General features: G+C 44.4%; 1 protein-coding gene across 2 annotated transcripts; it reads right to left on the bottom strand.

Annotated features, from left to right (window-relative positions):
• Nucleotides 1-23,731: 23,731 nt before the first annotated feature.
• On the bottom strand, nt 23,732-64,281 carry LOC147450505 (BTB/POZ domain-containing protein At2g30600-like). 2 transcript variants are annotated; one of them, XM_086519723.1, is made up of 12 exons: nt 63,086-64,281; nt 62,679-63,005; nt 26,733-26,963; nt 25,859-26,020; nt 25,562-25,774; nt 25,443-25,490; nt 25,303-25,358; nt 24,947-25,142; nt 24,792-24,866; nt 24,638-24,718; nt 24,524-24,571; nt 23,732-24,415 (listed from the first exon to the last, which is right to left on the bottom strand). In XM_086519723.1, exons 1-12 carry the CDS (start codon nt 63,845-63,847, stop codon nt 24,191-24,193), a joined length of 2,424 nt encoding a protein of 807 aa, XP_086375849.1. In that variant the 5' UTR covers nt 63,848-64,281; the 3' UTR covers nt 23,732-24,190. The 2 variants fall into 2 exon arrangements, with proteins under 2 accessions (XP_086375849.1, XP_086375847.1); XM_086519721.1 differs by having other exon boundaries at nt 24,503-24,571; nt 63,086-64,279.
• Between the last annotated feature and the right edge of the window lie 7,808 nt (nt 64,282-72,089).

Genomic DNA, 72,089 nt, shown 5'->3' with positions numbered 1-72,089 from the left:
CCCATGGATAGACTTAGGCAATCCAAAGATAAAATCCATGGATATGCTCTCCCATGGTGAATCAGGGATTGGCAAAGGTTGAAGCAATCCACGTTGCTTCCCTCGATCAAACTTCGTCTTTTGGCATACCACACATTTAGAAACATACTCTTGTATGTTTGCTTTCATGGTAGACCAATAGAAATATGTTTCAATCCCCTTTAGGGTAGACTGAATCCCTCTATGCCCCGTATAAGGAGGAGCATGAGATTCATACATTACTTTCTCACGGAGTGAGTTAGTAACGCATAGTCTATTGCCATAGAGAATATAACCATCTTGTAAAGTAAATGGTTCCTCTTTCTTCCCTAGTGCAAGGGCTGAAATCACATCTCTAAAATCTGGATCAGTAGCATACTCATCTAACATAGAAGATAGATCATTTTGAGTTGCTATGGAAACCGCATTCACTCTCGGCCATCTTGAGAGTGCATCAGCTACTTGATTATGCTTGTCAACAATGTGAGCAATATAAAAATGAAATTGCAAAAGGAAATTTTCCCACCTCATTTGTTTGTCGAAGAGCTTGGTCTGCGTCATGAACTACTTAAGACTTTGGTGATCCATTCGCAGAATGAAAGGAGTCCCCAATAAATAGTGCTTCCATGAGTCTAAGACATGTAGAACTGCAAGGAGTTCCTTTTCATATATGCCTAGAGCTTGCTCAACAGGGTCGAGCCTTTGACTTTCATAGCCTATGGTGTGCCCTTCTTGGAGCACAACAGCTCCAAGACAATCACCACAAGCATCACATTGGACCTCAAATGACTTTGAGAGATCCGGTAGTGTAAGCACAAGTTGAGAGATAAGCTTTTATTTAAGCTTTCGAAAGCATTGTTCTCCTTGGCAGACCATGTATATCTAACATTTTTCTTCGTTAGGTCATGTAATGGTCCTGGTATTAGTGAGAAATTTTCTATGAAACATCTATAGTATGCACACATACCTATAAAGCTTCGTAGTTCATGAAGATTCCTTGGTTTACGCCATCCTTTTATTACCTCTTATTTTGATGGATCCATTTGGATGCCATCTTGAGAGATAATGTGACCTAAATACTGAATCTCTTGTAAGAAAGAATCACTTTTCTTTTTATTAACATAAAGTTTATTCTCTCTTAGAACTTGAAATATTACCTGGAGGTGCTTCTTGTGTTCGTCTAATGAATTAGAGTAGATGATGCTATCATCAAAGAATACTCCAGTAAAGGTTTGGTGAGGCCTGAATAGCTTCTCCATCAAGCGGTTGAATGTGGCTGGTGCATTGGTCAAGCCAAAATGCATGACAATGTATTCGTAAAGACCAAACGTAGTGTGAAATGCGGTCTTTACAATGTCTTGATCAACTATCCTTATTTGATGATAGCCACTTTTTAGGTCAATCCTACTGAAGTAAGTGGACCCTTGTAGCTTATCAAATAGGTCTTCTACCCTGGAATGGGGAACCTATTCTTGATAGTGATCCTATTTAGTGCTCTATAGTCAACACACATGTGATATGTGCCATATTTCTTTTGTACTAATAGCATAGGAGAACAAAATGGAGATGACTAGGCCTAACCATGCCCTTCTCAACTAACTCATGCACTTGCCGCATGATCTCCTCTTGTTGAGCTTGAGAAACTCTATAAGGAGGTTTGTTAGGCGGTGAACTTCCTGGAAGAAGTTCAATTACATGGTCATCATTACCTCGTTTAGGAGGTAGCTCACAAGGGATGTCATCAATAAAGACATCTTGAAACCCCTTGAGAAAATTGGATAACTCTAATTCCTTTTGATTGTGTATATTTTCTTTTGCTAAAACATTAGGGCATTTTGAGAATCTTTAACAAAAACCATGTACACAAAAATAGAGCTCTTTATTGACTTGTTGAAAGCTTGTTTATGTACAATGGGTATGGTGTTACCCATTTCCTTACATTCTATGTACATATCTTTTTTCCTGAACTTAAAGGAGATTCTCCTTTCAGGGAATTTAACATTGGCAACCATGCGATCAAACCATGGTGCCCCTAGCATTACATCCTCATGCTTGAGAGGAGAGATAAAGAAGTACTCTTTGTCCCCCATAGCTTTGGACATGGAGCCTCAATTTCCCGATTAAGGGAGTGACTGAAGCTTCTTGCCCCTTGCAAAAACCGTCTGCGGGTAGGACATCTCCCATCTCGTAGGCTTGTATACCTAGCTTGGTGGCCAACTCTATGGATATAAAATTGTGAGTAGAACCAGGGTCAAAGAGAATAAAAGCATCATGTTCTCTTACCTTTCCCCAAGCATGGCATAGAGGAGATTCTTTGTGGTGAATTTCTCCTCTTGGATTTTGACCAAGGTAGCTCTAGGAGGTTCATAGCGGGTGTTCTTTTGGGGACAAGCGTGGTACGCATGCCCTTGCTTGCCGCACTTGAAACAACGATAATTCTTGCGATAACGCTCAAGGTCTTCAAGAGAGAGTTTATTTTTGCCTTTGTAAACTCCCTTCTCTTTAGCTTTGTTGGAGTTTTCCTTAGGAGACTTTTGGACATTGTCCTTCCCTTTAGGCTCATTGGAATCCTTGTTTTTCGTGGGCTTAGAATTTCTTTTAGCCCCCATTTGGAAACTGATTTGAGAAGCCACCATAGTATGGTGATGCATGGTTTTTAGGATCCCTTCTGAAGATGCAATAAAGGCACAGTCAGTTGTTGGGGAGATGAGGATACTCTAGTCCAAGGGATCTCGAAAGAGAAGAAAAATCTACTTCACAAGCACCAAAGAGTAAAAAGTGCCATGGACAGAAGATACGTGGGAACGAGCTGTTATGCATGCCTACAACCTATATCTTACAGAATAGCCCATTCTAGGTGTGAATTTCTAGTGAAATTTACACGAGGATGTTCGTGTGGACTCAAAGCACAGCATACTCCGTTTTCACTTTTTTACCGACAGTAAATATTTTTTACCGCAGTAAATATTTTTTACCTACAGTAAATATTTTTCACCTACATGGTAAATACAAATCACTTTTTACCTACAGTAACTTTTTTTACCCATGGTAAATATTTTTTACTGCACCATAAGTATTTGGTAGGTAACAGTTCATTGTTACTAGAAGCAGTGATTGGGCATCAACAATGCAGTTACAGGAGGAGAAAAGGGGAAAATCTTATGGTAAAGGTGAGTCAACAGGGATAAAGACTTTTGAGTTGAAAAGAGACATGCTGATTTTTTCAAAGAACACATGTCAAAAGAAGCCATGGTTGAGGATTTTTTGAGAATTTGATATTCAGGAGGACCCAGCAGGTCCCCCCCTGACATGTGCAGAACCTCCAGTTTCAACAGCCACCTTACCTGCTCTTAAATGCTGGTCAAGGCCTTATCCCCATGTGTCACAATCAGAAAAATCAGCATTTACCCTCCCCTCTCACACCACTCTAGAGAATATCTTGATGGTGACATATGAGGTGACCTCAATCTGTTGACCACCCTAAGCAAAAAGTAACCCCAATCAGCGGATTTAAGCATGTTTATCCCTAATCCTAAACCCTCTCAGAAACCTATATAAGGAGGCCTTCTCTCACTCAAAACCAACACTTCACCCCCTTCACCAAGCAATGAAGCTATGACGACATTTTTCACAACGAGGAGCTATGGATGGAGCTCTACTCTCTCTCTCCCTCTCTCTCTCTCTCTCTCTCTCTCTCTCTCTCTCTAGTATGCTACATTACTAGCCCTAAAACCTAAATAAGGAGTCTTCTCTCATGCTCCATGGCCACCATCCTCGCCATCATTCTCTAAGGTATTGATGTGTTGCTAGTAGGATCATACCTACTTGCTGGGTTGATTGTTTTTTACAAGGGATTATGCCATCCTTGGCTTGCTTCTCTATATCCTTGTTATGTATGATTAGATGCCGTTGTATTGTTAAGCTGATGTCTTGTGTATATATATGCTACATAAGGTCCCTAAGCTTTGTTTCTATGTGTTTTGCCATATGTTTTGATGCCATCATAATGCCAGAAGTCTCACTTGCCTATGTGCACTATGTGTGAGGTCCCTAAACCTCTTAATTTAGGGTGGTGCCCCCTTTGTTTTGTTCTTTGCTTGTTTGCATGAGGCGTGGTTTGTGGAGTGTGCACGAGTACAGAAACATTCCATAGGAGAAAGAAATAGTTCCTCATTTATCATCACTCTTCTTGCTAGCATACATAATATCATAGTACTGCTCTTTTTCCCGCTATCATTTTGGTGCCCCCACGGAGGAGGGCTACACAGACCTTCAGTCCACAAGCAATGAAGATGTGCAATCTACAACATGGACGAATGACGTGAGAAGTTTGCAAATTGGAGAACAGAAGAGGAGGAGGCTTTAGAGGCCTTAAAAGCTTTCATCGAGGTCTTGTTACCAGGTTGCAGTGTCATTGAAATTCAAGAAGTAAGTTCTTCTACATGCCTTGTTCGTGATCGTCGCCAACGAAGGAGAGTGAGAAGAAGATCTTGATATACCTCTCCTCTCAACCTATGAGTGCTCCAGAAACCTCCAACGCACATGAGCTTGAAATATTCTACATCAACATACACGAAGGTACTGTGACACACATTAAGGGAAGAGAATGCATCACCGGACCTCTCTTTCCTGAGGAGCCGACTAAGAGGAGGAAGATCACCTCTACACCTAAGTGGGCCAAGGCCGCAGCGCGTGCTCAAGCGTAAGGTAACATTTGGCTTAATCTCATTAATAAGGGATTACATGACCACTACAGGCAAGAAAAAGGCTAGTGAGCAACCAACTTCAACCTCCAACTTGCAACCACGACTCTCACCGCTAAATCCTCCTGAAGCAAAGAGGCGAAGGCTTGCCTACAAGATTGCCGCCCGTCTGCGAGTGCTCCCAGTGCACTTTGTGAATCCAGACACCACCAATCCCAAGCCAACCTCCTGTCCGCGTGAAGATCACTTTGGATATTGTCCAAAGTGCTTTGGAGACCGGGTGAAAAGCCTCCCTGCCCTACCTTTGCTGTTAATTTTCAAGAAGTTATCTCAATCTAAGGAAACTATCTTAGTTGATGATGTGCTGCACATTAATGGTGTCACTTTCATTCGTCATGCTGATTATGGTAATAGCATCCAATTGTTGCTTGCTAAAAGGCTCAGCATTGTACAAAGTGTTGCCATCATGCCTTACGTCTTCACAGATGCATCAAGGAGAGTCGAAGTGATCCGAGGTGCTGACCTTCAATGGCTGATCAGGTTCATTGGTCCCAAGGTGGTGCAACTAAGCTAGGCTCTTGTGTGTAAGTATGGATGCCAATAATGAGAATGATGATCCCCGCATGTTTCCTTTCCATTTTGTGCGTCATATCCGTGTGAATATTTGTATTGATAGAAAAATCTTTTATCAGCAAAGAATAGCCCTGTTGTTTGGAGCCGAGAGACTTGGAGAAATCTTGCGCTCTCCTCATCCTGTCATTCTACCCTTACTAGACTATTACCATTCCTTTGATGTGTCGATCTTCATCCTATTTTGAGCTAAGTTGTGCTAAAGCTCCAAATTGTAATTACCATACTCTATTTTAAAATAAATTGGAGCTGTTTGTGTAATTGTTTACTCTCTCACTTATGGCCTTCCCTAATTTTTATGGTAAGCCTAGGGAGGTTGCTCCAGACTTTTTGGATAATTTGGAAATGGCCTTTCTGGTATCAGGAAGGGATGGCGAAGCTACTAAGTTAAGGGCCTTTCCTTTGGTCTTGAGGGAAGGTGCAAAATTATGGTATCAAACTTTGGCACCTGAAGAAAGAAGAGACTGGGAGTCCTTAAAGATGGCCTTTATCGAAGAATTTTGCCGCCATGAGCCTCCAGAGGAGATATGGAGACAGCTCTTAGAGCTACGCCAAACATCACCCAATGACTATAGAAGCTATGAAGGAAATTTTTCCAACCTGTGGGAGAAATGGTGTGCATCACTAGGTGAAGGAGAAAGGGCGCTAGAATGCCTAAAGAAGGACTGTTTCCTGGCAGGGCTTTACCCCATCCTTCGAGAAAAGGTAAAAGGTAAATTCCCAGATACCTTTGATAAAGCTATGACTTATGCAAGGGCGAAGGATAGGAAGTTAAAATTCCAAGCTCAACTACAAGGGGGAATGGAGCCTCCACCGCTAGCTCAACCTACGGCAAGGGTAGTAGCAGGGACAGGAGCAACAGACCAAGAGTCCTCTCAACAAGAATTACTTCAACAAATCACCAATCAACTAGAGAGCCTGTCCATCAATCTGGTTCAAGGTGTAAGGGCTCCCCAGCCAGGAAATGCACGAAATAGACAAGAAGGACAAAGGCAAGCACGTGAGTACATTTGCTACAACTGTGGAGAGGTAGGTCACGGCATGTATTATTGCCCCCATTCATGACGCTATCAAGGAAATGGTAATCAAAGACAGCCTCCTCGCCAGCAAGTCACTCCTCCTCGAGCTAGGCCACTAAATGGACAAAATGCACACGTGGCTCCACCAATCCAAATATTGAGACCCCCTCCTCCACCACCACAAGCACCAGCAGAGATCCCTCCACTACCATCGGGAGGGGAGGACAGGGCTGTCTCTGTCATAAGTCTTGACAATGGTAAGGATAAAGGGAAAGAAAAAATGGAGGAAGCTGTTGCCATGCCAATAAACAGAGTTAGGAGACAAAGAACTGATGAAATGGAAGCTTCAGAGCCAGATAAAGGGAATGAGGGTTCCTCCCAAGTGATAGGAGACAAGAAAAGGAAGAGTAGGTCAAGGAGGCACATAGGAGTAGAAGACTTTCCACTTGGGGTAGGATCCATACCTTACGACCTAGTAGCAGATGTGAGTAAGCAAGGACCAAAGATTTCATGGCAGCAACTCCTCCACCTTTCCCCAAAGATGCGTAGAACCTGTTCTAAGATGGTCAGCACCAGGAGGGCTAAGGCAAAGTCAGTTGGGTCTATTAGTGCAAGAGGCATGATATCGTGCCAGTCATTGATGCAGAGATTAAGAGTCAGCGAGTCTCCAATGTGTACGTAGATGGTGGAGCCGAGATTTGTGTTATGACAGAGAAATTAATGCACAGGTTGGGTTTGGAAGTAAATGAGCAAACTTCCTTACAAGCTAAGATGGCAAATAATGTAAGGGTGGCTTGTGTGGGAAAGGTTAATGGAGTGAAGGTTTCAGTTTTTGGTGTGGCAATCTCAATTGATGCTTATGTGATCCCAACTAAGGGGGAGGGCTATCCGCTAATCCTTGGAAGACCTTGGCTTATGGCTATGAAAGCTAGGCAAGATTGGGAGAATGGTTCCCTTGAGTTGCGACCAAATCATAAGGTAGGTGGCAAGCAACAAAAAATTGTGTATGACATGAAGCAGGGTAGACAACAAGACCTAGAGATGGAAACTTCTATGAATGAATGGAGCACAAGCAACTGCTCTTCATCTGAGGATGAGTCATCTGAGGAGGATGCTAGCTCTTTGGAAGTCATGGGTATAATACTGCGAAACCCAGAAGGAGAAGGTGGTCAAGACTCTCTAAACAAGGAAGAAGCCACAGGCTTAGAGGAGATGCTAGCTAAGGACCTACTAGAAGAAGAGAGAGAACCCTATTTGCAGGTACTAAAGAAGCATGCTGGCCTCTTTATAACTCATTACGAGCACATTAAAGGAGTGACGGTAACCCAAAACCATATCCAATTAAAGGAAGGTGCCGTCAACCTTGTTGGTGATGAGGTATTTGCACAGGTTGAAGCTCTAGTAGGTCATGTTTCTGAGTATAAAGAGATGGTTGTGGAGACGTTTACAGAGGGTTTGGATACAGGTTTGCTTGGCTATGCAGCAAGTGGAGGCAAATGGCAGGGTCTTGCTATGTTATGTGATGCTATGTATACATGTGTTATTGGAGGTTGCTTTACATATATTTTTGTGTCAATGGCGAGGTTTTTTTGAAGTGGACTATACCATGGAGGGTTCTGTAGCAGATGGTAGGATAGCTACTTATGATTCAGGTTTCTCAAGTGATGGCAAGTATGCTTATAGTGGACACGAAGGATTATGGATGCAGGGTGACGAAGCTCCGTGCTATAAAGAGCTGGAAGGGTGGCATGTCTATTGGCCTAGAAGTGCAAAGGAAGGCTTGGATATACATGTTTTACAGGTTGATGGAAATGAGCAATGCTTTACTTTTGATCCAGGTGGATTCTACACCATGCGTGGGGGAGCTTTGAGCTTTCCATTTGACCCTGGAGGGTGATGCAGTAGCAGATGCTTTTTTCTCTATCTCTATCCTATCTATATAGCCACTATACTATCATTTTTCTTATACAGTCTATAGCTCTATGTTATATAATTCTCTCTATACAGTCATCTTTTGCCTAAATAATACTATGGTTGAGCATGAATGCTCAACAAGGGGTTGGGCAAAAAAAAAGAGGAAAAAAAGAGAAGAAAAAAAGAAAAAAAGAGAATGCTACCAGTGAAAGCGGATATTGACAATGGATGGGGTATGGCTTTCAAGGGTCTAGGAGACCAATTGTTAGTCATGGATGGATACAATTATTCATCAGAAAGGACTAAACAGGGTGCATCAGCCAAGAAAGCAGTCACATGGAAAATTCAATTGGTACCAGGTAGGTAGGTATTCAAGAGAACCCTATTGTAGCACAACCTACAGCTAGAGGCATCAAATACCTCTAGCTTAAGGGGGAGGGCTATATGATGCATGGTTTTTAGGACCCCTTCTGAAGATGCAATAAAGGCACAGTCAATTGTTGGGGAGATGAGGATACTCTAGTCCAAGGGATCTCGAAAGAGAAGAAAAATCTACTTCACAAGCACCAAAGAGTAAAAAGTGCCATGGACAGAAGATACGTGGGAACGAGCTCTTATGCATGCCTACAACCTATATCTTACAGAATAGCCCATTCTAGGTGTGAATTTCTAGTGAAATTTACACGAGGATGTTCGTGTGGACTCACAGCACAGCATACTCCGTTTTCACTTTTTTACCGACAGTAAATATTTTTTACCACAGTAAATATTTTTACCTACAGTAAATAATTTTCACCTACATGGTAAATACAAATCACTTTTTACCTACAGTAACTTTTTTTACCCATGGTAAATATTTTTTACTGTACCATAAGTATTTGGTAGGTAACAGTTCATTGTTACTAGAAGCAGTGATTGGGCATCAACAATGCAGTTACAGGAGGAGAAAAGGGGAAAATCTTATGGTAAAGGTGAGTCAACAGGGATAAAGACTTTTGAGTTGAAAAGAGACATGCTGATTTTTTCAAAGAACACATGTCAAAAGAAGCCATGGTTGAGGATTTTTTGAGAATTTGATATTCAGGAGGACCCAGCAGGTCCCCCCCTGACATGTGCAGAACCTCCAGTTTCAACAGCCACCTTACCTGCTCTTAAATGCTGGTCAAGGCCTTATCCCCATGTGTCACAATCAAAAAAATCAGCATTTACCCTCCCCTCTCACATCACTCTAGAGAATATCTTGATGGTGACATATCAGGTGACCTCAATCTGTTGACCACCCTAAGCAAAAAGTAACCCCAATCAGCGGATTTAAGCATGTTTATCCCTAATCCTAAACCCTCTCAGAAACTTATATAAGGAGGCCTTCTCTCACTCAAAACCAACACTTCACCCCCTTCACCAAGCAATGAAGCTATGACGACATTGCTCACAACGAGGAGCTATGGATGGAGCTCTACTCTCTTTCTCCCTCTCTCTCTCTCTCTCTCTCTCTCTCTCTCTCTCTCTCTCTAGTATGCTACATTACTAGCCCTAAAACCTAAATAAGGAGTCTTCTCTCATGCTCCATGGCCACCATCCTCGCCATCATTCTCTAAGGTATTGATGTGTTGCTAGTAGGATCATACCTACTTGCTGGGTTGATTGTTTTTTACAAGGGATTATGCCATCCTTGGCTTGCTTCTCTATATCCTTGTTATGTATGATCAGATGCCGTTGTATTGTTAAGCTGATGTCTTGTGTATATATATGCTACATAAGGTCTCTAAGCTTCGTTTCTATGTGTTTTGCCATATGTTTTGATGCCATCATAATGCCAGAAGTCTCACTTGCCTATGTGCACTATGTGTGAGGTCCCTAAACCTCTTAATTTAGGGTGGTGCCCCCTTTGTTTTGTTCTTTGCTTGTTTGCATGAGGCGTGGTTTGTGGAGTGTGCACGAGTACAGAGGACACCTGATTGCACTGCTCTTTTTCCCGCTATCATATGGTGTATAACCGCCGATATGGTGCATGGCCTTTGGGAGTTGACATACTCCATTTCTTCAGTTAAGCCCGCACAAAATTGTTGCTTTTGCTCTTGTAAATCCAACATCTTGAAGACAGTGGCTTTGAGTTGTAAGTCCCAAAACTTGTCTACATATTTGTGAATGGATTCGTAGGGAGAGAGCTTCAAGCTTCGCCATTCGGGGAGTACTTTGTCTTTGGCATCAGTGGCCAAAAAGTACTTCATAATGGAAGCTCTTAAAGCTTTCCATGTTCATGGAGCTTCATCGTTGGCCCGTAGGCTAGACCACCAACTTCTAGCGGAATTTTGAAAGTGCATAGCTACATGGTGTAGCTTAGAGGACTCCATGAAACCCTCATCTCCAAACGCCGCATTGAACTATTGGATAAAGGCCAAAACTTTGTCCGTAGCACCAAAGGTGCCATCGTAGGTAAGGAAAGAGATGCTCTTCCCTCCCTCTTCCATGCGGCATAGAATTTCCTATGGCCTCTTCTTTTTGATGGTTCAAAGGTTGCACCATCACTTTCTTCAGAAGGTGAAGAATTTGAGGAAGATGGAGAAGAGGGTGACCTCTTTCTTGCCTTGTTCTTGCCTTGTTCTTGCCTTGATATTCTTTGTCTTCACCATCACTTTCATAAGAGGAAGAGGATGAAGAAGATGGAGAAGAGGGTGTCCTCTTTCTCGCCTTTTTCTTCTCTTGCTTTTTGTCATCCCTCTTTGAAGTAGGGTGTGGAGAAGTATGCAATGGTCTTCTCCATTTTGGAGGTGATGGAGAGCATTTAGCCCACCGTCTTCATGGAGCCATCTCCCCCGAGGTGGCAAGAGACTCACTTCTTCTTGTTCCTTCAGTGGGGGCTCTTGATTTCTCCTTTGAGAAGGAGATGCGTCATCAAGGAGTAAATTTTTGAGCCCTTCGTACGGATCCTCTTCTTCTTCCTGAATCGGAGAGAGGCCTCTTTTGGAAGTCTCACAAGGAGGCTTCCTAGGTGCTCTCTCGTCATGGTGGGGAGCTTGGAGAATCCCATGAGCATGAAGATGCCGTTGCACTTCACATTGGAGGGATGGATTATCCATAGCTTGTTGAATCCTAGAAACAAGGTAGTTAACAAGCATAGGGGCATCATTAGTAGCTTGCTCATTAGCAAAATCAAAGTTATCAACATTAATTTCACTCTCTTTACTATTGTCAGCCATTCTAACAACTTTTAGGTGTAAACCTTTTAGGTGTACTTTGGCAATTCTTTACCCCTTTAGAAAAAAACACTCAAGCTACTGTACCCGTGGCTTGAATACCATTAATTGCAAGGAATAGAAGAGAGGGTCTTTCAACACCAAAACAGCACCGGCTCCTGTCAAGCTTCTAATAGCTCAATAGTGGTTAAGTCGTAGGCAATCTCGGTAGGACTCCACTATTAAGACCGTAGCTCTCGACAGTGATGCCTCATTATCTGCACGAAGGCAGGCACACTGCAAGGCTGAAAAATCCCTATTCTACTTACTCACATGCAATTAATAATACCAACCATTTATAGCTATCTTGAGGACCTCCCTTCTTGAGCAAGAAAAGAGAAACCTTGCGCTCTGATACCAATGTAACATTTAATGACCTAGTAACTTATCTGTAGCGGAAAATAGCATGAACATAGTGAGCATTTCATTAGAATAGATTTCTAATGAGAATAACAAGAGTGCTTGGGTGGAGAGAGCAACAAAAAGTATAACACCTAGTTAGATAGCATGAACAATACTTCAAAAGAGAGAGAAATTACGCAATTGACAATAGTTGAGGACCGGATTTTCATGCGGTCCCCCCTCCAAAAGGCTTTGTATTATGGTTTCTCCCATCAAGAGAGACATTTTACAATACAATTCTTTGTGTTCCTTCAATACTAGCTAGTGCTATGAAGATAGAAACTTCAAGCACTAAGCACAACACTTAATAAACACAACATCAATTCCCTCACAGTCTCAGACCCAAGACCTCACACACCTTCGAAGATGGTGAGAGCTAGCGGGGTATGAGAGTAGATTGAGAGGAAGAAGGAGTATTCTTATGAGAAAGATATACATCCTCACATAATCACTCATATTAGCATAGCTTAGCTTAGTAATTAGCATGGTAGAGGAGATGAGCATGCATTGAAGCTTGGCTCTTGGTTGGATTTGCATCACAAAGCCAAGAGTTGTTGGTGTAGGCCTTCCTTCTCACAAGCTTGGAGTAGGTGGTAAGGTATTTACTGAAGCTTGAGAAGGAGAGAGAGAGAGAGAGTGTCTTCTTGCTTCAGACATAGGTTGTGTGAGTGTGTAAGTCAATAATCCTTTGAAAAATGAGCCCCCTCTCACTCTTGGTCGAACCCTCTTGCTAGTTGCTCATGCTCACATCCTATTGGACCTCCCCAACCTCAACCAATGGAAATTAAGCAGCATAAGTGATAGCCTTCTGACATGTATCCCCCTTTCCCCTTTTGTGAGAGCTTTAGGTAATTAATAAATGCAACTAAACTCTCATTGGACCCCTTTGCCTCTTGGCCAATAGGAATCAGGCAAGCCATTGGGTTGCTGAATGCTCATTGGACCCCTTGGGAGACTGTCCAATAGTCTTTTAGAGAGCTTAATTCTTATTGGTTCTTTTATTAAGTGTTTTTAAATTGATTAAACTAGATTTACTCTATCCTCATTCTCATTGGTCCACCTGCAAGGTCATCCAATACGATTTCAGTACACCTTGTGGGCATCTAGGCTAGGGAGCTGACATGTGTCCCTCATTCCCTTTGTGTAAAGGGAGCTTGTGTGTGTGTGTGTGTGTGTGTGTGTGTGTGTGTGTGTGTGTGTGTGTGTGTGTGTGTGTGTGTGTGTGTGTGTGTGTGTGTGTGTGTGCGTGTGTGCGTGTGTGTGTGTGTGAGAGAGAGAGAGAGGGAGAGAGAGTTTCTCTCTCATCTCTTACAACTAGGGCTCGCCCCCTCCTATGTAGGGATGCATGAAGACTTTTGGGACACACACAAAGCATCCAATTTTCCTAATGTTTGACCTTTGGACACAACCTTTGAATTTTGAACCTTAGCATTTTGGAAGTCTTAATGGGCTGAACCTTAGGGTCTTTCAAGCCCATTGTTGTACATTGCTCTTTTGCAAATGGCTCCCCCTTTGGATCCCTACTGTGGTCGGTCTGCCAGCTTAACCAATATTCTAGCTTTTTCTCCCCTGGCACTTCTCCATATTAAATGGTCAATTTAACATGAGAAAATCATTTAGGAGAATTAGATATTAGTTTTTATGACATTTTCAATGAGTGTCCACAGTGTACGTATTGCAAAGCGTATGTCATTTATGGAACAATTGTGGCATTTGCATTCACCACTTCAAGAAGGGACGGGATTTGTCAGTAGTAGCATTTACCAATGTTGAACCAGACAGAGTAGAAATAACCAGTGTACCCCAATAGGAGAAATCAGATACCATTGGTACTGGTACTGAGCGCGACAGATACCAGGGAGGTGATGGTCGAGGCCGGGGCCGGGGTCGTGGTAGTTTTCAAAACCAAAGCCTGAATTGTTATACTTGTGGCAAGTATGGGCACTTTGTGGCTCAATGTCCAGAGACGTCTACTACTGTGGCTACTGAGGCGAAAGTCCCAGCTAGTTCCAATGAGAGCAGTTACACGTAGTAAAGGTGTGGTCACTGAAGAAATCCTAGAAGAGCCGGCAAAACCAGTCAGTTGTGAAAGTAGCAAATGGGCTCAGCACAAAGAGGTATGGAAGGCAAATGGCAAAGAGAAGGTAGTCGATGAATGGCAGGAGCAGAGAGAACTGGTGGCTAAGATCACAGAGGATCTAGCAAAGAAGCTACCATAGTAGCTGGAAAGCTCTGATGATCGAGTCATTCAGAAGATACCAGCCCAGCCTTCTGAGAAAGGACAGTCAGATCAGTTAGGATCTGGACTTTCTGAGACCATGCTGGCTGCAGTCCAAGGACTGGTGGAGGATCTAGAAAATGCCAAATCGGATCTAACTAGAATAGGAAATAGTACAGAAGGGAAAGATGACATCCGAGCGGAGGATTGACACTATGCAGATGATTCAGTTACCTCAAGTTTTGAGGATAACACTGATCAAGAGAGAGAGGAAATACATGTAAAGATTTGTGAGAGAATTCAAAAACTGACAGTTGAGTTAGAAGACATTAGAAAGACTTTGCCTGAAGCAGTGAAGTTCATCAAACAGCGAAGGAAAGCTGAGGCTGATGCTAGAGCAGTTAACCTTGTAGCTGTTAGGGATGATGAAGTGTCGGTGATCCAGGTAGACTACAAAGTCAGAAAAAAATCTAGTGTTATACTGAATGGAAGGGCAGGTGTCAACATCCTGGGGGACACACCTTCAGCAAAGAATGGGAATCACAAACTTGAAATCAGCACCATTCAAGATTCGGATGACCGATCACAGAGTTGTGCAAGCAACTTGGATGATCGAGAATATGTAGATAACGGTAGGAAAAGAAAAGTTCAAAACCAGCTTCTTAGTTCTGGATGTGCAAGGCGCATACGGGATGTTATAGGGACGGCCATGGCTGTGAACGGCCCAGGCTATTCACGACTATGCCAATCAAACTTTGACAATCCAGGGTTCCAGTAGAAGAATTTAGGTCCAGACAAACAACACCAAAAATTGGAGGAAGGCATTGCGACCAGAGGAGCTTTGCCAGCAGTATGGGGTAAAGAAAATTGAGAGAATGCTGGCATCAATGAATATTTTTCCATTGGCTGAGATAGATCTAAATGCAGTATTATTTGACAAGGGCCAAGCTAAAAATCAAAGGAAGCAATTACCAGATCAGTTCACTGAACTAAATCTTGGAGAAAGGCCAATTCAGCTAACAGGACAACGAGAGAACCCAGTTGACTCCAAAGAAGAGTTTTTAGATTCCAATACACCAAGGACTACCAAAGAAATGCACTCTAAAAATGTTTCTGAAGTTCAAAATGACCGTTCAGAACTACAAGGACCGTCCTGGAATTATGTTGAGGAGTCAACCAAAAGGAAGAAAGGTGGACCTAACTGGTTGCTTCCAAATGACCAAGAAATCGAAGAGTGGAATCTGGGTTCTGAAGAAAATCCTCGGCTGATAAAGGTAAACAAGCATCTAAATCCAGAAATGAAAGAAAAAGCTCGATACATGTTCCAAAAGTACAAAGATGTATTCGCATGGGAATATACCGATCTAAAAGGAGTAGATCCAGAGGTATGTCAACATAGAATACCTTTGAAGCCAGATGCCAGACCAGTGCGTCTGCAACAATACAGAATGAATCCAAATTATGAGAAGAAGGTCAAAGAAGAAATCAACAACCTTCTGAAGGTTGGATTCATCACAGAGGTAGCCAGCAGTGATTGGTTGTTTCCAATTGTGGTTGTGCCCAAGAAGAATGGAAAGCTTAGGGTGTGTGTGGATTATCAAAAGCTGAATGCTCAAACAATCAAGGATCCTATTCCATTACCTTTTACAGACATGCTTCTTGATGAGATTGCAGGCCATGAGATGTATAGCTTCATGGATGGCTATAGTGGTTATAATAAGCTAAAGATTGCTCCTGAAGATCGGAGTAAAACCATTTTTATCAATGAATGGGGTGCATTCATGTATCTGGTGATGCCATTTGGTCTTTGCAATGCTCCAGCAACAACGGTGTATGATGGAAATATTCAGTGAATTCTTGCACCGATGTCTTGCCATATTTATGGATGATTTCACTGTGTTTTCAACAGTGGAGAAGCATTTATTACTTCTGGAAATGGTCTTTCAAAGATGTAAGGAAAAGAGGATCTGTTTGAACCCATATAAATCTGTTTTTTTGGTCTGGAAGGGACAACTACTGGGACATATAGTGTCCAAGAATGGCATTGAGATGGCCAATGATAAGATCCAGAGTGTCCAGCAGGCCAAGGCATCTCGCACAGCATCCGAGTTGAGTTCATTTCTAGGATATATTAATTTTATAAAAGATTTATTCATATTTTTCTTCCAAGGCTTTACCCTTGTATGAGCTCACAAAGAAAACCAACGAGTTCAATTGGACAGCTGAATGTGAGGAGAGTTTTCAAAAGTTGAAGAATGCCATCATCAGTAAGCACCGGATTGGGAAGTTATCTTCCATGTACATGTCGATGCATCAGTACTAGCAATGGGAGCAATCCTAGCTCAACCAGAAGGGAGGATTGACTAACCAGTATATTTTGCTAGTCAGAGATTTAGTCAGGCTGAACAAGGATACACTACTACGGAGAGAGAAGCTTTAGGGATGGTTTTTAGTGCCACTAAATTTCAACATTATTTGTTGGGCAAGTTGTTTCATTTTTATGTGAATCATCAGGCATCGTTTTTTTTATCAACAAAGTCATTATTCAAGGCCGATTGATTGATTAAATGGATGATGTTCCTCATGGAATTTGAATTTCTTATATTCCATAAGCCTAGTTAATCCCATTGTGGAGTTGATTTCCTATCTAGAAGCACCGATGGTTATTCAAAAGTATCCTTGAGAGATGAGCCAATGGACGCAAAATTGTTCCAAGTAACCACTGAGGAAAACACGGATCCAGAATGGTCGGATGTATCCTTTCCAAAGGAGGATTCCCAGACAACTGGACTCAAAATCAAAAGAAGGATCTGATTATTAAGAGTCTGAAGTTCACCATCATCGGAGGGTTGCTCTATAGACTGGGCGTAGATGGGGTTCTTCAAAGGTGTGTGCCGAGGGAAGGAAGGATGCAAGTTATTTCTGAAGCACACGAAGGGGATTCTGGAGGACATTTCTCCACTGATATTACTTACAAGAAGATTTTGCAGGCTGGATTGTGGTGGAAAACTCTGATATGTGATGTTCAAAGTTTTTGTAAAACTTGTGATATATGTAAGAGGATGGACAGACCAACAACAACAGATATGACTCCAGTTACTCCAGTTCAGCCACTGGGAGTGTTTATGAAGTGGGGTTTGGACTTCATGGGTCCATTCAAGAAGATTACGCCTAAGAAGAATTGGTATATATTGATGGCCACTTGTTATGTCACCAAATGGGTCGAGGCCAAGGCTCTTCCAGATAACACCGCGAAGTCCACTACTGTCTTCTTATTGGAAAATATTATCTGTCGTTATGGATGCCCTGTGGAAATTGTGTCTGATCAAGAAACACACTTTATTAATGATACTATGGAGATACTGATGGAGATGCTCTCAGTGAGGCACAGGAAATCAACTCCTTATTATCCACAGTGCAATGGTCAAGCAGAAAGTAGCAACAAAACCATCAAGAATATTCTTATTAAGACTGCACAGAAGGAACCACATCAGTGGGATTTGAAGCTCCAAACTTCTTTATGGGCCTATAGGACATCTTACAAAGTCACTACGGGAATGACACCTTTCAGAATGGTGTATGGGACTGAAGCTGTAGTGCCTATGGAATTTGTGATTCCCTGTCTCAGGATGGCAGTGGAATATGGATTGGATTTCAATCATAATCTTAAGCATAGACTGGAGGAGTTAACACAGTTGGATGAGCTAAGACAGAGGGCTATGTTGGAATAGGAAATTATTCACCAAAGAAGAAAGAACTGGCATGACAAAAGAATCAAAGTCAGGGAGTTCTAGACGGGAGATCTAGTGCTACTTTATCAATTCAAATTGGGTCCCAAAAAGCCGAACTTAAAGATAGCTTGGGCTGGTCCATATGAAGTTTACTTGGTTTTTTCTAATGGCACGGTAAGGTTGAAGGATTTATCTAGATTACTATTACCTGGTGTTTATAACGAGGCCAAAATCAAGCTATACTATTATAATGAAAAAGAGATTTCCAAAGAAAAGGATACTAGTCTTCAAGGTACTAAGGACTATGAATTTTCAGAGCCATGTATTATGAACCTCTTCCATGTACACCCAGTACCAAAACTAGTTCTTATGGGCACAAGGGCCAGTGGATATAAATCAGTGCCAGTAGCTGAATCAATAAAGTGTACAGGCCAATACCAGTTCTTATGGGCACAAGGGCCAGTGGATATGCAAGTGTTCATCATTAAACAAACTATGGGAAGACTTAGCCAATGCATGTTTGCCACGTTGCTGGCGATGCAGAGAACTCTAGGAACGATAAGTAGTGGAGCTTTTATGGCGCAGACGCGTATAATTGTAAGGCGGGTTGGCATTCTTTCTCATAAATCTCTTGCGCGACGTCTCCCTGTTGTTACACATTCGTCATCACCGAGCTCTAAGGAGTCTTCACTACAATCGCAAACTTCATTGTTAGCTAACTCTGTCGAATATTACTTATCTCTCCCTGACACACTTGGCTACGGCTTTGACTATCCAAGTCTTCTTCCTCTACAGACGCATCGTCCTCACAGTGTATGGGTAGGAAGAAAATGCAGGAGAAGATGCAGGATACCATAGAAATGAGACTTCGGCACTCATTACCTCTATTAAAGCCTCTCTTCCATTTATTCCTCACAGCAAGATACAAAGGTATGTGTTTATTGAACAGGCCGAAGCGTTACTACAACAATGGGACTTGCATGTGGTGGTGCAAGCCACCATAATAGATTTTGACACAGCTATAATTAAGTAGGTTCTTGATTCCTTCAATGCCGAAGATGGTAGTGCTGTTGTTAATGGTATAAGAGTGACAGCAACTCCTGACAGTATTGCGTATGCTTTCAAAATGCCTAATGAGCCTAAGCCAACCATACCAACTGCAGAACAGATAAGTTTTGATCTCAAAGAAGATGAAGCAGCTAAGAAAAAACGCAAGGCTAGTGCACAAGCGGTTCCAGTAGCAGGTCTGGACGTTCCTACAACTTATAGGTTTGTTGCTAAAGCGGTGAGTCTGAAAAACAACCCCACGTATGTGTTAGAAAAGTTGTTTGCCATGCTGCTTGCAAAGAAATTAGATGCTACAACCAAGATCAACTTATGTCAGATTTTACCTCATAACGTGCTCCAGCAGACTACTAAGTTGAAATCCCAAAATGTTTTCAAAGCTTGGTATGTCTGGCAATTTCTTTACTTGGCAACTTCTCCAGATGCTCATTATCAAGAACTGATGGCTTGGAGTCAGAAGCCCATTCCATAGACCAACAATGTTGAGCTTTCTTCAGATGAAGAAACTCCACGCAATCAGTTGGCTGTAACTGGACAAAAGAGGAAGGCTACACCAGGGAAAGCCAGTGGCTCAAAGAAACCAAGTCCTACATTGGTCAAAAGCACTGCTTTTATTAAGCAGCTAGAAAATCAGGCAAAGCCTTTGTCCACTGGGAAAGCTTCAGCAAGCCAAACTTCAGCCACAACTGAAGAACAAAGTTCAGCAAAGACCAATACTGCACAGGGCCAGCAGGAGGAATAGACCCCAGTAGAAAAGGCAAGCGCTGCATAGCCTGTAGTACAAGATAAGGGGAAGGGACCAGTACCTGGCAGTCCATCAAACAGAATTCCTTTTAGTGAATTAGCCTTGTCTATTTCCAAGAAAGATAAACTGCAGCAATTGCAGCATAATTCCCTTAAAGGCAAACTCACATTTCAGACCACTGATTTAGCACAATTACCATACATGGCTCCTGTAATGGTTTATGAGCCAGTTCAATCTGATCAGGCAAATGTGGCTGATGGTTGCTCAATGCTTATCCAATCATCATGGCATATCATTGGCAATGCTTTAGGACAGATGATGGATGCATAGGTGCCTAGTGAGCAAGTGGTTAAGCTCAAAGAAGACTTGGAGAGAAGCCACCAGGTTAAGAAACTTCAGCAGGATGTAGCTGCACAACGACTCGGGCATACTGTTGTCGAGAATCAGTTAGTAAGGACAATCAATGATCTGCAGACAAAGCTGCTAAAAATAGAAATAGAAAATCGGCAGTTAAAGGAAGACAAGCCAACAGCTTTGAGAGATGTTGATCGCTTTCAGACTCTACTCCGAATGAAGCAAGAACTGATGACAGCTCACACTACTGCGATCAAGGCTTCTTTGACAAAGAGATATGTCTACAATAATCTTGCTGATATTCTGAGTCCCGAGGGCAATGTATCCTTGAATATAGACAATATGAAAGCCCTGATGGAGACTATTCAGAGTGATCTACAAGATAACACTTTCTGAATATAATACAGCATTGGCAAATCAAGCCATCATGGATTACATTGAAAAACAGAATAATCCTAATGAGGATTCTGAGAGGGAAGAAGAGAAGGGTGAAGAAGGAGAGAACAACCAGGCAGACAAGCCAAACGGTGAAGATGATGATTTTCCTCCTTCTCCACCTTCGGGATTTGGAGCTGGTGGATCTGCTGCTACAGGGGACGGTCGACCCAACAGAGATCACTCAGACCAGTACAAAGACAAGTCAGACCAGTAGTCAGGCAATCAGCAGTCTGGGGATCAACAACCAGGCAGTGGAGAGAAGGACCAAATTGAAGATTGTACAGTACACCAGCCACAACACCTTGTTGACAGCAAAGGAAAAGCCAAAGTTGTGACTGAGTTTTCGAAGGGTGATGAGCAGTGTTTAGCTCATCACACTGAATAAGAGATTGAGACATCAACACGCTTTAATTACAAGGATCTGTTTGGAGGATGATACTCTGATCTCTGATCTGGCACGCTTTCAAATGCTATATGTTGGAGCTAGAGAAATGGTACAGCAATGGAAATTGACTGCCTTTCATGATCAAGAAGTGTGCCAATTTCCTGAGCATCCCAACAATATTCAGCTGCTAGAGAGGGTACATGAATGGGCTCTGACTTCTGATGATAAGCTGGTCAATCCACACTGGCAGCAGCGACAGTCTACTGTAGACTGTCATTCTCTAGCCATTGAATTAGAGCTACTGCTTGGGAATAGACCCACATATAAATGTATGAAGGAGGTCAGGAATCAACTGAAAGAAGTCCTACTTGAGTTGCAAATTGCTTGAGGAGTCTTCGACCAGAGAGTGCAGACTATCATTGGAGATCATGCTTCTAGCAGCAAAGGACCTCGGACTCAAATGACAGTAGGAGAACAAGCAACTGCTTTCCGAATACTTTTTTAGCTTGTCCGAGTCACTAGGAAGATGATGCAGCAGGAGAACCGGGCTGTTCTCAACTTTCGAGAGTTTGTACATGATTCCCCCGTCCGAAGGACAATGCTGGCATTGGGACTTCTGAGGCACCAACACCAAAGAAGGGCAAGAGGAAGCGGGTTCAGTGAAAGGATACTGGGTAGTTCCATCTCAGAATCAGACGGTGGATTTTCCTAGTTAAGCACTGGAAATTCCTTGGCTAGGCACCCTTGGAATTACAACTATATGGGTGTCAAGAACTCAACAAGCATGAAGTATGGTATAAAGCTAGCAATACCAGAAGAGCTAGCAATTTCAAAAGAGTACTATCATGAGGAACATCAGTCAACTCATGAGGAACATAAGCCAACTTAACCAACACACAGACAGGTTTAGGGTTTAGGGTTTGAGCCAAAACCAGAAACCCAGAGAGGTTCCTCAACACCAACTCAGAATCAAGCGGTGAATTTTTTTTCAGAAAAGTTGGGAATCATACCAAAATTCAAGAAAGAAGGAAGGATGTAGAAGGCGAAGATAGTCCTGGCAAGTGGGAACTGTTTCTTAGAAGTTGGACCAGCGGGAGGCAATCAGACTAGCGGTAATTACCATGGACAGTTACTGTCGGAACGCATGAGAGCTATAAATAGGGCTCACTACATTGTAATCGGGTCCCTGAACTATTTGTATTTGGCAATTCTGTAATCATGTAAGCATGAACCTTTACACACTGTACTGGTTGACATTGAGCTATTAGTCTGAAATGGCAAATACTCTCCTTAGTTTTCCAGTTATGTCTCTTGTTTTAGTATCATATTCCAATTCAGTTATCTATTTCAGTTCAATCAATGCTCTTTTCCAGTCTCACTATCTGAACTACCCTTGAAAACTGGGGTTGAAGGTCGTAACCACTTGAGCCCAAACATCTTGTTGTATCTAGCTACGGTTCGTAGAATATTAGAGAACAGAACTCCCTCAAACTTCCAATATGCACACTCCCTCTTCTATCTCTTGCTTGCTAGATCAACACATCACACATTGCCTACTCATGAAGAGAAGGGGTAATTGCGACCCTCGACCAGTTCAACACGACACACACTACTTACTTATGAAGGTTACACAATCTCTGCCCACCTCCAAAAATAGGAGAGAATATACTACAATAATGCTCAATTTTTGAAGTTTCCTTCAACCGGTATCTCCTACTTGATTACGATAGGAAAAACGAACAAGTGAGAGGTATGCCAAATTGGCTTGTGCAATCACCATTACAATAAATTGGATACACTGATGTTTAATCATATTTTTCATCATTTCTCATACACAACAAACTGTAGTGTTGTTATATTTTGGCTGTCTAAAATTTATTATAAAAAAGAACCTATTATTTGATGAAGCACAAAACTCCACATGGCCTTTAAGTGACTTGCCTCCAAGCAAGGGGGCCATTGGTATTAAGTGAATTTGCAAGCTAAAATGCAAGATCAACAGTAGTGTTGATCACGTGTGGCAAAAGGATATGCTCAAGACAATGACATTGATTTTGTTGAATTTTGCTCCCACTTCTCGTACGACCATCATTCATAGCATCTAACCATAGGCAAGTCGAAATGGTTAGAATGTTTATCAATTGGTTATAAAAGATAAGATTTTTTAATGGTTTTGTTGAAAAAGGGTAAGAAAACAAGGTTTGAGAATTCACTCACTTGGCTACACAAGATTTGCAAAATAGTCAAATTGAGGGCATTACATATATCAAGTATTTAGATGTATTCCTATTAATTATGCGGCTACACTGATGATACTTTGCTCATTGGACTAAAAGCCAATTTACTAGTTTAAAGGCTAATTCGAGTAATCATTTGAAATATTCAATTTGGGCTTTTGCATCATTATTTCAACATACTAATAGGCAATTTGGAGGTAATGCTTTATGTCAAACTAAGTACATTGAGACATTGTTGCATAGAATCAACCTTCGAAATGTTATGCCTATCATAGTGCTGGAGACTAGATGTCATGCACGCATTACAAGGCCAGATGTTCACTATGCAATCTCATAGATAAGTAAATTTACACCAAAGCAGCATGTGTGTGTGTGTGTGTGTGTGTGTGTGTGTGTGTGTGTGTGAGAGAGAGAGAGAGAGAGAGAGAGAGAGAGAGAGAGAGAGAACCCTTAGCCTATGTAGTGCTACACCCTACTGAGAGAGGGGGCGGGCGGGGGGGGGGGGGGGGGGGGGGGGGGGGGGGGGGGGGGGGGGGGTTTACTAACATGTTTTAAAAGGCCAAAGTGGCCGATGATACCAATCAAGGGGAGGGTTTTGAGAGAGAGAGAGAGAGAGAGAGAGAGAGAGAGAGAGGAGAATACAAGCCTACCCCTATCAGAAAAACAGGGGACTTCTTGGTCTATTAACCAAATCTCATAAACTCAACATATAACTGCTACATATGAATGGCAGGTGGAGTCGACTGATCTGTTAGACACAAATTTCTTCAGAGGTTTATTATAAAACAGCTAATGTGCCGGCTCTTTAGTCAGGTCACATGGCACAGAATGGACTTGGAACAGCAACCACACATGAAGGATTGTGATCAATCCAAGTAACGCACCATCCCCTCCATATTTTCCTCGGCTCTCATGGCCTCCACTACTTTCTGACTGGGAAGCTGTTCCAGCCAGTCATTTTTCATATCTAATATGATTCAGCTTTATTCAGTTCAATACATATATCTTCAACCAACACATACATGCCTTCTGCAGATCAAACATCAGATTCGAAAGCCACAATCCGTAAATCTTCATGAATCAAATGGCTCACTGCTACTCACTTTTCAAGTAGCCATACAGCTCTGTATAGCATATACATAGATTCCATGGACGTGAGCTGCTAGACGTTGGACCTGTTAGAATGATCCGAAAATATCTAAATGGTAAATGCGCATTTGCACTGTGGATAGGCCACGATGCAAACTGTCCAGCCCTCGATAAAGTTTTTTCATTCTGATGAATTCTCAAATCCAGCCAATTTCGATCATCACTTGAACCCTGGAAGCCAACCATCACTTATTGTAGCTACATAGCGCCATCTCCACCAGGAGAGGCCTTTCTCAAGTAATCAAAAGCTTCATATACCTGTAGAGACCAGGATCTTACGTAGTTTACGGAACCATCTTGCCGGAGAGTGTAGTGATTGCACATGAGCTGCCACAAAACAGAAAACTTAAATTGCCAATCCCGAGTAAGGACCCGAACACTAAATTCTACTACCTGATGGCTTTCTCCAAGATCAATTTTCCACCAGGAACAAGGGTGGCCACCTTCAAAACTTGGACCCGCAAAAGAAGTCCCCTAAAGCAAAAAAAGTTACTACATATAAACTACTGCCAGTTGCCACATAAAATCTCCAGCAGAAACCACTAACCTGGTATTGTCGTGATACTAATGCCTTTGCATCTGTAAATCTAGAGAGAGGGCTACTGGCAGTGACAGATACTTTCTGCAAAGTGACAAAGACAGGATCCGGAGGCTGCTTTCAAAGATCACACGTCAAAAATGCAGAGGTTGCAGGAACAAAACCTTTGTCAAAGCAGGGTTCATCCATGCATGAGCACCATGTGAGGTTCCTGCATAATACAGTACACCATTGCTATCCCCATCACAGATGAAAAAGAGCTCTTTCAGTTTCGACGAACGTTGACTGAATTGAATGCTATTCTCTGCCAGCTGTACAAGCCTGTCTTGATTGCAAATGTTGTTGGACAAAAAGAGTCTCCTGCAAAGTTCTACAATGTTGAAGATATCCTTTGCACCAGTCATGTGACGACCTCTCATACTTAAATGTAAACAACTTCTATGCTGTGATCCGAACCACAGAAAAGTGTGCTTAGTATTAATTTATGTCACCTAGGCAATCACAAATGCAAAACACCTACCTTTCACAGCAAGGAAACTCTTTATCCGGTGCCAGATACTCCAAAGCTTCATAGACCTGTAGCAAAAAAGAAAAAAAAGAAACCCAGGAGTCAACTTCAGACATAGACATGCTCTTCGTGAGAACCCAACAATCACTTACCATGCTCCTCAATCTTGGAACACTTTCACTGAGCCTGCTTGCTTTCAACTGCAGACCAAGGACTCATTATGAAGAAGCCCTAACAGACTCAACATGCAATAAAGAGGCATTTGCATCACCTCTTGTAGTAACGTAGGGGGCATCAAGGCAAATCGAACATATTGGAGCATTTCATCAAAGGAAATAAGCCTTTCTCCAAACAATTCAACGACACTGTGCTCAGAAAGATAGTCCTCGGCCCCTCTCCAGTCATGTAAATGTTGATCAGCAGAGGCCCACAAAATCATTGTGTTCAACACACTTTCTTCGGTTGCTACGGATAGATCTGAACTCTGAAGAGCATAAATACAGTTTCTTTGTAACTTGCAAATTTAACAGCTTGCCTTCTAAACAGTTTCTGCTCCATGCATGCACACCTCTATAATTTTCCTTAGAAAAGAAAGGTCCAGTTCCTGCACGTCTGAGGAGTGCTGTATACAATCCTCAAAATGCTTGGCAAAAAACTCCACGCATGCATCTTGAAGTAGCTCACAGCAAGGCAATGATGCAGCAACACGCAGAATTGAGGAAACTGATTCCTGCAAACAGACACTTAGACTATAAGCATCCCTCCCTGTTTATATCACAGGGCAGAACAGATCGCCAATTTGCATAGCTCCAAGTTTGCACGTAAAACAACGTGGCTGCGGGCACTGATTCCAGATGTTCACAAACAGCAAAATCCTGCAGGTTATATAAAATTCATTATGTTAAAACATCATCCAACCTGAAGATGTACCCTTCTGCTTCTTGAGGAGTCAGCTTTGACAAACCCCACTTTTCTTACGCCACCATGGCTAGCAAGTAACTAATGTATTTAGATACTTTATAAAATAAGAAAGAATGAAGCAGAGATCCAGACTGTGTCACCTCCTTTACAGAGCTCTTACATAAACCCCTGCGTCTAAAATATTTCGGAGGGAGCAGCTACAATATGAAGTAAAGCTGAGTGACTTGCACTTAGCCTAGCCCAAATCTCTACCCTATTACAACTATTCTGTCATATGCAAGAACATCACAAATGCACACCCCCCCCCCCAAGGAAACAATAAAAAACCAAAACCCCACACACAGGCACACGCATACAATGCACATCCATGACAAAACTGTTATGTACAAAATACAAGATTAGACCCAGGGTAATACGGATTATAACGAGCTTCACTTGTCTGCCTACATTGAAGATAATCCCAATTGTCAGAACGCAAATATCATTTACTGTAGAACGAACTAAGCATCTTGGCAGCCCACCTTCGACAACAACTCAATGAGCTTCAGACTGCAAGCATGCTGAAGTAGCGGAATTCCAAATTGATCGGCCAATACCAAGAGCGAAAGGAGAAGAGAGTCCAATTTATCATTAGGACCCAGGTTCAGGTGACCGCTGTACATGAACTCAAGCATGGCTGTGAACACATCAAGTTGAACATCTCTTATACAAATTTTGGCCATGCTACTCTCCCACATCCCATTAGTGAACATCTGTGTTACAGAACAATATCAAAGAAACAAAATGTCAGGCTCACAGGAAAATCGTTAAAACTAACACATTTTCTTGCTCAAAATACTCACCAAAACTGAACACAATTAAAAGATGTAAACATGCATAGTTTCTGGTATTAAGGCAAGGCCTCAAGGCATGGGCTGGCATGATTGGCAAATGATGAAAGGGGTGGATCTGGGGCTGACTTGCACTACCCATTTGAGAAGAATTAAGGGCTGAAACCTGGCTGCAAAAACGTGGATCTGGCACGGAAAATGCAGCACATGGTGCATCGATTAGGTGGCCATGGTGATGCCTACGCGTGGCTCTTGCCCGATGGTATGCGGCCCTTGCCGGACCATGTAACATGGCTAATATTTGGAAGGGATAGGCACCTCCCCCGTAGGCCCTCTGGTATGTCGGGAAAAAAAAATTGCAACAAATCTATCGTGTAAAACAAGGCTGAAAACGCAGATCTCGATGATGCCAATGATGGACAGCAATGGGAGCACTCAATGCCCGCGAGGGAAAGGCCAGGAGACGCTCGATGGGCTGCCAAAGTACCGGAAGGGCTGAAATCTGAAAACGCTAGCTCATCTGCAACTCTAGGAGGGTAGCGCTAGGCTGAATCTGCAAGACGCTTGGCTGATTTGCTGAAAAACGCTAGAGCTGATTTAAAGCTGAAAAAATGCCAAGGATGGCTCTGCAAAACGCTGGAACTGCTGTCGCTATTTGCAACTTGTCCAAATCGATGAAGTGGCTGCTCTCTTTATAGGCCAAATTTGGGTTCAAGAACTTCTGAAGGCTTAAGTAGGGAAAAATATTTAAAAATAAATCATAAAATGATTTATTAATAAACTTGACTTCAGCTTGGTTTTTGGGTGAAACTATCGCGCCTCTACTGATCCAAGAATCCGATTGACATGGGGAATGGCTCATTGGATTCCTCAAACAAAAAACTATATGCACGTCATGCCAAATGCTCACCATAGAGTATAACATCTATCAAAACTCGTATACAAACCATTTATGCAAGAGGGTTCCAAAACTGAAAAATTGGCTCTAAAAGTCGATGAAGCATGTCTACATGGCACATAGAGCCATGTGCACGTGGTATCCCCTCTTGCTTAAGGTGAGGTAGTGGTAACAAAGTCCGTGCACACCATAAGATTGGTATGTGTCGTGCATCTTTTTCAGTTGTTATTTGAAGTGCTTAAAGTTGTTCAATCTGTTCTTTACTGTTGGCACGTGGTGCCCGTCCTGAGACAATGGTATCAAAGCTTCAGGCGTGTGCTTTTCTGAAAGTATACCGGTCCTAGCAAAGAGCAAACGGAGCAAAACGCGGCGCTTCCAAATTTTGCCCGTCTTGTGACAATGGTATCAGAGCTTCAGGCGTGTGCTTTTCTGAAAGTATACTGGTCCTAGCAAAGAGCAAACAAAGCAAAACGCGGTGCTTCCAAATTTTACGGAAATTTTATATAGAGAATCTTCGTGTCCCGACCCCGGACTTATTAGCGACTCCCACCCTTACTTCATTGCGCATCGGGCGCGCTCCTGTCTTCATCCCTCTGTCTTACAAGGCATAAATAAGCCATAAGGATCACTTGCAGAGACGGATCAAGAAAAAAATTCTTGAGCTGCAGTTTTTTCTCAGAGGCAGTGACATGCAATGGTACCAAGCCGCACACTCCCAAGGACTTGGGAAGCTTTCAAAAAAAAATTTACCCAAAGTTATATGCCTTCAGGCATCTTCCTTCAGATTGCAACTTTTGGCAAAGTGGGGTATCTTGGGATGCTTGCCATGGAAACCCTAGCAGATTATAACTTGACAATTCTCGACATCTCTCAGTAGGTGTCTCTTCTTGAGTTGATAACCTTTGAGGTTCAGTGTGATTGCTATGTATTGGGACCACTGTAACAGACTCGGACACTCCAAGTCAAGAATCAACCGCGACAGCACCAAATAACCACTTCAAAACAAGTCACAGATCACAATAGATGTACACTGGCCCGGCGGAGTTCCGTGCCTAGAGATATTGGCCCCAAAGACTGGCGCCCCTTTCGTTATTTCTTTTTATATTAATCAAATCAAAGTACAAGAGAGTGGATAGGGTTTCACTCTCAGACTCTGCGTCCAGATGCTCTCAGAAGTGAAGCCCTCACCACTTATTTAAAGGTTACAAGGGATGCCCAAAAGCAGAGCCCCAAAAGCTTGAAAGCAAAAGCAGATTCTCTCTCTCTCTCAATGAGAGTCAGTAAAAAACAAGTTCTCTTTTTCTCTTTCTTTCTCCCAAATCAAAGCGAAAAGCTGAGATTTGCGTCGCTCAAAATTTCCCACAAAAAAAATAATAATAATAATATTCCGCCTCCGTGATTTCCAGAAATTAGGGTTTTTGGCAGAAATTAGGGTTTGCAGAATTTTAGGGTTTTTGGCAAAAATTAGGGTTCTGTTGTCCGCCACGTCATCACTTTGTGACATACCCCCCTCTTGAAAGCATTGTAATCGACCGCGATTACGCCTGCAAAACCGACAAAAGCCATAAACCGTCTTAGCAGACACTGACTGTTAGTACCTACGTACTAGGAACACACATCTAGCACATGTACAAAATCGACAGTCACATCACACGACATCATAGGACATCACTAGACATCAGAGGACATCACATGACATTCAACATTCATTCGGATCTTAGACCATGATTTATCGACAATGTAGCTAGCAATCACATCTAGGTCCAATCGGGACCTCATCGATGTCGGATTGACTAACCCCTATTGCAACCATGTCTATTCGAGATCAAGTAGACCAAAATGCTGCAGTCATTTCGTCTATCACTTCCTGCACTCACAAGAAGTCAAGAACAAATCAGTATCATAATCAGGAATTCCATTTCATAAAGTCATCCAGCAGAATACTGTCAGCTCTCAATATCCCTGAAGCTCAAAGAGACAACAGTGACTTTAGTATCAAAATCGAGGCATCTGTTGACAAAGGAGCGGAGTAACTCTCCTCTTGTGCATCCCACTGCACCAGATCTTCGGCCAAGCTGAGTTTCCGGGTTCCGTTTGGAGTAGACTATGCTAAACCAAAACATCGAGGTAAAGTTTCACAATCCGAGGAGTATCTGCTAGGTCCTCCTCCTCCATCCGCTTCGCATCAAATGCAGGAAGTTGGCCTTGGCTCCTTCAAAAGAGCTTCCTGATCCTTCACTTTGCCCCAAAAGCGGCAAAGTTTGTACTTTCATTCATTAGATTCGATGCAGGTCCCACGCCATGTGGTACCAGTTCTGCTTTTCTATCTGCCTTTTCTGCCACATTCCTCAGTTGCTCTCGAACTCTCAGACCTATCGTCATCTTTATCATTCTGTTCTTTCTGTGCCTTTTTAGGACACTTCGCGGAGATATGTCCATGTTCCCCGCATCCAAAGCACTTCCCCTCTCTGATGAAGCAAGCTCTCTCCTCAGGAGTAAGCTTGGGTCATGCATCCTTTTTCTCTGGGTTGCTCTTTTTCTTTCTACTTTCATTCCCAGAAGTCTGTTCGACTCGTTGTGTCATGGCCTCATCTGTGGGGTAGGTCAGACTGCCAGAGTGAATGACAAAGCCCCGCTTCGCATGACTCATCAACTCCTGAATAGAAGCTGACTTCTGTTCCAAGCAGTGATCTCGGATCTCTATAGGTAGACCCAAGGTAAACCGCTCAATATGTTCTCTGAACGAGATCTTCTTGAATGAAGAGGCAGGTAGAAAAGAGCTCCAGAATCTTTCACAATAAGCATTGATTGTATCTTTCTTGGTCATCCGAAGATGGTTCCAAGCAACTCGTACATCTCGTTCATATTCTTGCGTCAACCAAGAAGAAATAAAAAGCTTCTTAAATTTCAGTCATTTAGCACTCTTGTTAAAAGAAGCGTGGACCACCAAGTACGAGCATGCCCCTTAAGGTAAGAGGTAGCTCTCCGAATCTTGGAGTGCTCTGAATAGCGTCCTCTCGCGAAAGCGATGTCAAACTGTTGTATAAAAGACAAAGCCTTCGAAGCATCTGAGTATCTTGAAAAGTATCAAACTTGATCGAGTGGCCACCTTCCTTAAACTCTCGGATTTTCTTGCTTTTATCTTCGAGAAAGTCATACTGGTTGGCTTTGTAAAAATTCTTCGTGTTCGCATAAAACTTTCCGTCATCGGAATCTGAGCTGTCTGTAGACTAGTCCTCAGTAGAACTGTCAGTCTCTGGGCAAGATGTAGCCTTCTTTGCCTATTTCTTGCCCTTTTCGAAGCTTTGTTTCTTGCTTCGCTTTTTACCTTTTCTGTCTTCTTCGCTCGAATTCGAGGAGCTAGAAGAACTATCAGAAGAAGAAGAAGAAGAACTGGGTACTCCTTCAAATCGAACACGCTTCTTCTGTTTCTTTGCCTTGTCAGAAGTCGACTGACAACCAAAATAACCTGGAAAGTCAGTGCTTTTCTTCTGCTTTTTGCCGTGCTTTTTGGCTTTCTTTCGCGCATCAAAAAGCTGAGCAATCCGTGCATCAACCACATTCTCTAGTTCCTTCTCCGTATATTTCTTGGAGACAGAAGGTTTCTTGAGAGCGGGTTTCGGGAGTGGTGTTATGGTTCTCTGCCACTCTATCTGTACCTCTTCCAAAGAGGTCTGGTTCATATATTTTGCCATCTTCGGGTCCTTGGCAAAATTGAGCATCATCTTTGTTGCATCGCCAATCAATTGATGACGCTCCATCTCTCTTTGCTCTGCCTGAGTAGGCCGAGGCGGGCCATACTCTTTGTCTGAATCTTCGTTGTGATCCCAGCCCACATCTCCAGATGCAGAGGGAGTCGACTGATCATTGCCTGAAGCCATAGGTACCGCGGAAAAAAAAAATTGGGGATCGAATTTCCCGTAGAAGAGAAATCGGCCGTGCTCTGATACCACTGTAACAGACTTGGACACTCCAAGTCAAGAATCAACCACGACAGCACCAAATAACCACTTCAAAACAAGTCACAGATCACAATAGATGTACATTGGCCCGACGGAGTTCCGTGCCTAGAGATATTGGCCCCAAAGACTAGCGCCCCTTTCGGTATTTCTTTTTATATTAATCAAATCAAAGTACAAGAGAGTATCTAGGGTTTCACTCTCAGACTCTGCGTCCAGATGCTCTCAGAAGTGAAGCCCTCACCACTTATTTAAAGGTTACAAGGGATATACCTTCATAAGTTCAGAATAGTCTGAACTCACCAATTATAAGAGGGAATAAAGCACTCATAAAACTATAAAAGCAAGGGACACACGAAAAGAAAAGAAAAACAAAAACAAACAAACTAACTAACTAAATCACTTTGATTGCTTCGAAACAAAACTAGATAAAACAAAACATTATTAACTTAAAAATGTTTTCAAAAAAGGTATGTGTAAAATAAGTTGACGCAACTTACTTGGCTTAAAACAAGTACTCAACTTTGAGCAAAAAAAAAAAAAAGGATAAGACATCTTAAAAACTTAATCCTCGAAATCAAACTTCACACAACAACCTATAACGGAACACATTCTTAAGTCCTCAGGTAAGCTAAATATGAAATCGAAAAATGAATACTACTACAAACCTACGAAGAGCAAAGAACCAAACTTGACAATATGTGATCTCAACTTCACTGCTTGTCCAAACAGGAAGAATAAGATTATCACCTTTATCATGCATAGCTTGGACAACAGCTATGACATCCCTACTCACGTCGTCAGTGCCCAAGAGTAGGTGCAGGTTTATATAGAGGTCATTCATGCTTTGAACGTACTCTACAAAACCAACGAGCTGAGTTTCTATCACCCTCCGGAGGTGATGGGCATACTCAGCCATGATAAAGACTAGCAATTGTCAAGCTATAGTGAAAATACTAGAAACGCTAAAGATCAAAACAACAACATAAGGTGTTATTAAGTCAAACAATAAGGTTACAAGGGATGCCCAAAAGCAGAGCCCCAAAAGCTTGAAAGCAAAAGCAGATTCTCTCTCTCTCTCAATGAGATTCAGTAAAAAGCACATTCTCTTTTTTTCTCTTTCTTTCTCCCAAATCAAAGCGAAAAGCTGAGATTTGCGTTGCTCAAAATTTCCCCAAAAAAAAAAAAAATCATAATAATAATAATAATATTCCACCTCCGCGATTTTCGGAAATTAGGGTTTCTGGCAGAAATTAGGGTTTGCAGAAATTTTAGGGTTTTTGGCAGAAATTAGGGTTTCTGTTGTCCGCCACGTCATCACTTTGTGACAACCACCATCGCCGGTAGAGAAACACGGTCTATCCAAGAGCTGATCCACCGTGTTGTGGTCAACTACGACCTTATGGAAGGAACCTAACCCTAATTTTTGGTGCAAGTTTCAAGATGGAAAGTCAGTCGACTTTTCAAGCTCAACTGATGTTGAGATTGCTTTTTACGTTTGAGTTAACTTGTTTGGTGATCTTGTTTGGAATCTGTTTGAAATGGATGGTATCTATTTTGAACCTGTCTTGGTGCCGATTTGAATTGTTTGACTCTGGTTTAATACTAGTTTCAATGATTGGTGATTTTTTACTCCTGGATGGAGTAGTGAGAAATGATGTTTGAAAATGCTTTTTCATACTCATGGCCCAGACCCTTGTGGTTGTTTGGGGGGGGGGGGGGGGGGGGGGGGGGGGGGGGGAGAGTAAAAAATGCTTAAGGAGTGCTGTTTTTTACAAATGGCCCGGACCTGGATGGTTATTATCGGCCGAGGAGGGGAGGGATTATGAGCAGTGGTTACTCTCAGCACCTCCAAATGATGTAGGCTGCCAGCTGGGGTCATTTGGTTGTAAAAGGCCTCTATATCTCATGGCCCGAACCTTTTTAGGCTATTTGTGGGAGGAGTGATGAGGGAGTCATCGTACAGCTCATGTCCCGGCTCAAGATGGTTATTTATGGGGGGAGTGTTGATTGTTCATCGGTGGCATTATGTTTCTATGCCTTGTAACATGCATGCATATGTGAGCATTTGTGTTGCATTGTGATGTGCCAACAACTAAATATTCCTTATTGGATGAGATACTTATGGGAAATCAACAACCTAAGATATCAAGAGCTCTGATCTGGAATGAGACTCCTTATTGGATGAGATTCTTCTGGAAGCCAACGACCCAAGCAGTCAAGAGCTCCGATTTGGAATGATAAAATTGAATGTCCCTCGGATTGTCCCTTGAACTGTCCCTCACAGTGACCCTCGGAACTTTTTGAGCTAACTTGAGTTGTTTTGTAGATATGTTGTAATCGTGGACGATTACGACGATTACTTTCTTTCAAGAAGGGGGGATGTCACAAATTGCTGACGTATCAAGCCACTGAAGAACGGAGCCAACCTGCAGATCCCGGCCGAGGAGCCTAAACCCTAAGAAGCAAAAGCAGCATAAGAAGTTTTACCAACTTACAAAGTCTTGCCGAGTGGCCTATTTTTAAAGAAGAGTTCCCACCAACTTATGCGACCCCCACAGATGGGACCCAAGTGACAAAGGCATTACAATAAAGCAAGACCACTCACACTCAATTTCTTGCGAATTTGTTGATGACGTGGCAGTTGTACGGACGGACGCGTTTGGCGTTGATGATGTGGCAGGCTGTATAGATATTCGCAAAACACGCTAGCAGCTTTTTGGGCTCACGCTTTTTGGACTATATGAATTTCAGTTTGACTGCTTTTCATGTAACTGCTTTTCAAGGCCAAGGGCCTTTAAATATGTGCAAAGGGCTCATTCTCTGACAGACTTCTGGGTGAAGGTGCAAAGCGTGAGTATCGGCATTGTACCGAGTTCAAGTAATATAAAGAAATACCGAAATGGGCGCCAAGGTTTGAGGCCAATACTCTCTGGGGTGGAATTTTGCCACTTCGCGTCTCATGTGTCGTGCATCTCTTTCAGTTGTTATTTGAAGTGCTTAAAATTGTTTAGTCTATTCTTTTCTATTGGCACGTGGAGCCCGTCATGTGACACACGTTCGCAGGGAACTGATGATGTGGCAGCTGTACGGATTCCCAAAATTTGCGCTGACATGATAATGTGGCAAATGTACGGATTTCCACAATTCGCGTTGCCATGATGACGTGACACGTATACAGATTTCCGTGATTTATGTTGGGCAGCTTTGGGTGGCAGCTTTTGAGGCCAAATGCTTTTGAGTTTGATGCTTTTCATGTGACTGTTTTTCATGGCCAGGGGCTTTTAAATATAACCCATAGGCTCTCACTCTGGCTGTCAGGTGCAACGGAGGAGAATAAGGATTTGCTCAGATTTAGTACTCCGCACACAAACACAAGGGATACTTTACTTCAAATGAAAGAACTGAATTGAACTGAAAGAAAGAGAGAGAGGAGAGAGAGAAAAGAGACGACACAGGGATGTCAGGTCCCAACCCTCAAGGTCCCCCTTGCTCTGGCAACAGAGCAAGTACTTTCTTTATTCTTGCACAATGCTGATACAATCACTAAATGTTGAGATGATGATGCTAATGGGTACTCTTGCTACTAATGTTGGGTACTGGTACTGACATCCTGAAGGGTACTGAGGTACTGAAGGGGACTATGTCGAAGACGATGATGTCGACAACGGGTATTGTGGGTTCTATGTCGAAGACGGGGAGGTCGACGACGAAGTCTATATCAAAGACAATGAAGTCGACGACGAGGTGCTAAGGGTCTTTGTCGACGACGATATTGTGTAGAAGACGGTGAAGTCGACGACGGTTCTGTGTCGAAGACGGTGAAGCGGACGACGAGGTCTATGTCGAAGATGATGAAGTCGACGACCGTTTTGTCGTCGAAGACCGAGAGGTCGACGACGGTCCTGTTGCCGAAGACCGGGAGGTCGACGATGGTTCTGTGTCAAAGACCGGGAGGTCGACGACGGTTCGAATGCCGAAGACCGGGAGGTCAACGAAGGTTCTGATGATGACGACGTTGACGATGGCATCGATGATGACGGCGTCAAGACTGAAACTGAAAACGCTAGGGATTCTGCTACTGTCGCGGTGCGACGGGCTGATTTGCAACTATTGATGAGGGTGCGGTTCTGCAATGCAAAAATGCCAGGCTGATCTGGCTCAAAACTGCAAAACGTTGGCTGATCTGCTGAAAATGCTAACTGGTCTTATCTAAAAACGCTGACTCGTCTAATCTGAAAACGCAGGCTGGTCCAATCTGAAAGCGTTGGCTTTGATGGATTGGTTCCTATGAGAAAACGCTGGGCTGAAGCTGGTATGTCGTGCTCCTACTGGCTCCCAGGTGATCTGCCTTCTATTGGTACCCAAGGGGCTTCATTTATAGGTCCTTAGTAATTTGCCCTACCTACTTTTCCAACAAAAGTCACTTATTAATAAATACGTGGAATTACCATAGCTGAGACATAACTCCTTGCGTAAAGCCCCGCTCGCTGCTGCTGTCCCCCCTCGCTGCTCGCTGCCCCCCCCCCCCCCCCCCCCCCCCCCCCCCCCCCCCCCCCCCCCCCCCCCCCCCCCCTGTTGCAACCGTTCCCGCCATTTCCATCCCCGCCCGCTGCTGCCAGCGCTCCCGCCATAGCCGCCGCCCCCTCCCCCCCCCCCCCCGTCCGCCTGCTTTCTCTCCTCCCGATAGCCTCTTGCAAGTCGGCTCCTTCAGCACTCGTCTATTTGGGGCAGTGCTCTGCGCGCCAAATTGCAGAATCCACCCGCCGCCCTCTTCTTACGCCACAACAGTAGACACTGATGGAGGCTCCAGTTTCGCCACAGAGGGACTCACCCGAAGCCCCCTCGCTCAACCCCGCTGAGCCCACCATCCAACTTACTCTTTCGCCGACAGAGCAAGCGAGCCTTGCCGCAGAGGTAGAGTGATTGCAGGCGACTTCGGTCATCTGCAAGATTCTCAGTACCCGACCTAGCAGAGGAGAGCTGCGTGACCTTCTCCAGGCCCGCCTTCTCACAGAGGTGGGCAAGATCTTGGATATACAGATTCTCGGACGGGGTTACTATCAGATCGAGTTTGAGACCTCCGAGATGGCGTCCAAGGTCATCGCCATGAGTCCACTGACCATCCGAGCAGCACGTGCCCACTTGCGACAGTGGAGACATGGTTTTGACCCGGCTTCGGATGTTCTAGTAGAGGAGGCAGACATCCCCATCTCGGTCTGCTTTCCGGGTTTACAGAGGGAGTACCTACCACTTCTATCCAGGATCGGCTCAGCCATTGGGACTGTCCTAGAGACACCTCGTACGGTAGCATTAGTAGCTGCCAAGGCGGCTGGCATTCCCTCAATTCGAGTTTTGGTCAAAGACACCCACACGCTCCCGAAGGTTATTCTTTTGCCTCGGGTGAGTGGGGGTTGGTTTAGACAGAGTGTGGAGTATTCGGGCCTCCCAAACCAGTGCTTCATTTGTCGACAGATGGGCCATCTAGCGAAGGCCTGTCCACGAAGGAGGCCTTGACTTGCACCACAGCCTCAGTCCCAGCCTGCCAGGGCTGGCCCGCAGCCACAGACAGAGACACAGCGCACACATGCAGAGCCACCCTCCGAGCCTGGGCTCCAGCGGAGGAGGGATGGCAACAGGCCCGTGGTAGACGCCGACAACGGCCACAGTGTCACCCTGGCACTCAGAGTGGCCCTCAGGCGCCTCCTCAGCAGCAGTGGGTTCCCACGGGGAACCGCTTTGGTCCTCTTGAGCAGGAGGAGGTCCCTGCCCCTGCCCCAGTTTCACCCTCGACAGCCTCTCCCCCCCCCCCCCCCCCCCAGAGTTCCCTCCCTCTTCCTCATCCTCCCCCCCGCCTTCTGCTCCCGTCGCCTCTTCACCTCGCCCCTCTACCTCTGTTGCCCCCTCCCGCCCCTCTTCTCCTCCGCCCCCCCCCCCCCCCCCCCCCCCCCCAGCTCCTTCTCCCCTCTCCTACTCCAGTTCCACAGTCGACCCAGGGGGCAGGGCCTTCTCCGGCGGCTAGGAGATCTCTTGGCAGCACCTTTGCCACCAGTCGCCTAGCGAGAGAGGGTCAGCCTTTCTTACGGCCCCCTCTGCAGGTACAGACATCCTCCCTTGCAGCTATCCCTCGTGGTCTGACGAGCATTGACATCCGGCGCCGCTGGGACTTCTTCGACTATGGCTTCACTCGTTTTCTCGACGATCCCTCAGCAGACCATGAGGCAGCCTGCTTCAGGGTCCATGCTTTGTTCCTTGCCGCTAGGGGGACAGAGGCCTTGGACTCGGCAGTTGGTTTCTCCTTCCCCCTTTGCGGCAGGGCCGAGACAGAGTGGACTCTCCACTCAGTGTTGGGATGGTTGCATACCCAGGTCCTAGAGTTCTCTCACCACATGGGAGAACTAGGAGTTACAGACATGCTGCAGACTTTGTGGCCATTGGCCAAGTTTGCGGTGACACCCCAGACTCAACAGGATGTAGGCACATTGTGGTTTACTTCTTTGATGATACGCAGTGTTGCCATGCTATGTATACATTCATGAGGACTCCTGGACAGAGGAGGTTGCTTTACGCACGGCTCGCTCTGCTTGGGCTTGGGCTAGGCACTCACTGCAATCACGCCTATCTAGAGGACGCTCGAATGCGGATTACTCCCCATCCAAGCCAGCATCGAAGATAGCCCGTCTAGCTACTGTGGCAGCATCTGTCCTCTCTCGCTCCCCATGAGGATCGTCTCATGGAACGTGCAGGGACTAGGTGGGCCCCAGTTTCAGCGTCAGCGGGGCCGATTGCGTCAGGAGCTTCAGCGTTGCCTTGTGGGAGGAGAGATTGATCTCCTTATGCTTCAGGAGCACCATCTGTGTGAGAGCCGCATTCGGCGATGTGGTCAGCTTTTGCGTGGACGATATGATACTTTTTGGTCAGTTGCTTTTGGACCTGAAGGCATCCAAGGTGGGGTATGTATGACTATTGCGGACTCATTGCAGCAGGCCATTGTGGGCAGAGGGATTATTGTGTCAAGCAGGGCTCAGTGGATTACTATGCAGGTTCAGGGTGGCCTTGTGGGTTTCCTGAACATCTATGCGCCCAATGTGCCGAGTGCTCGTGCAGAGTTTTGGTCACAGATTGTTGAGTCTTTGCCGCAGGCAGATCATTGGTGCATAGGAGGGGACTTCAACGTGTTGGAGGACCCTTCTGACAGGTTGGTGGCAGCCATACTACTGTGCATGGAGTCGAGTTGGTAGCTTGGGAGAGGTTTTCCATGACTCTTGAGGGTCTCGGATACATGGCAGCACTCTGGTTTTGTGAGGCCCCCAGAAAGTCTTGCCTTCTCTCGGTCGGACCGCAGAGTGGGAGGAGTGAATCTATCACGGATAGATCGCTTCTACACTAGTGACCACTTCAGTGACTTGGGAGGATCAGTGGGCATCCTGGCAGGGACCTCCTTCTAGGACCATGCACCAGTGATCCTCACAGTGGCAGACAGGCAGAGGAGTGGGAGCACGATGCTTCGCATCCCAGAGAGGGTCTTGTTGGACTCAGCACTCAGAGAGAGGGTAGAGGCTCTCTGGACGGAGGGCACGGACAGTCAGGATTCTCCTGCTGATAGAGTGGCCACAGGCCTAGCTCAGATTAGCCTATTTTTTCTTCAGGAGTCTCTAGCTCGTCGGGCTGCAGCGAGAGAGGCAGAGCAATGTCTCAGACGGGGCATTGCTTCACTACAGAGGATGCAAGAGCAACATCCAGACAGTCCTTGGTTGGAGGAGCAGTTACAGCAGACTCGACAGGAGCTTGCTAGCACAGAGGAGAGGCGACATGAGTTTGCTTTCCACCGACAGGCATCTCAGTGGACTCAGGTGGGTGACAGAGTGACAGGTGCTTTCTTTGAGACAGAGGGACCTCGGCACTCGCATGCCAAGGTCAAGTCAGTTGAGGAGGCCCGACGGGTCAGTTGCCTGTGAGCCCGAGGATATGCGTGCAGCTGCTACTGACTTCTACCGTGAGTTGCTGTCTGAGAGCCCCAGTCAGAGCAGCAGGATGCATGCAGGGAGCAGGTTTGGGCACAAATGCCTTGTCTTGTGACTGAGGAGATGCGTCAGAGGCTAGAGATGCCACTTCAGCTTGAGGAGCTGCACACGGCTCTTAGGGCCCTCCCCCGTGGTAGCTGTCCAGGAGAGGATGAGTTGACTCCCAGCTTTTTCTTGGAGTACTTGGAGCTGCTTGGCCCATATCTCTGTAGTGCTTTTCAGTACATTTTGCACACAGGAGTGATGCCTGACAGCATGAGTGAGGGCCTGATCTACCTCATTCCCAAGGAGGGTGGCTCCTTGGATGAGATTCGTCAGTGGCGCCCCATCACCATCCTCAACTCAGCCTACAAAATTCTTGCCAAGGCTCTGAATTTGAGGATTCGGCCACTTTTAGAAAGCCTTATACATGGGACTCAGACAAGTTTTGTCAAGGATCGCAATATCCTTGTCAACATCTTTACTTTTTGGGAGGCTTCTGCCCTGGCCCGGCTCCGTGGTGAGGACCTTGTGATTCTTCTTCTCGATTTTGAGAAGGCATACGACAGAGTTGACTGGGACTTTCTAGAGGGCACTCTACGCAGGATGGGCTTCTCAGATGCTTGGATCAGAGGGGTGTCAGCCTTGTACAGACAGGCTCACAGTCAGGTACTTTTGGCAAGACGTAGGGGTGATCGCTTCATGCTTACACGCTCGGTTAGACAGGGCTGTCCCCTTGCCCCCTTTCTCTTTCTGTTCTATGCGGAGGCGATGAGCAAATTTTTGGTGTCACAGCAGGTTGGTCTACGGGGCTTAGCACTCCCTATTCGGGGAGATGAGCTACTGGACGCTGAGTTTCCTGATGACTCAGCCTTGTACTTAGATGGCCAGGCGGCCAATCTTCACAGATGTGAGCACGCTTTGGAGACCTTTTGTTGTGCATCGGGCGCATTGATCAACTGGAGAAAGACAGTGGCTTTCTCGGTTGGTAGTGCTCCTGTGCCAGATTGGATGCCGGAGAGGGTTTCAGGTGGATTCCCTCAAGGACTGCAGTTCGGTACTTGGGTTGTCAGGTTGGTTTGGACTTGTCTCCCGAGCAGCAGATTGCTCCCCTTCTCCTGTCTATCAGGAGAAAGTTGTTACATTGGAGCTCAGCACGACTTTCTCTGGCTGGCAAAGTAGTAGTTGCCAACCAGGTGTTGTTGGCAACTATGTGGTACATCACTTCTTGCTGGATCTTCTAGAGTTCTTGTATCAGCCAGGTAGAGAGGCTGATCAGGAACTTCCTTTGGTCAGGACGTGACACTCAGATAGCCCGAGCCAAGGTGGAACTTTCTTTGGTCAGGACGTGACACTCAGATAGCCCGAGCCAAGGTGGCTTGGCAGGTCATCACGCTTCCTTGTTCTCAGGGAGGGCTTGGGATCATTGATCCAACACAGTAGAGTAGAGCCCTTCTTGGGAAGTTCATCGTCAGAGGCCTTCTTCCAAGTGAGGAGCCCTAGAAGGAGTTCTTGCTACAGCAGCTTCGTGCCAGGGTGCCTCAGTCAGGAGGCCCTTGGCAACCTTCGACCAGATAGATCTTTACAGAGATGCGCAGAATTGGTTTGAGCAGGAGACTGGAGGACCGCTTTGTTGTGAGTTTGCTTCGATCTTGGGAGCTTTTACGGCGTGGCTTGCAGCAGAGACGGCCGACGTGCATGGAGGAGCGCCTACGGCAACCCCTCGTTTGGAACCCCATGTTTAGCACTCAGAGAGGCCACTTGGTTGGTAGTCGGCCTCATGTTTCCTGGGGTCCCATGACAGTAGGTCCAGCGCGCTCTCTAGGTGACTGGCTAGAGTTCACAAGTTTGTCAGAGGAGGTGCACGGGTTTCAGCTACAGGGCATGAGAGGGGTGCAGAGCATGTGTCAGGACATCTCAGAGTCAGTTCCAGCTGAGTGGCTCACGCCTCTCGAGCCAGTAGCACCCCGGTGGATGGGAGCCTTCACACGACTGGAGGTTCTCATCTCAGTCAGGGCCTGCTCAGAGACTGTCCCAGCCCTGTTCTTTGAGCTTCAGGGTGGGGGACGACTACAGCGTGTTGTAGTAGAGGCCCCGCAGGTAGTAGAGTGTTGTTTTCAGAGGATCCGAGTAGTGGGCATCTGTGGGAGGACTTGCGTCATAGACCCTGACCCAGCAGCTCTTGAGACTGGACACTGGAGGTTGTGGGCTTGGGAGTGTTGTCCACTGACACGAGTACAGTGGGATCCTGGTGAGTACCCCTTCTCTTCTGCAGACCACCCAGGAGTCCCGTTCTTTCAGTACACTGTTCGACTGGGACATCATATACTAGCAGCACAGAGAGAGGCCCGCCCCACTGCAGCACGTCATAGGCAGGAGGAGGGTCTCACAGTCGAGTTCTTGGCAGCCTTTTGGGAGAGGTTGTGGGATTCCAAACAACCGAGGCGAGTCACCTTGTTTCAGTGGCTGATCGCACACAGAGCTACAGCAATAGGGAGCTGGCTAGTGCATAGTGGTCTCTCGGCCGCATGTGCAGCTTGTGACCATTTGGTGGAGAGTCAGCGTCACTGTCTTTGGGACTATCCCTCGGCCCAGCAGGTGTGGCTATGAGTTCTTCGGCTGATGCCTGCTCTCTCCACGGCTCGACAGTACACTTGGGGGACAGCGGCTTGGTCCACCCTCACGGGCCCGGCACTTCAGTTTGAGCTATCTTCCACCAGTAGGATGATAGTGATGCAGGGGGGGCGACCTACACTCCAGCCTGCTGCAGAGCTTACTCCACAGGAGTGGTGCAGTGAGAGAGAGGAGTGTTGGGAGCTCATCAGTGGCCTGACACTTTGGTTCATCTGGCGGGCCCGCTGTTTCCGCATCTTTGAGGCTCGCCTCGTGCCACCAGCAGAGACTGTTCGTGACTTTTGGCTAGAGCTGATCCATACTCTCAGAGGACAGCTTGAGGGACTACAGGGCAGCTCCGACCGCATGCGGGAGCGCTGCGAGGCTTTCCTTCGACTCTGGCGCCCTGGACCTTTCTACACCATTGTCCAGGGTGTGCTCAGATGGCATTACCGTCCACCTGTGTGGCTCTTCCCTCCTTCCATCTCTTGATGTAGCCTCATTGTATATATGTTGTTTTTTCATTGGGAGAGTCTCCCCACCATGTTTGTTGTAGCCCTCTCTTGCAGAGGTGGTTGTAGCCCCTTGGGCAGTTTTCATTAACTAATAGAAGAATCTTTTTCTCGAAAAAAAAAAAAGTGAAAAATGTGTACTTTGGAAAAAAGGATTCTATGCTCTGGAAAATGCTCATGTTGAAATGACTGTACTATGCAAGAGAGGGTACGCAAGTGCGACTAGCCTGGACATGCACATCCTGCCAAAGGCTCACAAAGTGCCAGGCTCAGTCCTAAGCTAGGCTATGACTAATGCTAGACTGTGGCAGAAGCGTGTCCACGTAGCGCAAGTGAAGTGCGCACGTGGCACTGGCAGTCTACCCTCGGAAGATGCAGAGCAAAGCCATGGGAGTTGTACTAAGTTCAAGCAATATAAAGAAATACCGAAAGGAGCGCTAAGGTTTGGGGCCAGTGCTCTCTCAGGGTGAAACTCTGCCACTACCCCCCCTCTCTCTCTCTCTCTCTCTCTCTCTCTCTCTCTCTCTCTCTCTCTCTCTCTCTCTCTCTCTCTCTCTCTCTCTCTCTCTCTCTCTCTCTCTCTCTCTCTCTCTCTCTCTCTCTCTCTCTCTCTCTCTCTCTCTCTCTCTCTCTCTCTCTCTCTCTCAGTTCAGTGTTATTTGAAGTGCTAAAAGTGTTCAGTCTGTTCTTTTCCGTTGGCACGTGGTGTCTGTCTCTCGTGACATAATAACACCTGTCAAAACGCGTATACAAATCATTTATGCAAGAGGGTTCCAAAACTGGAAAATCTAATTTAATAGACTTGTCCGGACATGCAATTCCTGCGAACAGGCTCACAAAATTTTCGGTACTAATCCTCCTAGGATTCTAGACACTCCTATTTAGAAAGAAGGGGAAAACTGGCTCTAGAAGTCGATGAAGCATGTCCACGTGGCACACAGAGCCATGTGCACGTGACACTTGTGCTCTGACACGGCAGAATCTCCTCCTTCCAACGTTGGCATAAGTGGGGCGCTAGGGTGCTTTTATGCGCTCCCGAATGAGGCAAGAATAGCCGGTGAAACTTCCCCCGTAATAGCATCTATAGGTGGCGTTGGAACAGTTGGAGGCGAGAAATATAGATGACGGCGATTCTAGAGAGAGGAGAGAGTGATTGCTGCCCTTGAGCTGTTTTTAGCCAGTTTGGGGGCGCCTTCATTAAGATCTACTTTTTTTTTAATAAGTGGCTGCCCACTTAATAAGTGGCTGCCCACTTAATAAGTGGGCAGCTGGCCACTTATTACAACGGTCACAAAATGATGACGTGGCAGCGGGCTATACGCACAGATGATGATGTGGCAGTATGTTGTACGGACAGAGGATGATCTGGCAACAGATTGTACAACAGAACCCGGAAATCACGCTAACAAGTGCCAAGTGGCAACAGTACGAATTTTCGCATAATGCGTTGACAAGTGCCACATGGCTGCTGTACAGAATTCCGTGGTTTGCGTTGACTGCTTTTTATGATAGATTTTAGGACCAGATGCTTTTGGGCCATTTTGCTTTTGAGTTTACTGCTTTTGGGGCTCTGCTTTTGGGGTATCCCTTGTAAGAATCAATAGACCCAAGGGGCCTCACTCTTCAGGCATCTGAACGTAGAGTCTGAGAGCAGAGGACCCTCAGGTGTTGTACTTTGCTCAAGCATTAATATAAAAATAAATATCGAAAGGGGCACCAGCTTTTGGGGCCAATACCTCTGGGCACGGAACTACATCGGGCCGTGTCGAGTAAAATTTAACTGTGTTTTAAAGTTGTGTTCTCTCGTGTGTCGTATCAGATTTCCAACTTGGGGTGCCCAAGTTTGTTACAGTGGTATCAAAGCACGGCCGATTTCTCTTCTACCAAAAAATCCGATCCTCTTATCGTGACACACATGGATTCAAACGACGAATCCTGCAAGAATCAAACGAACCCTCCTGATACTGATACTTCTGAAACGGAAGGGAGCACGGGAAATTTAAATGAGTCAGCAGATCCAGAGTATGGGCCATCTCGGCCTACGGGATATCAATTGATGGAGATGCAGCGTCAACAACAGGTTGACGATTGTGCAAAGCAAATGCTTCAGTTTGCAAAGGATCCCCAATATGCTAAAGTTTTTACCTGGCACCCGATCGATGAGATGCATTCCCATTGGCAGAAAGCCATCGATTCCCCGATAAAGTCAGCCCTCAAGCAACCTCCTGTCCCATGGATGTTTACTAAAGATGAACTTGAGGATGTGGTCGAAAGACGAGTCAACCAACTATTGGGGACAAAGAAGAAGCAACTCAAGAAAGCGTGTGCGCTTCGAAGGATTGTCCAGTTCATCCTCATCTTCTTCTGACAACTCAAACAGCTCATCCTCTTTTGTGTCACGATTGTGACTATGTTGCAGTATTACATACACTCCTAGTTGCAGATACGCGAAGTGCCATGCCAAGGAGGACCCCTACCCTTGGATGGTCACCCCCCTTCGCCCAAAAGACGTCTCTTCGCCAAAAGCCACACTCCTTCGACGACTGGTCACACCCTTTCGCTCTACGGGTGTCACTCTTTGCCCAATGGTTGCAGCTCTTCGCTGAAAGGATGTGTCTTTACGTCTAAAGTCGCACCTCTTCACCATGAGACGTGTCTTTTCATGATTTGTGTCTCTTCCTCTCCTTTATAAGGAGCCTATTGTACTCAGTTTTCAGGCATTCAATCAATCAATCTACACAAAGCCTTCTGAGTCTTGTTTATGAGTACAGTTCAAGTTTCTTAAGTCTTAATCATGAGTTTAAGTAATTAATGAAGGATTAGCAACTAGAATCCTTACAATGGTATCAGAGCAAAATTTTTGTCGGGACCCGAAGGTTGTGAGCCTCTCACCCTTGCCGCTACACCTCTCCCGCAGTTGCATGGAAGCAGCAGAAAGATGGAATACACACAGACAAGTATGAGGTAATCCGAAACCCTCTTTTCTAAAAACATAAATAGCTAAAGAGAAAGAGATGTGTGTATGCGGCATACCTGCTGAAATTCTCGACATATGCCTCTTCATCGAGTGGTGTCTCTTCGCGTACAAGAGTAGCACCTCTTCATCGGTTGGCACCTTTTCGAATCTTTGGACACTTCACAGGAGAACAACACCTCTTCATGAATAGGTGCCAATCCTCGCATGCACCTCTCAGAAGAGTTGAACCTCTTGCAGATGAAGGGTCGCACCCCCTTGAGATTTCCGGCCCTGGCGTATGCCCCTTCCCTAGTGTGCCCTTCAGCCTTGCGCCTCTTCATCAATCGATGCAGCCCAATGCTGGGAGCTCTTCGTAAAAGTCTACGCAAGCCACTTATACAGCAGTGCATGGAGTTTTATTAAACCAGCTAATAGGCCAACGCAAGTTATTTATTAAACTCATTAAGGGTGCCCAACCTGGCCGGCCACTCCCATTACTAAAAGGGCCAGCGATATTAAGAAAACAAAAACAGCAGCAGCGTAAGAATTACAGCTAGTGTGGATGCTCCATCTAGTCAGCGTGACTTGCCTCAAGTAGCGCAAAATTCAGCCCGCATGAGCATGGGCAGCTTACCTGCATTCGCTTGCTGATCGCTAGCCACCCTTCCTGGGTTTTCTCTAAACGTAAACAACACAAGCAGCCCAGCAGCGCAATGTATTTTAAAAAACAACAAGCACCAGCAGCGCATAAATTTTGCCTTTAATTTAATGGTTATATTGGCCAGCCTGTAATAGACTTGGACACTCCAAGTCAAGAATCAACCGCGACAGCACCAAATAACCACTTCAAAACAATTCACAGATCACAATAGATTTGCACTGGCCCGACGGAGTTCCGTGCCTAGAGATATTGGCCCCAAAGACTGGCGTCCCTTTTGGTATTTCTTTTTATATTAATCAATCATCAAAGTACAAAAGAGAGCGGTTAGGGTTTCACTCTCAGACTCTGCGTCCAGATGCCTTGAGAAGTGAGGCCCTCACCACTAATTTAAAGGTTACAAGGGATGCCCAAAAGCAGAGCCTCAAAAGCTTCAAATCAAAAGCAATTGCTCTCTCTCTCACATAGAGTCAAAACATGAAAGCAAAAGCATTCTCTCTCTCTTTCTCATTTAAGTAGAGAAAAAGCGAAATTTGCGTCGCTCATCATTTTCCAAATTTATTTTTTTTTTAATAATAATCCGCCTCCACGATTTTCGGAAATTAGGTTTCTGGTAAAAATTAGGGTTTGCAGGAATTTTGGGGTTTCTGCTGTCCGCCACGTCATCACTTTGTGACATACCCCCCTCTTGAAAGCATTGTAATCGACCGCGATTACGCCTGCAAAACCGACAAAAGCCATAAACCGTCTTAGCAAACACTGACTGTTAGTACCTACGTACTAGGAACACACATTTAGCACATGTACAAAATCGACAGTCACATCACACGACATCACAAGACATCACAGGACATCACATGACATTCAACATTCATTCGGATCTTAGACTATGATTTATCGGCAATGTAGCTAGCAATCACATCTAGGTCCAATCGGGACCTCAATGATGTCCGATTGACTAACCCCTATTGCAACATGTCTATTCGAGATCAATCGGACCAAAGTGCTGCAGTCATTTCGGCTATCAGTTCCTCCACTCACAAGAAGTCGAGAACAAATCAGTATCATAATCAGGAATTCCATTTCATAAAGTCATCCAACAGATACTGTCAGCTCTCAGTATCCCTGAAGCTCAAAGAGACATCAGTGACTATAGTATCAAAATCGAGGCATCTGTTGACAAGGGAGCGGAGTGACTCCTCTCTTGTGCATCCCATTGCACCAGATCTCCGGCCAAGCTGAATTCTGGGTTCCGTTTGGAGTAGACTATGCTAAACCAAAACATCGAGGTAAAGTTTCACAATCCGAGGAGTATCTGCTAGGTCCTCCTCCTCCATCCACTTCGCATCAAATGCAGGAAAGTTCTTGAACTTAACCAAGAACCGCCTTCGGACTTTACCTTTCTTCGTATCATTATGTGCCAAAATCTGTTCAGGAACAAGGATCTCCTCGTTTTCTTCCACTTTGGGTTGCTCATCAGGCTCCCCACCATCAGGCATATCACCCTTAACAGGTTTCAAGAGACTCACATGCAATGCATTGTGAATCCTCCAAGTATCTGGCAGTTTCAATCGGAAGGAGACATCATTTATCTTGTCAGTAAGCTGGAAAGGTCCGTAGTATAACATACTAAGCTTTGGAAAAAGCCTCTCCTTTCCCTTTTTCTTTCTTAGGCGTGCCTTCTCAAAAGTAAGAGCACCCAATCATCCTCCGTCAGTTTCCAGTCGCGACGATGGCGATCCGCTGCCTTTTTCTGTCGTTCTTGAGACTCCTGCAAAGTCTCGCCAACCTTGGCAAAAGCCGTATCCAAGTCTCGCGAATATTCATCCGCTTCAAATATCTAATCTTTCGCGCTCAGGAAGGATGGAACCTTCGCAGCACTTTCAACAATCTCACATGGCGTCTTCCCCGTCGAAGAGTGTATCGTGTGACTATAGGCAAATTCCACCAAAGGTAAGTTCTTTTCCCATTGAGTCTTCTGATCCGAGATACAAGACTTCAATAAATCTAAAATCACTGAATTGGCAATCTCAAATTGCCCGTCAGTCTGCAAGTGGAACGATGACGAGAACTGCAACTGCATGCCAATGTTCTCCCAAATTGCCTTCCAAAACCAACTCATAAATCTCGGGTCTCTGTCGGAGAGAATCGTCTCAGACGTGCCATGTAATCGGAAAATCATCGTGATCATTCTGTATTCTCGGGAGATCAAAAAAATGAAATCCATTTCAATATTTTCCCAGGGGCGGGTTGGGTATGGGTAAAGGCTGTAACAATCCCTGTGCTATATGCCTGTCAAACATGACCTTCTGGCATACCAAGCAACTGCGCACAAACTCTTCCACATCCTTCTTGAGTCACGGCCAAAAGAAGTATCTCTCTACCCCTTTCATGGTGGTAGCAATGCCGCGGTGACCCGTAAAAGGTGGACAGTGGCAATCAGTCATAACCTTTTCCCTCAACGGCTGTGTAACGCACAACATAGTCTTTTTCATCAAGTAGCCTTCCCGAAGGGAGTATCCAGCTACTGTCTCCCCATCCCGTGTCCGTGTGAAAATATCTGCAAAATTTGTATCTGTGGCACACTGATCGACCATATCCTCAAAGCTCCTATGATGTATCGCGGAAATAGCCAGAACCAACGGTTTCCGAGACAAAGCATCTGCCACCACATTCTTCTGTCCCTGCACATGGACAATCTCGAAGTGGAACTGTGACAAGATGTTCACCCACCGCATCTGCTTTTCCGAAAGCTGCTTCTGTGACAAGAAGTAGCGCAAACTCTGATGGTCCGTAAAGACAGTAAAATCCGCTCCGAGTAGGTAATGCCGCCACTGAGTAAGAGCATGGATAACCGCCAAAAGCTCTTTCTCATAGATCTGTGTTGTCATCTCCGGCCTAGAGAACAAACGGCTCTCGTAAGCTATGACATGGCCTTCTTGCATCAAGACCGTACCCAGACTACGACCACAAGCATCACAAAATACTTCAAATGACTTCTGCAAGTCCGGCAAAGTCAAATCTGGTCCTGTAGTGAATTTCTCTTTCAATGTCTGAAAGGCAGTCACCTCTGTGGGTCCCCACGAAAAAGGTACTCCTTTCTGTGTCAAGGTATGCAAAGGGGAAGCAACCTCTGCAAACTTTCGTATGAACCGCCTATAGTACGAACACAGTCCCAAGAAGCTTCTAACTTCATGGACATTCCTCAAATCGGGCCAATCACGGATAGTCTCTATCTTGACCGAGTCCATTTGCACTCCTGCTGCTTACACAATGTGTCCCAAAAAGTGTATCTCTGGTAGGAAAAATTCACTTTTCTTTGCATTAATCACTAGCGTGTGATCTCGTAATGCCTAAAAGACTTGAAGCAAATGATCTCTGTGTTCTGCCTCATTCTTCGAGAAAACAAAGATGTCGTCAAAGAAAGTGCCAACAAATAGCCTCTACTCTCGAAAAATCCTGTCCATCATCCGGTTAAATGTCGCATGAGCATTGGTTAAGCCAAAAGGCATCACCAAAAACTCAAATAACCCAAAAGTCGTCCGAAAAGCTATCTTGTAGACATCTCCTGGCGCTATCCTGATTTGATGATATCCACTCTTCAAGTCAATCCTGCTAAAGCACGAGGATCCCTGTAACTTGTCGAGTATATCATCGATCCTAGGAATCGGAAATCTGTTCTTGATGGTGATTTCGTTGAGAGTGCTATAATCGATGCACATTCTCCAAGATCCGTCTTTCTTCAAAAACCAACAACACTGGAGAGCAATACGGTGAAGTACTAGGCTGGACAAGACCCTTTTCCAAGAGGTCTTTCACTGGGTTCATAATCTTTTCATTCTGTACTCGGCTCACACGATAAGGTGGCCGATTCGGTGGCGTGCTTCCAGATATCAAATCAATGGTATGATCTTCAGGCCCTCTCAAAAGCAATCGGCATGAGCGTGGAGAAAAAAATCTTGGCGTTCTTTTCTTCAGGTCAAAACATATTCAACTTTTATCCATCGTTCAGTTCTCCCAAAAGAATGAGTAAGAAAACTGAAGTTCATCAAGTACAATCTCTAAGCCCTTCATTTATCAAAGTCACTTTCTCGGCCCGGTAGTCAACCACGGCGTAGTTCTTGTGGTACCAAGGGATCGCGAGTAGAACGTCACTCGCGTGCCTTGAACACCCCTGTCATTGCAAACGAAGTTTGCCAATGCTCGGTATAATGGCAACATCCCATCCAGGTGCCAGTCGAACTACCTCCGCCTGTGGCGTCAATCTGTCGGGCATAGTTCCAAATCGAGCCGCCAATTCCAAGTGAAAAGAAGTTGGCCTTGGCTCCTTCAAAAGAGCTTCCCGATCCTTCACTTTGCCCCTAAAGCGACAAAGTTTGTACTTTCATTCATTAGATTCGGTGCAGGTCCCACGCCATGTGGTACCAGTTCTGCTTTTCTATCTGCCTTTTCTGCCACATTCCTCGGCTGCTCTCGCACTGTCAGACTTGTCGTCGTCTTTATCATTCTGTTCTTTCTGTGCCTTATCAGGGCACTTCGCAGAGATATGTCCATGTTCCCCGCATCCAAAGCACTTCCCCTCTCTGATGAAGCAAGCTCTCTCCTCAGGAGTAAGCTTGGGTCGTGCATCCTTTTTTTTCTCTGGGTTGCTCTTTTTCATTCTACTTTCATTCCCAGAAGTCTGTTCGGCTCGTAGTGTCATGGCCTCATCTGTGGGGTAGGTCAGATTGCCGGAGTGAATGGCAAAGCCCCGCTTCGCATGACTCATCAACTCCTGAATAGAAGCTGACTTTTGTTCCAAGCAGTGATCTCGGATCTCTGTAGGTAGACCCAAGGTAAACCGCTCAATCTGTTCTCTGAACGAGATCTTCTTGAATGAAGAGGCTGGTAGAGAAGAGTTCCAGAATCTTTCACAATAAGCATTGATTGTATCTTTCTTGGTCATCCGAAGATGGTTCCAAGCAGCTCGTACATCTCGTTCATATTCTTGCGTCAACCAAGAAGAAATAAAAAGCTTCTTAAATTTCAGCCATGTAACTGGCACAGTCTTGCTTAATAGAAGCGTGGACCACCAAGTACGAGCATTCCCCTTAAAGTAAGAGGCAGCTCTCCGAATCTTGGAGTGCTCTGAATAGCGTCCTCCCGCGAAAGCGATGTCAAACTGTTGCATAAAAGACAAAGCCTTCGAAGCATCTGAGTATCCTGAAAGTATCAAACTTGATCGAGTGGCCACCTTCCTTAAACTCTCGGACTTTCTTGCTTTTATCTTCGAGAAAGTCATACTCGTTGGCTTTGTAAAAATTCTTCTTGTTCGTATAAAACTTTCCGTCATCGGAATCTGAGCTGTCTCTAGACGAGTCCTCAGTAGAACTGTCAGTCTCCGGGCGAGATTTAGCCTTCTTTGCCTTTCTCTTGCCCTTTCCAAAGCGTTGCTTCTTGCTTCGCTTTTTACCTTTTCTGTCTTCTTCGCTCGAATCCGAGGAGCTAGAAGAACTGTCAGAAGAAGAAGAAGAAGAACTGGGTAGGTCTTCAAACTTGACGCGCTTCTTCAATTTCTTTGCCTTGTCAAATGTCGACCGACGACCCAAATATCCCGAGAAGTCAGTACCTTTCTTCTGCTTTTTGTCTTTCTTTTGCACGTCGAAAAGCTGAGCAATCCGTGCATCAACCACGTTCTCCAGTTCCTTCTCCGTATATTTCTTGGAGGCAAAAAGTTTCTTGAGAGTGGGTTTCGGGAGTGGTGTTGTGGTTCTCTGCCACTCCATCTTTACTTCTTCCAAAGAGGTCTGGTTCATATATTTTGCCATCTCCGGGTCCTTGGCAAAATTGAGCATCATCTTTGTTGCATCGCCGATCAACTGGCGACACTCCATCTCTCGCCGCTCCGCCTAAGTAGGCCAAGGCGGGCCGTACTCTCTACCGGAATCTTCCTTGTGATCCATGCCCGCATCTCCAAATGCAGAGGGAGTCGACTGATCATTGCTTGAAGCCATAGGTGCCGCGGAAAAAAAAATTCCGGGATCGGATTTCCCGTAGAAGAGAAATCGGCTGTGCTCTGATACCACTGTAACAGACTTGGACACTCCAAGTCAAGAATCAACCGCGACAGCACCAAATAACCACTTCAAAACAATTCACAGATCACAATAGATTTGCACTGGCCCGACGGAGTTCCGTGCCTAGAGATATTGGCCCCAAAGACTGGCGCCCCTTTCGGTATTTCTTTTTATATTAATCAATCATCAAAGTACAAAAGAGAGCGGTTAGGGTTTCACTCTCAGACTCTGCGTCCAGATGCCCTGAGAAGTGAGGCCCTCACCACTAATTTAAAGGTTACAAGGGATGCCCAAAAGCAGAGCCCCAAAAGCTTCAAATCAAAAGCAATTGCTCTCTCTCTCTCACAGAGAGTCAAAACATGAAAGCAAAAGCATTCTCTCTCTCTTTCTCATTTAACTAGAGAAAAAGCGAAATTTGCGTCGCTCATCATTTTCCTTTTTTTTTTTTTTAATAATAATCCGCCTCCGCGATTTTCGGAAATTAGGGTTTCTGGCAAAAATTAGGGTTTGCAGGAATTTTAGGGTTTTTGGCAGAAATTAGGGTTTCTGTTGTCCGCCACGTCATCACTTTGTGACACAGCCTCTCATGTGAAAGCGCCCCTTCCCTTTTACGCAATAAAAAAAATAATGAGAGCTGGCAACAATCATTTCCACGCTGCCCTTCTGGCGCTGGCCCTGTGGTTGCCCGCTGTGCGCTATCGGAACCACACCCGTGGCAGTTGATGAGTTCGGGGTACCTATTCCATATCTCTCGTACGTAGACGAGGTTCAAGACGGAGATTTTGCAAGAAAATCCTCTTGCCAAGAAGCAATAATTATCCCGATTCCCCGACTCCAAAGCCGAAACCCGTTCCAGACGCAGTTTCTGCTCCCGAAGTATCAGTTCTTAAGCTTATTCAAAGAAACAATCACTCTCTCTGAGCAGTCAGCATGGCCGACTTACAAGATGGCAACGACTCTATTCCACTCGAGAACCCAATAGCAGTTCTCAAAGCGCAAATGGCAACACTTTCCAGGAGCATCTACACTTTCAAGCAGATGCAGACGCAAAACACTACTTGGAGTCGTCCTACTGCTTCTCGGACGACTAATGCTCTGCTTATCCGCCATCTTCGGTCGTGAATGCCGCAACGCTGGACAAGTTCCCCCTCACGAGCCATGCCCTACATTTAAGTCTTCCTTGTCTGATGGTGGTACAATTGAAGATTTGTTGATCCTTTCCTTGTGCAAGAGGATCCTTCAGAGGTCTAAGAGGCAACAACTCCCTCGACCTCCTCCTTCTCATTCCGGTTCTTGTGTGACAACGGACAAGCACATAAACCCTTCTATGGCCGTGATCCAGGCAAAAAAAGTCGCCTTATCACCGCCCTTGCAAAATAAAGTCTTTGTCTCTGAACAGATACCAAATGCAGTGGTGAATGATAATCCTTCAAACTTGAAGGCTCCAGTCCTTGCCTTCAACGGTGCAAAGGATAAATCAGATGCAGATTCTTACATCACGACTTCAATCGCTGCAATTGAATACTTGGACACAACTTGTTCCACAGATAAACCTTTACACATGGATGTACCTTCAAACACTACTCTATCTCAGTCTACCACATCCCTTCAGGAGGATTTTGGTGTTCCAGACAAACCAATGGAATACCTTACAAATTTCCAACCAATGGTCATCACTCAACAGAAAACTCAAGTCAGTTTACCAATAGTTTCAGTTGAAGCAGATAAAGATTCAATCCTTTATTGGTCAAAGCTCGAAGTTACAAATGCACTTATCAAGTTGCAGATATGATCAGTTTTCAGTTTGGAAAAATAGTTATGGTCAATAACAGTGCCATGAAATGGGACTTAACAGAAAAAGCTTTGAATGCAGAAGCACTACAAAAATAGATTTGCTTCTCCCGGAGTTTTCTTCAACTACCCTGGGTTTCATTTAAAGAGGGAGAGAATGTCACGATTGTGACTATGTTGCAGTATTACATACACTGCTAGTTGCAGATACGCAAAGTGCCATGCAAAGGAGGACCCCTACGCTTGGATGGTCACACCCCTTCGCCCAAAAGACGTCTCTTCGCTAGAAGCCACACTCCTTCGACGATTGGTCACACCCCTTCGCTCTACAGGTGCGACTCGTCGCCCAATGGTTGCAGCTCTACGCCGAAAGGATGTGTCTTTACGTCTAAAGTCACGCCTCTTCACCATGAGACGTTTCTTTTCATTTGTGTCTCTGATCGAGTAAACAAACAGATTGGATTTCATTAATTTAGAAATGGCCGAAGCCAATACAATAGGGACAGACTCGCCCTTCACTTTTATATCGAGTACAATGGTTCTGCCCTTCTCTGTTGTCAAAGTCGCTTTCCTCACCCAATAATCGACCATGGCGTTGTTCTTGTGGTATCAGGAAATTCCCAAGAGAACATCACAACCTTCCAAAGGCATTATGTAAAAGTCCTCATGCCCCAAATACCCCTGACAATGCAACCGAAGTTTGCCAATGATAGGTGTAATGGCTACGTCCCTGCCGGGTGCCGCTAGAACTGCCTCCGCAAGTGGTCCCATCCGATCGAGAGTGATCTCGAGCCGCGCCGCCAATTCCAGTGAAATGAAGTTTGCCTTGGCTCTTCCATCAAAGAAGATCAAGGCTTCTTGATCTTTCACTTTGCCCCAAGCTTGGCAAAGTTCTGTACTCTCGTCCACCGTGCTGGGATCGGTAACCACGCAGTCTGGAACTAGTCCTGTTTTCATCTTGCCTTTTCTTCCACGCTCCTCAGCTGCTCTCGAACTCTCAGGCCTTTCGTCGTCCTTGTCGTTATGTTCTTTCTGTGTCTTTTTAGGGCACTTCGCAGAGATATGTCCAGTTTCCCCACATCCAAAGCACTTCCCTTCCCTGATGAAGCGAGCTCTCTCCTGAGGAGTAAGCTTGGGTCGTGCATCTTTCTTTACTGGGTTGCTCTTCCTCTTTCTACTTTCATTTGTCAAAGTCTGTTTGGCTCTTTGTGTCATGATCTCATCAGTGGGGTAGGTCAGACTGCCAGAGTGAATGGCAAAACCCCGTTTCGCATGACTCATCAACTCATGAATAGAAGCTGACTTTTGTTCCAAGCAGTGATCTCAGAACTCTGTAGGTAGACCCAAGGTAAACCGCTCAATCTGTTACTTGAACGAGATCTTCTTAAATGAAGAGGCAGGTAGAAAAGAGCTCCAGAATCTCTCGCAATAAGCGTCCACTGTATCTTTCTTGGTCATCCAAAGATGGTTCCAAGCAGATTATATATCACATTCATACTCTCAAGCCAGCCAAGAAGAAATAAAAAGCCTCTTGAATTTCAGCCATTTAACTGGCGTAGTCTTGCTTAATAGAAGCGTGGACCACCAACTTCGAGCATTCCCCTTAAAGTAAGAGGCAGCTCTCCGAATCTTAGAGTGCTCTGAGTAACGTCCTCCCGCGAAAGCGATGTCAAACTATTGTACAAAAGACAAAGCCTTCGAAGCATCTCTATATCCCGAAAATGTGTCAAATTTATTTGACTGTCCACCTTCCTTAAACTCTTGGACTTTCTTGCTTTTGTCTTCAAGAAAGTCATACTGGTTGGCTTTATAAAAATTCTTCTTTGCATAATAGTTGATGTCGTCAGAGTCTGAACTGTATGTAGACGAGTCCGCTGTAGAACTGTCACTCACGAGGCGAGATTTAGACTTCTTTGTCTTTTTCTTGCCCTTTCCTAAGTGTTGCTTCTTGCTTCACTTTTCACCTTTTCGGTCTTCTTCGCTCGAGTCAGATGAGCTAGAAGAACTATCAGAAGAAGAAGAACTGGGTACTCCTTCAAATTGAACACGCTTCTTCTGCTTTCTTGCTTTTTCAAAAGTAGATTGACGACCAAAATAGCCTGGGAAGTCAGTGCCTTTCTTCTCCTTTTTGCAGTGCCTTTCAGTTTCGTTTTGCGCGTCAAAAAGCTGTGCAAATTTGAGCATCAACCACCTCTTCTAATTCCTTCTCTGTATACTTCTTGGGAGCAGGAGGTTTCCTGAGAGCGGGGTTTTTTTTTTTTTTTTTTGGGGGGGGGGGGGGGTGTTCCGGCCACTGCACGTGCACCTCCAAAGAGGTCTTGCTCATATATTTTGCCATTTTCGGGTCCTTGGCAAAATTAAGCATCATCTTTGTTGCGTCGCCGGTCAGTCGTTGACGCTCCATCTCTCGACGCTCCACTTGAGTAGGCCGAGGCGGGCCATACTCCTTGCCGAAATATTCGTTGTGATCCCTTCCCGCATCTCCGGATGCAGAGGGAGTCGACTGATCTTTGCCTGAAGCCATAGGTACTGCGGAAAAAAAAATGAGGGATCGGATTTCCCGTAGAAGAGAAATCGTGTCGTGCTCTAATACCACTGTAACAGACTTGGACACTCCAAGTCAAGAAGCGACAGCACCAAATAACCACTTCAAAACAGTTCACAGTTCACAATTTATTCGACACCGGCCCGGCGGAGTTCCGTGCTGTCACAAAGTGATGACGTGGCTACCGACAGCAAAAACCCTAAATTCTGCCAGAAACCCTAAAATTCCTGCAACCCCTAATTTATGCCAGAAACCCTAATTTTCAGAAACCCTAATTTCTGGAAACCGTAACCCTAACTGCTGACTGGAAACCCTAAATCAAGCGGGGAATGCCACGTGGCAGCAAGTACGGATTTCTGGGATTTGCGGCGCAAAATACGGAAAGCTGAAAAAAAAAGCATAGGCGACACAATTCAGCTTTTGGGGCTTTTTCTTAAGGCTACGCTTTGAGAGAAAAAGAGAGGACTTGCTTTACTGGCTCTCATTGAGAGAGAGAGAGAGAGAGAGAGAGAGAGAGAGAGAGAGAATCTGCTTTTGCTTTCAAGCTTTTGGGGCTCTGCTTTTGGGCATCCCTTGTAACCTTTAAATTAGTGGTGAGGGCCTCACTTCTCAGAGCGTTTGGACGCAAAGTCTGAAAGTGAAACCCAAACCACTCTCTTGTACTTTGAACTGATTAATACAAAAAGAAATACCGAAAGGGGCGCAAGTCTTTGGGGCCAATATCTCTAAGCACGGAACTCCGCCGGGCCAGTCCAAATCTATTGTGATCTGTGAATTGTTTGAAGTGGTTATTTGGTGCAGTTGCGATTGATTCTTGACTTGGAGTGTCCAAGTCTGTTACAATGGTATCAGAGGACGGCCGATTTCTCTTCTACGGGAAATCCGATCCCCAATTTTTTTTCCACGGCATCTATGGCTTCACGCAAGGATCAGTCAACTCCCTTTGCATCTAGAGATGCGGACAGGGATCACAACGAAGATTCCGACAGAGTATGGCCCGCCTCGGCCTACTCAGGCGGAGCAAAGAGAGATGAAGGGTCGTCAATTGATCGGCGATAACAAAGATGATGCTCAGTTTTGCGAAGGATCCGAAATTGGCAAACTATATGAGCGAGACTTCTTTTCAGGAAGTGCATACACAGTGGCAGAAAACCACTACACCACCCCTGAAACCCGCTCCCAAGAAACCTTCTGATCACAAACAGTATTAAGAGAAGGAATTACAAGAGGTGGTTGATGCACGGATTGCTCAGCTTTTTGACGCGCAAAAGAAAGCCGAAAAGCACAGCAAAAAAGCAGAAGAAAGGCACTGACTTCCCGGGATATTTGGGTCGTCAGTCGACATTCGACAAGGCAAAGAAACAGAAGAAGCGTGTTCGATTTGAGGGAGTACCCAGTTCTTCTTCTTCTTCTTCTGACAGTTCTTCTAGCTCTTCAGATTCGAGCGAAGAAGACAGAAAAGGTAAAAAGCGAAGCAAGAAACAAAGCTTCGGAAAGGGCAAGGAAAAGGCAAAGAAGGCTAAATCTCGCCCAGAGACTGACAATTCTACTGAGGACTCGTCTACAGACAGCTCAGATTCCGATGACGGAAACTTTTATGCGAACAAGAAGAATTTTTACAAAGCCAACCAGTATGACTTTCTCGAAGATAAAAGTAAGAAAGTCCGAGAATTTAAGGAAGGTGGTCACTCGATCAAGTTTGATACTTTTTCAGGATACTCAGATGCTTCGAAGGCTTTGTCTTTTATACAGCAATTTGACATCGCTTTCGCGGAGGGACGCTATTCAGAGCACTCCAAGATTCGGAGAGCTGCCTCTTACTTTAAGGGGAATGCTCGTACTTGGTGGTCCACGCTTCTTTTAAACAAGACTGTGCCAGTTAAATGGCTGAAATTTAAGAAGCTTTTTATTTCTTCTTGGTTGACACAAGAATATGAACCAGATATACGAGCTGCTTGGAACCATCTTCGGATGACCAAGAAAGATACAATCAATGCTTACTGTGAAAGATTCTGGAGCTCTTTTCTACCCGCCTCTTCATTCAAGAAGATCTCGTTCAGAGAACAGAGTGAGCGGTTTACCTTGGGTCTACCTACAGAGATCCGAGATCACTGCTTGGAACAGAAGTCAGCTTCTACTCAGGAGTTGATGAGTCATGCAAAGCGGGGCTTTGCCATTCACTCTGGCAGTCTGACCTACCCCACAGATGAGGCCATGACACAACGAGCCGAATAGACTTCTGGGAATGAAAGTAGAAAGAAAAAGAGCAACCCAGAGAAAAAGGATGAACGACCCAAGCTTACTCCTGAGGAGAGAGCTAGCTTAGAGAGGGGAAGTGCTTTGGATGCAAGGAACATGGACATATCTCCGTGAAGTGCCCTAAAAAGGCACAGAAAGAACAGAACGATAAAGACGACGACAGGCCTGAGAGTTTGAGAGCAGCTGAGGAACGTGGCAGAAAAGGCAGATAGAAAAGCAGAACTGGTACCACATGGCGTGGGACCTGCACCGAATCTAATGAATGGAAGTACAAACTTTGCCGCTTTTGGGGTAAAGTGAAGGATCAGGAAGCTCTTTTGAAGGAGCCAAGGCCAACTTCTTTTCACTTGAATTTAGCGGCTCGATTTGGAATTACGCCAGACAGACTGACGCACAGGCGGAGGTAGTTCAACTGTCACCCGGATGAGATGTTGCCATTACACCGAGCATTAGCAAACTTCGTTTGCAATGACAGGGGTGTTCAGGGCACACGAGCGACGTTCTACTCAGGATCCCTTGGTACCACAAGAACTACGCCGTGGTTGACTACCGGGCCGAGAAAGCGACTTTGATAAATGAAGGGCTCAAAGAATTGTACTTGATGAACTTCAGTTTCTTTACTCATTCTTTTGGGAGAGAACTGAACGATGGATAAAGGTTGAATATGTTTTTACCTGAACAACAGAACGCAAAGATTTTTCCCACTCATACCGATTGCTTTTTAGAGGGCCTGAAGATCAGACCATTGACCTAATACCAAGAAGCACGTCACCGAACCGGCCACCTTACCGTGTGAGCCGAGTACAGAATGAAAAGATTATGAACCCAGTGAAAGACCTCTTGGAAAAGGGTCTTTTCCAGCATAGTACTTCACCGTATTGCTCTCCACTGTTGTTAGATTTGAAGAAAGACGGATCTTGGAGAATGTGCATCAATTATAGAGCTCTCAACAAAATCACCATCAAGAACAGATTTTTGATTCCTAGGATCGATGATATACTCAACAGGTTACATGATATACTCAACAGGTTACAGGGATTCTCGTGCTTTAGCAGGATTGATCTGAAGAGTGGATATCATCAGATCCGAATCGCGACGGGAGACGTCTACAAGACAGCCTTCCAGCAAACCCTAATTTCTACCAAAAATCCTAATTTTCAGAAACCCTAATTTTTGGAAACCCTAACCCTAACTGCTGACTGGAAACCCTAAATCAGGCGGGGAATGCCACGTGGCAACAGGTACGGAGTTCCGAGATTTGCGGCGCAAAATACAGAAAGCTGAAAAAAGCATAGGGGACGCAATTCAGCTTTTGGGGCTTTTTCTTAAGGCTACACTTTGAGAGAGAGAGAGAGAGAGAGAGAGAGAGAGAGAGAGAGAGAGAGAGGACTTGCTTTACTGGCTCTCATTGAGAGAGAGAGAGAGAGAGAGAGAGAGAGAAAGAATCTGCTTTTGCTTTCAAGCTTTTGGGGCTCTGCTTTTGGGCATCCCTTGTAACCTTTAAATTAGTGGTGAGGGCCTCACTTCTCAAAGCATATGGACGCAAAGCCTAAGAGTGAAACCCGAACCACTCTCTTGTACTTTGAACTGATTAATACAAAAAGAAATACCGAAAGGGGTGCCAGTCTTTGGGGCCAATATCTCTAGGCACGGAACTCCGCCGGGCCAGTGCAAATCTATTGTGATCTGTGAATTGTTTGAAGTGGTTATTTGGTGTTGTCGCGATTGATTCTTGACTTGGAGTGTCCAAGTCTGTTACACGTGCCTAGAGATATTGGCCCCAAAGACTGGCGCCACTTTCGATATTTCTTTTTGTATTAATCTGAGTTCAAAGTACAAGAGTGCGGGCAGGCACTCACACTCAGACTCTGCGTCCAGATGCTCTGAGTTGTGAGAGGCCAGCCCGCTTATTTAAGAGTACAAGGGTTGCTAAAAGCAGAGCCCCAAAAGCTAAAATCAAAAGCCCAAAAGCTTCCTACTTTCCACAAGCTCTCTCTTGAGCCAATAGAAAAATAAGGCAAGAGGTTCTCTCTCTCTCTCTCTCTCTCTCTCTCTCTCTCTCTCTCTCTCAATAAAATAAAGCAAAAGGCTTTCTCTCTCTCCCATCCTTTGCGTAGGAAATCACCAAAAAGCAATGCCAAAATCTGCCAGCTTTGCGTGGAATAAAGCATCGCCCAAAAGCTGCCAGCACTGCCACGTCACCTCTAATCTGCGACGCGATTCGCGGGCTGCCACGTCAGCAGGCGTACGGAATTTGCCACGTCATCAGTCAGCCAGTTCAGTCCGCAGCCAGCAAGAGGAAGTATGTTCTGTGTGTTGTGGGACGCCACATCACCAGTTTGTGACAGCATCTCCAAAGGTCTCTTTTATAGCTCCATTTTCCTAGGAAAAGGAGAGAGGGAGGACGAAAAAATCCCCACCTCAAATAACCACTGTACTCCGACTACAGTGGCCACTTAAAGTTTCACTAGATGTCTTCTGTCTTGGTAGAAAACCTTTACCCCACAACACACTCTTGTTTGTTGCTCAAACATCTTGAACATAAGGCTGCATCGTTAGCCTCCCCCGTGCAATGTAGAGGAACCACTTGGAGGGGCTCCCCGATCCTGCTTCAACCTGACCTGCACTGAACCCTGCAAGCACAGGGCCCTACACTGAGTCGCAGTGGTTGTTATCCATGAAGGAGTGGAAGTTCTTCGCCCCGTCGGAACTATGGCGAAAGCTGCTAGGCAGCTCTGGCTTTCTTTGTTTGCTTTTTGTTTTGTTTTCTTTCAGCTTGTAAATTTTTGCTCTGCTATGCGTGTGTGGGTATGTGTGAGTTGGATGTGTAGAGTTGGTTATGCATGCTTTGTTTTCTTCGTTTGATTTCCTCAGTTTGTTGTTTGCTGTTATGCCCTATGCTCTTTGCCTCTTGATTCCTTCTGTTCTTTGCATTGGTTTCATTTGTTGGATTGCCACTCTCAATCAGAGGAGCATCCCAAAATGAATCACCCACCCCCCTAACCATGCTCGCAGCAAGTCACAAGAAAGTCACGAGCCAATAACAGTGGCCCACGCATTTTAGCTCTCGCAAAACACTAACAACCAGTGTAAAGGCAAATCTTGACTATAAGGGGTGGTTGAAGCATCCCCCAACAAAGATGCAGGGGAATTGTGCAATGAAAGCTGGCAAAGATGCAGGGACACTCTAGGGCAGCATTCAACTTTCTTAAGGGCCCTTCAAAGGCACATCTAGCAGCCCTTTGAGGGAGCCCTCTTAATTTACACTAGCTCACAGCTGAAAACAAACATATTATGCTGCTTCCATCTAAGGCACAAATCACAATAAACACTAACTTTCTTGTCCATCAAAATGAAATTTCAACAAGTGAGAACAAACCAAAGTACCTTCAAGAGGGGATGACTCCAAGCACTAAGCACAATCTTGTGTACTCTTATCACACTATGACACCCATCAAGCATAATTTCAAGATCAGTGAGTTCTGAAGTGCCAAAAAATGCTTGTAACTTGGAAGAATCTATGGGAGAGCCATCAGAAAATGCTGAGCTAGCTTCAAGTGAGCCCTCAACTCCATGATTGTACTCCAAATTTAAGCAGCTTTTAGATGCAATACTGTCATCGATCTGTTCTGGTGTCTCACATTGACTGGACAAAGAATCTAAACCAAACTGCTCACAAATCTGACGTAATGCAGCCAGATTGTTGCGTGCAAGCTGCAAAATGCAGACATTCAGACAAGTTAATCAAAGACCCTGACCTCTACAATTTTATTTAAGAGCAAAAAAGTAAAAACCTGTGCTCTGCCAGTATAAGCATATTGGAGAAAAGCATGCAAGACACAATATTCCACCGAAGGAAGACTGATCACATCCTCTTTAGAAGGTAGACTCTTCGAGCAGCAACATGCAAGAACCAGCCGATGTGCAGGAACAAGGCGCATCTCCAATCCAACACAGAAATACAAATCTGCAAATTCTGAACTTTCCAAAAATTGTGCTACACCCCCTGATGCAAGAGCAAACTCAGCAAGCCTTGAGGAAAGAGGAAGGCTTTTGGAATATGGTAAAACCCTAATGTTCCTGTACCCAACATGCTTGTCCCAGCTGCTTAGGCCAACATACTGAACTTTGCGTGTCGTATCAGAGTGAGCCCATTCAAATAATACACCTCTTCCAGGATCTCCTTTGCCAACAGTGATGTGACCGTCACATATGCTAATCCAGAAGCGTTCAAAATGGGAAGGGGATACCACTACCCCAGCTGCTTCAAAAAGAGTAGAACCATCTACTGCAATCCTAAGTCTGCGATTTCGATGGCTGCCAAGTACGATCGCATAGTTAGGGTCCATATCTGTTCTGTAGTGCTTTGATCCTGCCTTCTCTTTCAAGACTACAGTCACGTCATTGTCTGCACAAGCTTCAAAGGCAACGCAGCCCCGCCCTGGCTCAGGAAATCTTAGATTATCATCCACCAGCCATGCGCACTCAAATGGGGGTACAACAAGCAAGTTTCTGTAGGTCTTCGTTATGGTAGGGCACGAAGAAGCACAAGGCATTGCTAAAATGCTGTGTAGTGCAGATACAGTAAAATGTTAAGATCGTAGACCTGCAAATCTCATTGACAAAGACGAAGATCCGCAATATTACGGCCGAGTGGACGTAACCGTATGCGTTAGGGTTAAGCAGGCTATGGCAAAATCGCCATGGAAGCTGCAGACTTACGCTTACAAAGGGAAAACTGGGGCAGACAAGGAGAAATCAATTTGACTGCTTGAATTAGTGTTAAGCAGGCTATGGCAAGGTTGCCATCGAAGCTGTAGACTTACACACACAGGCAGGTGCAAGGTTGAGAAAGTAGCAGTCTTCAACATTCAGGGAGGATATGATAAACAAGCCTGAGAGAGGGATAAGGACTGATGAACAGTAAGGTTGGCAACTTGCACAGGGCTGCTCGGATCCCGAGCGCCGAATATTCTGGGCGCCGGGAAATTCATAGAAAATGAAAATGAAAAAGAAAATTTTCACGTCACGTGGAGATGCAAGAGAAGATTTAGGTGGAGGACGCTCCCACACTCCTTTCCTTTACAACGTAACTTCTCCTCCTGCCCTTGATTTGTAAGAGTGGTTTCGCACGAGATAAGATTCAAACTTCAGCAAATTAGTCTTTTTTGGCCTACATAAGGCCATAGAGAGAAGAGGGGATTTAGCGCACAAGATGAGGTTCAAGCATTAATAACTTAGTCTTTTTGGGCCTGCATAAGTCCATAGGGAGAAGTGGGAAATTCCTTGACCATTGGATTGAATCGTCGGGTGTTCTCCACATGGTAGAGAGTCTTTGGAGTTTGATGTGTGTTTATGGGGGCTCCCACTTATTCTAAGGCTTGTCCATGCCTCTCTCTCTCTCTCTCTCTCTCTCTCTCTCTCTCTCTCTCTCTCTCTCTCTGTGTGTGTGTGTGTGTGTGTGTGTGTGTGTAGTTGTAACTTTAATATTCAAAAGACAATTGGCTTTAGAGAAAGAGCAAAGATTAGTACAAAAACAACTCAGTCTTAGAATTATCTTTGTACATGGTATATAAGAATGAGGTCTCATTCTAGTATACCATGATAGTAACCCATTAAAGAAGTACTTCCCAAGTAGTATCATGGATAGACATTTGCTTCAAGCTAAAAAATTACAAGAAAGAATAGAGTCGTCACCTGCATCCATTCAATCAAAACAACAGATCGTTAGTCTTAAATGCATTTTACAAGTGTCAACAGACTATATCAGTTGTTATCCATCTCCAGCTTACAAATTTTTAACCTTAAACAAATGTCCAAAGTATAAATGTATTTCCATTTGTAAAAACTGATGAAATATAACCTAATTTTTAATAATTTCCTTAAAAGTTATTTACATATGTATCATTTTGATCAGAAAGCCACCATCCCTTCTGATCAAGTGACTTAGTACCACCAATAGTTCCAGAGTTGATTTTCCATCAAGATTTTACATAGCATTTGTGTTATTCTTTTTATATTTAGACTAATCAAGTAAATGCGGTACATCTCTTTTGCACTTCCATCTGTAAAGCATTGTAACTTCTATTATTAGCTTTAGGTAAATCCCACAAAAACCTCTTTCTATGCTTTTAAACCGTTTGTCAGTTACTATGACTAACATAGTAACTTTTGTTATCAGTGTTGGGAGAAGAGGGGGAGATCGACCGCTTAGAATATTCAACATAAGCTTCCAAGCCATCACCATCAAACTGTCCACCTCTTCTTCCAATTTCCAAACACGCACACTCACCTAGACTATCACACACACACACACACACACACACACAGTAAACATAGAATTGACTTAGACAAGCTTGTAAGAGAGTGTAAGAGATGGAGACTAGATTAGAGAGTACACAGCAAAATAACCATAGCTTAAGAGAGTAGAGAAGAGAATCTGCAAGAGAAAGGCCTAAATCTAGCCCCAAACTCCACAGCACCTCTCTTGTGGAGTTGGTATTTAATATATTATTTTTGAGTTTGAGGTGCCAAAAATTGAGGCCCCTCTTTTACAACCACTTCACTTTTGTAAATGAGTGAAGCTCATTAGTTCTTGCATGACCCATAAGGGTAGTTCCCACTACAAATATTTACAGAGCCATAGTGGCTTATTGAAATGAGATTCTAAGATAATGTGCAACTATAAAATGGCCAAGAATAATTGTCGTCGCCTCTTCATCAACTCCCCGCATTCCACTCTACAAAATCATCATCAACTCAATCAGTAAAATAAATAGACAGCACATAATTAACCATTACGCCCAGCTATCCCAATTGCAATTAACCGCTACAACAGGAGGGTGCCCAGTCTCGTAACATCCCTCCCACCAGGGATAGCAACTGTCCTCAGTTGCTCAATAGAGAAATCAACTGGACCGTGAGTGATGGAAAGTGTGGAGAAGGTTGGGAAAGTTGCGAAAAAACTTTTCAGGCATCCATTTGGCATCCTCTCTAGGGTGGCCCTTGAAAGTCAAAAGGTAACGGTTATAAACCATTCCAGTGCATGTAGTGGTGGTCTCATGGTCAACTATTTTGTCAGGGATGAGTTGCTCTTCTTGGTCTACAAGTGAAGGTGGGTCTTCGTGAATGTGGTGTGTAGGTAGGGGTCCTCTGAATGGTCGTAAAAGACTAATGTGAAATGCATTGTGAATGTGCCAATGTGCAGGTAATTCTAAACGAAAAGAAACATCATTAATGACAGCTGAAATTTTGAAAGGTCCATAAAAACGAGGAGCAAGGTTAACAAAGACATTAGTATCAACACTTTTGATACTTCGTTTTTCGATGCGAAGTAAAACATGATCACCTTCTTTGAATTGGTGTGCCTTGCGATGCTTGTTAGCATGCTTGGTGTAAAGTTCTTGTGAGTGTTTAATGGCAGAATGCACACTTGCATAAAGATCATGAAAGTCAGTAGTGAAATCATCAGCGGCAGGCACAACATTAGAAAGACGTGAAGCAGGAGTAGGAAGTGAGTGACCATAGACAATTTCAAATGGAGACTTACCCGTGGCAGTGTGAGTGGTGTTGTTGTATGCAAATTGCAAAATATGTATGTAATCATCCCATTTCTTAGGTTGAGAAGAAACATAAGCCTTTAGCAAATCAATGATTGTGCGATTTGTGACTTCAGTTTGACCATTGGATTCAGGATGAAATACAGAAGTGAAGTCAAGTGTAGTGCCAAGATTTTCAAACACAGTAGTCCAAAAAGCACTACAAAATTTTGAATCTCGATCAGAAATAATCACTTTAGGCAAACCATGATGTGGGAAAACAGTCTTAAGAAACAAAAGTGTAGCTTGATGTGCTGTGAGTGTTTTCTTACATGGAACGAAGTACGCTTGTTTAGAGAAACGATCAATAATAGTCCATATCATGTCATGTTTGTGCGTTGTGAGTGGGAAACCAGTAACAAAATCCATTGAAATATGTTCCCAAGGTCTTTCAGGAATGGGGAGAGGGTGTAAAAGTCCCAATTTCTTACCTGTAGCTGCATTGATTTTTTGACAAATCAAACAAGTTGACACATACTGTTTAACATCCATTCTCATAGTAGGCCAATAGAAATCACGACATAAATTTTGAAAAGTTGCAGCAAATCCTCTATGTCCAGCATAAGGGGGTTTGTGCAATTCTTCAATAATTAATGTATGGAAAGGTTTAGTCACACACAATTTTTGTTTGAAATAAAGGAAGTTTTCTTGAATAGTGTATTCGAGAAATGTGTGTACAGAATCATCAAGCATGTGCAACCATGTCGTTTTGAAGTCATCATCATGTGCATAAGTGTCAGGCATAGTGTCAAATGAAGTTCCCGTAATGGTTGATAGATGATTAAGTGAGGGTCTTCTACTCAAGGCATCAGCTACAACGTTTTCTTTACCACGCTGGTATTGAATGTTGGGCTGAAAACTTTGAATAAAAGCGGCCCACTTAATATGTCTATCATCTATTAAAGACTGAGAAAGTAAATATTTGATACTTTGTTGATCAGTTTTAATGATCAAGTCAGTACCCATTACATAGTGTTTCCAGATTTTCAATGCATGTACCACAGCAGTCAATTCTTTATCATAAGTACTGAACTTTGTTTCAGACGGTTTGAATTTACGACTTTCGAAAGCAATTGGATGGTTATCTTGCATGAGGACTGCACCGATACCTTTTCCACTAGCATCAGTGACTACCACAAAGAATGGTCTTTCAAAATCAGGCAATTGCAATACAGGTGCATTAGTCAAAGCATGTTTAAGTGCATTAAATGAGCTTTCTTGCAAATCAGTCCATTCATAAGGCGTGTTTTTCTTCAACAAGAGAGTCAAATAATGTGCTTTGTTAGCAAAATTACGAACAAATTTCCTGTAATAGCTACAAAGACCAATAAAAGATCGTAGCTCATGCAAGTTTTTGGGTCTAGGCCAGGATTGAATGGCTTCAATTTTCTTTGGATCGACATGTATTCCCTTAACCGATACAATATGTCCCAAATATTCAATTTCAGATTGAAAAAATAAACTCTTTTCAAGATTTAAATACAAGTGATTTTGTGCAAGCAGATCAAATACACGTGTTAAATGTTGTTTATGCTCTTCTTCAGATTTACTGAATACCAAAATGTCATCAAAAAATACAATCACAAAATCTTGATGGTCAATGAAAATGCGATTCATCATGCGTGTGAATGTAGCTGGTGCATTTGTCAAACCAAATGGCATGACAAGAAATTCATAGTGTCCAGTTTGTGTTCTGAAAGCAGTTTTGTAGACATCATGTTCAAACATTTTGACTTGGTGATACCCTGATTTAAGGTCAATTTTGCTAAAAATGTGTGCCCCTTTCAGTTTGTCTAGTAGATCATCCACTCTAGGAATAGGAAACCTATTCTTAATGGTGATCTTGTTTAAAGCCCTGTAGTCAATACACATACAAAATGTTCCATTTTTCTTCTTGACAAGAAGTACTGGAGCTCCGTATGGTGAACTACTAGGTCGGATTAGGCCTCGGTCAAGTAAATCAGTGATTTGAGTTTGTATTTCCCTGTGTGCGGTAGGATTTACACGATAAGGTGCTCTACAAGGAGGTTCACTACCCGGTATGATGTCAATTTTGTGGTCTTCTGGGCGTGATGGTGGAATTCTAGGTGGGAGATCATGCATGAAACAATCTTTAAATTGTGAGAGAAATTCATCGTGTGTGGAGTTATGTGAAGTTTCAGTTTCAACAGAAATTTGATTTACCAATACTAGATATGTTTTCCCTTGTTTTCGAATTGCTCGTTTGGCTTGAGTGTGAGAGAGGAGTGGAAATTTTTTATGTGCCAGTGTTGCTTGGATGGAGAATTTTTTATTATTATGAGTGAGAGACATTGTACGTGTTTTATAATTAATCAACGGGTCAAATTCATGACGAAATGGCATTCCCAAAATCATATCGAGTCCATGCAATGGTGCTACCAAAAATGTACGTGCTTGTGTGAATTCACCAATGCAAACTTCAACAGTGACTTGAGTTTTACAATTAAAACGTTGATTATTAAAAACAGTTTTGACCTTGTGGGGTGATGAAATTTCAGAGAGTGATAGTTGTTGTGCCAATCATGTGGAAATGAAATCATGGCTACTACCATCATCTAGCAGAATGGTGACATTTTCACCCTTAACAGTGCCTTGCACTTTAAACAAAGTGTGAGGAGATATAGGAGTATCTGAGGATGGCTTGTCATCGTTATCATAATCAGGATCATATCCCTCACCGTAGTTAACTTCCACTTCATTGTTGTCGGGTGTAGCATCTTCGATGAGGTTAAGAGTAGCTCCGTTGGGGCGGTTGTTGTTGAAGGGTTTTTGACTTGAATTCCTGTTGACTCCATTTGAATGGCCATTGGATTGACCATTGCCCTTAGCATGACCATTTGGGCACTTATCTGCATAGTGACCATACTGAAAGCATTTAAAACACTTCACCTTTTTGTTACCATTAGAATTTGGAGGAAAACGCTGGTTGAAAGGATGTTGGTCGCCTCGTTGCTGAGTGTTGTTGTGGTTGTTGCTCGTATGAGGTTGAGCAGTGGCACGAGGATTGTCAAATCTTCATCTTTTGAAAAAGGTACGGCTTTGGTGTTTGCTTCTGTCAGAGTTAGAAGAGAAAGGAGGTCTCTTGTTGCGGTTAGTGTTAGCAGGTTGATCAGTGTGAGAGGAATGTCCACCTTTCTTCTTTTCTGCGTTGAGAGCCAAATTAATGGCCTTTGACAGAGAATCAGGTTCGAACATATCTACTTCAGCACTAATTTGTAGTGCCAAGCCTGATATGTACTTTCGCTTCAATTTCCTACGACTAACATGTTCAATAGCTTACAATTGAATTAGACAATTCCAAAAACGGTTAGTGTAACCCTGTACATCTTCATTTCTACCCTGTCGAATTAAATCCCATTGACGTCGTCCTTTAGCTTTGTACTGTGTGGGCAAAAATTGGGGTAAAAACACTTTTTTGAATGCATGCCAGGTGCGTGGTCTTCTACCGTGTTGTTTGGTTGCGTTCCACCACAATGCAGCGCTGCTAGTGAGATGATTTGATGCACACTTTACCATTTCATGCTCGGGAAAGTCTTCATCATGAAAATAGTCATCTACTTGACTAACCCATGCTAGAACCGTGCTAGCATCTTTAGTGCCATCAAAATCCTTGAAAGTGAAGGCTTTTCTGCTAATTTTGTTTTTCTTGGATGCTGGTGCAGATTCGGTGCGTGCAGAATGCAATAATTTATCTTCAAGTTCTTGCCTTCGCATGCGTTCATATGTGAGTGACTGTTGCAAATTTTGAAGTTGCTCTGCAATCGTAGGTGCATGAGGAAGATGTGCCATGATTGCGTGCTTTTTATGTTTTTCTCTTCTTCTTTTTTTTATAAAAAATTTAAATAAATATTTAAATGGTAATGCTTAAAAAGTCTATTTGGTGATATTCACAGATGCAATATGCGGAATAAAATTAAATAAATAACAGAAATGTAATGTACTTAGCTGAGAAAGAGCGGTGGCGTCCAGTCCGGAATGGCGATGCGCTAGGAAATTGCCAGAGAAGTAGACGGTCCGACGGTGTGTCACCGAGTCAGTTGAATTTGTAGCGTCCGGTCTCCCTTACCCCCAAAATAATAATACACAGGCAATTTTACGGTATGGTCACTGCCTGATCCGTGCCCGGTGTCGTAGCGAATAATTGCTATAATGATGCGCTGCCTTTGATGGCTTCCAAATTATCATCGCCTGCTTCAATCTCTTGATGTGAGTCCTGGGAGACGATGGAATAAAAGCGACCAAAAATAAATGGCGTAATTTATGGCGACGGGGCGATATCGAGTGCTGAATGCTGTTGGTAGATCAATCGAAGAATAAATTATTTATTTATTCTCGACCTTTGGATTTGCGGCGCCCGACCTTTGGGGGGGGGGAACATGACCACCCTCTTCAAATATAAGTGAAGGTTAAGTTGAAAGTGGAAGGTAAACTTCAATGGACGTTTTTCACCCTCTTAAAGTATAACTTAAAGCTATGTTATAAGTGAAAGTTAAGCTTTCAAAAGGCAGCGGCGTTATTGGGCAAGAACAAGGCTCCTTTTAGTTGAGGCCCTTACTTTTGTAAGCCAAAGTATGAAAGGAATTGCATGGCAGCGAGCTGACAGAGGAATGTTGTGCCAGGGAAAGGGAGGGTGATGGTGACCTGCAAACAGCCGTTTCAGCCCCCGAGGAAGAAGAGAAAAAGCATGCAGTTCCCTAGGCGCCTGTATTGACACCACCCTTGTGAGGTTTGAGCAGGGTCGATGGCGACGCTTCCTTGCTTGCAAGGGATGGTTCCCGCATAGAATTTCCTCTTGAAAGGGTAAATCAATTGTTTCGCATGCGATAATTAACGGAATCGATGCCCGTCTCCTCCACTACACTCTTTCTTGTTATAAGAATTTCTTCATGCATCGGCTTCAAGTGCTCGCCTAATGCTTGAAATTCTCATAAGGTTATTCAAAGCCGTCCATCACCATCTTCGTTCTTTTAATTTCGTTCTTGAGCACCGCTTCTTCAATCTCTTCAAAATTCCTTGCTCGTTCGACTCTTACTCTGTTGTATTCACAATTCCACAATTTCTATGCATTAATTTGAGATTGAAACTCGGCATACCATATTTTGATCATCATGAAGCCGAAACTGGAAGCCGCTTGCCGATTAGTTGCCGATTCGCCACCGATTAACGACCAAGCAAAATT

This window comes from Adiantum capillus-veneris, chromosome 9, assembly GCF_014529385.1.
Source record: "Adiantum capillus-veneris isolate H3 chromosome 9, ASM1452938v2, whole genome shotgun sequence".
In the NCBI taxonomy this organism is placed as follows: Eukaryota; Viridiplantae; Streptophyta; class Polypodiopsida; order Polypodiales; family Pteridaceae; genus Adiantum; species Adiantum capillus-veneris.
The sequence above is the reverse complement of the archived record's forward strand: the minus strand, read 5'-3'. Positions and strand labels throughout refer to the sequence as shown.

Excerpts from the sequence above, each read along its gene's own strand:
- LOC147450505 (XM_086519721.1), bottom strand. The coding sequence starts at position 63,847 with ATGCCTTGTGCTTCTTCGTGCCCTACCATAACGAAGACCTACAGAAAC. Across the intron at positions 26,964-62,678 it reads GGAGTCATCCCCTCTTGAAG|ATGTTCACTAATGGGATGTG; the intron begins GTACTTTGGTTT and ends TCTGTAACACAG. Across the intron at positions 26,021-26,732 it reads TCATTGAGTTGTTGTCGAAG|GAATCAGTTTCCTCAATTCT; the intron begins GTGGGCTGCCAA and ends GTCTGTTTGCAG.